Raw genomic sequence first — 69,808 nt, forward strand, 5'->3', positions numbered from 1 at the left:
TAACATCAGTTTGCCAGACATCATTAGGTTATAATCCTCTTGGATTAACCCCAAGGGAAGGAGAATGAATAAATGGTGCACAGGTTGGACATAATGAGACAATCTGTAAAGCTTGGTCTCGTGAACATCCTGTGTGGAAGCGTAAAGACTGTGCATTTAAATGAAATTTGTTATGGAATTGTAAGGACTTATCATATTTGGTCGTCACACAGGAAAGGCCGACAGCATGAGTAGCAGCGTCTGCTTTTGCGTTGCCCTCTGACAAAGGTCCAGGGAGCCCTGAATGGCTTCGGATGTGGCCGATGTATAGAGGATCTCGTCTAGCCCAAATGAGAAGCTGTACTACCTGTAGTTGTTCTGTGATGGTGGATTGCTTTCCAATATATGATGCTGTTTCTATGACTAGAGCCAGATTGGCTACATACAAGCTGTCAGTATATACATTAAGAGGAATAGAACTATAGCCTTTGAGAGCTATGATTAAAGCTTCAACTTCCGCCTTTTGGGCCGACTGACCTGACACAGGTTGTCGGAGAATTTGAGATCCATCAAAAACGACGGCAAATCCATTTTTGGCCCCATCTGTATATACAGTTTGGGCCTTTGGAATAGGTTTCCTTTTCATAATCTTTGGGAAGATAATGGGACACCTTTTAAAGCCCTCCAAAAGTCTATGTTTAGGGAAGTGATTATCAATCTGACCCTTGAAGCTGCACAGGAAAAGACACCAAAGGTCATGTTCTTGTTGTAACTTGTGTATCATATCTTGAGTGTAAGGTTGAATAAGTATGTCAAAGGTTTTTCCAAACAATGCATCACCCAAATATTTAGCCTTCCAAATTAAGTTAATAACTAGCTCATAAAAGGGAGTCAATACCCGGGGGTTAGAAGCCGGCAAGTGGACCCAATAAATGGGACCCGTTTGCCAGAACACTCCTGTGGGAGTAATTTTAGAAGGTAGAACTATAAATGACAAGGGCAGAGAATAATCTATCTGCGTAATCTGCATGTCCTGCAGAGCCTCTTCTATTAGCCTCAGTGCTCGTAAGGCTTCTGGTGTAGGTACTCTACACGACGTAGGAGAAGGATCTCCTCGCAAGAGGTCATACAGGGGTTTGAGCTCTCCAGTTGGAATATGAAAGGACGGGCGCAGCCACTGTATTTCTCCAAGGAATGTCTGCCACTGATGTAAAGTTTTGAGCTGATTTATCTGGAACTGGGGTCTCTGGGGAAAGATTCCTATGTTATTAATGATATATCCCAAATAATTGTAAGGGTGTTGAAACTGCACCTTTTCGGGTGCTATGACCAGCCCTGCCCCTTTTAGAAGGGATTGGAGGACTTCATAAGATTGAAGAAGCCTTTCTTTCTTGGGCCCTGCAAGTAAGATGTCATCCATATAATGAATGAGGTAGAGCTGTGGGAACTGCTGTTGAAAGGGTCGCAAAACCTCAGCTACAAAATATTGGCACATTGTAGGACTATTAGTCATCCCTTGAGGTAGGACGGTCCATTCATACCGTTGGTAAGGTTCCTTAAAGTTTGTGGAAGGCAAGGAAAAAGCGAAACGCTTTCGGTCTCGTGGGTCTAAGGGGATAGAGAAGAAACAATCTTTTAAATCTATGACAATAAGATGCCAATCCTTTGGGATGGCAGTAGGAAAGGGTAGCCCTGGCTGTAAGGGTCCCATGGGTTGCATAGTTTTATTGATAGCCCATAGGTCCTGAAGAAGTCTCCACTTCCCAGACCCCTTTTGTATAACAAAAATAGGGGTATTCCAAGGGGAGGTAGAGGGCACCACGTGTCCTAACTCAAGCTGGTCTTGAACTAATAGGGAAGCGGCCTGTAATTTGTCCTTAGTTAGGGGCCACTGTTCTACCCACACAGGGTCATCTGATAACCAAGTAATGGACAGTGGAGGTGGCCGCACTTCAGTGGCCCCTAGGATAAATTTCCCAGTCCTCTCTGGTCTCTTCCCCGCCAGGTAACCTGTTCTGCTGGATCCACGGGTGATATTCTGCCCTCATGTCTCTTTCCTAGTCCCCTTCCAGGGATCCATCCCATGTCTAGCATTGCATCATTAACAAAGTCATTATTTCCTTTCAAAGTCTGGGTAGTGAGAATAGCCCCCATTTGATGAAGCAAGTCCCTCCCCCAAAGGTTTGTGGGGAGTCCAGTCACTACATAGGGCTGGAAATGGCCACTATGTCCTTCGCCATCTCTCCATTTTAAAAAGGAAGCACTTCTTTTTGGTCGGGTCTGTCCTATCCCCTGTAATATGGCCGAGGGACTCTGGAGGGGCCAGGCAGGTGGCCATTGTTTTTCAGAAATGACAGAGACATCCGTCCCCGTATCTAGTATTCCCTTGAAAGCCTTGTCCTGTATCTCAATGGTCAAGTTGGGACGTGAATCCAAATGAGCTACCCAAAAGGCCTGGGGAGTTCCAGTGAAGCCAAAGCTGCCGTCGCCCCGGGACCCACGGAGGGTGTGCCCAGGAATGGAAGCTAAAGGTAGCAGCAGCAATTGAGCTATACGCTCCCCGGGGGGAAGAATAACAATTCCTTGGGTAGCTTCTACTACTATCTTTATTTCTCCCTGATAATCAGCATCAACAACCCCCATAAGAATCTTCAAGCCCCACTGAGTTGCGTTACCTCGTCCCAACACTAGTCCCACCGTCCCCTCTGGCAGGGGTCCAAAAACCCCAGTAGGCAGCGTCCGGTGTCCCATTTGGGGAGTTAATACAGCTCGGGAGGTGGAACTGAGGTCCAGTCCTGCGCTTCCTGGTGTTCCCCTGGGGAGTTCCCAGATAGAAAGGGGTTGGTCAGTGGGAGGCGGCGGAGACGCCCACTCCCTGGGGCACTGTTTCGTTCCTGCACTGCCCGTACACTTTGGCTTCCGGGGTTCGGGGCGGGCCCCTGCTCCCGTTTCCCGACGGTATTGGGTTACCCTGGATGTCAAATTTTGACCTGCACTCACTGCTCCAATGATTTCCTTTATGACACCGAGGACAAAGTCCAGGCATCCCTCTGCCAGCACCCTCGCTCCTTTCCGGGCAGTTTCTCCTTATATGTCCCTCTTTTCCACATTTAAAACACCCCTTAGAGCGGGTTCCCCTGTTATCAGATTTTTGCATTCCAGTCTTAAGGGCAGCAGCCAAAACCTGACCAGTAATATGAGGCCCATCTATATCTTTGCATGCTCGAATCATGTCATCTATACTTTTGGCCCGGGAGGACTTAATAGCATTTTGGCAGTAAGTGTTAGCGTTTTCATATGCCAGTTGTCTAATAAGTGGCATAGCCTGTTCCAGATTAGGGAATATTTTTCCAGCAGCCTGCATTAGGCGGGCTATAAAGTCCAAATAAGGTTCAGAGGGTCCTTGAGAGATCTTGGAAATTTTTGCTTCAGTCTTAGAAACGGGCAGGGCTTTCCAGGCATGAACTGCAGCTGAGGCTATTTGAGTATAAACACCTGGGTCATAATTAATTTGTTGGCCTATGGTGGCATACTGCCCAGTTCCTGTCAACATTTCAGCATTTCGCCGTTGATGGCCCGCATTCAGGTTAATCTGAGCCAGCTCGCGGCACCTTTCATGATATTCACTTTTCCACAATAAGAAATCCCCTCCAGATAACACAGCCCTGCAAAGTTGCTGCCAATCATTAGGTATCAGTTGACTGGCTGAGAAAGACTCGAAGAGGGTCAATGTGAAAGGGGCATGAGGTCCATAATTAATGACCGCCTTCTTAAGCTGTTTTATGTCCTTGAAGGCTAGGGGGACATGGGCTCTGGCCGGCTGTCCATCAGCATCGGCGTTTTCAATCATTGGAAAAACCTGAGCCGCTCTAGAACCCCAGTGGACCCCCCGCCCGTCTAGTAGGGGCGTCCTCATTCCAATCAGGATTATAGGGAGGAGGTGCGGCAATTGAGGGGGCCCTAGGCACCCTCACATTTGCCCTTTTAAGGCGATGTTCTAGTTCCTCTATCTCCCTTTCTAATCCCTCCTCTTCCTCAGAGAGAGAACTGAGGTCCTCAGTATCCTTTTTGGGCTTAGAAATCTGGAGGTGTTTCTTACCCCCTGAGCCCGAGTCCTCAAGAGGACCCTCATCCTTTAAGGATTCTGCCATTTGCTCTTCCTGCACCTGATTAAGGGCCTGTTCACATTCAGCAAGCTGATCCTTGATCTTTACTTTATCTGTTAATAAAGCATCCTTTACCAACCTCCATAAGGAAAAGGTGGCAACTGGGACACTGTCCGAGCCCCGGTCCCTCAATAATTTCTGAAGGTCATGTCTCACCAGGTCCCAGTCACTATTATTAAGAAATCCTCCTGTCAGAAACCAAGGACAAGCCTGGGCAATAATTTCAACGAATTCGGTTGCAGTCTTAGTTTTTATTCCTGTTCCTTGTGTATTTAACAGCTCTTTCAGTTCGTTGGCCAGACGAACCTTCGCTGTTGAGTTACCCATGGTACGTACCCTGTCTCTTTAAATTATCTTTAAACCAATCCTCCCCCTTCTTTCTTAGAAGGTGAGCCCCGTCCGCTTACCCCTGCTTTCCGGATCTTGGTGGGAACCTCCAATTGCCGCGTCCGGCCAAGGGAGCCGAGTCCGGTGAGGGACGGCGAGGTTAAAAGACACACAGGACACCAAGGTTCTTCATCCAGGAGTCAATAATAATCTTTATTGCTAACACACCTTTTTTTATACCCCAAGCAGCAGAAGTGGAAAACTACCCAAAAGCAGGAGGGAGGGGGGAGAAATTTAGTTTCAACATCTATTATTGTCAGGTACCGAAACCTCCCTTAACAATAAGTCCATCAGACCAGAAAAGGTCAAGGCATTCCCGTGGGATACATATGTCTCAGACGGACAAGCAGGAACAGAAAAACCGCAAGTTCGCCATGGCCTTGTGAGCTGGCCACACTGGCATGCAGAACAAACTAGTGGAGGTAGGGCTCCAGGGGCCAAGGTGGACCTGTTGCCAACAATGGATGAGCACGGAGAATGTTGTGTTGAGGAAAATATGTCTGACGCGGGAAGCCCAAGGTGTCTTTATGTTAGCTACTCAGTCTTCCTGAAAACCCCCAGGGGAACGAATTTTCTACCAGGGATTGCAGGGAATATAGAATTGTGTCAGAGGCTCTCCTGACCTTCACTAAAGAGAACAGGACACATATACTCAGAGATGTGCACACTGCCCTGTCTGGGCCCCCCGACTACCCCCTGCCGACTGCCCGGTACCAAGGGGACAAGAGCCCGCAGAGATACAAGGCTTGGACTTGGGACCTGCCCGTCGAGCCTCAGTGGAGGCTGCGTTTGAACACGTGGCGATCATCCTGCAGGTTGACTCTCCCTGCATGCAAAGACCATCTCTCCAACATGTTAGCCCCGTGGGGGGCAGGGTCCCGTGCTGCAGTCTCCCCCTGCGGCCCAGCCCATAGGTGGCAGCACCCATGACAGTGTCTGGGCGAGGACTGTGGTTCCCCTGGCAGAGGGGAGAGCAAGCCATTCCCCTCAGGCACGGTGTCTTGGGGGCTGGACCTCTGCTGGGCCTGAGGCCTCTAAAGCCCACGCAGGTTCCTCTCCTGCGAACTGCAGAGGCTGCAGGGCCAGTGTGAGGTAGCTGGGGGCTCTGCACCGATGGCATGAGGCTCTATGTGGTCTGCTGTCTCGTTTCCTGACCTTTGCGGCTGCTGACCTGTGCTGGGTAAATGTTTGTTGGCATCTGATTGATGGCTTCAGGTGACAGTTGTGGAAGAGTCCGTGAGGACCTTGGCCATCTGCCTCCTGGGAGGACATCCCGGGTTCATACCTTGGAGGCCTGGTATCTGAGGGTCCCCTGGCCAGGGTCACCTAAGTGCGGGAAGGTACAGGAGCCCCTCCTGTGGAGGTGGCCAGTGTCTGGAGCAGGGACTGACTGAGGCAGGTGTGTTTCTGTTCTTATGATCTTTGGGGAGGAGCTTTATGGGTGTCAAGCCATCCTGGGATGCCCCTTGGGTGACCTCAGGGCTCTCTGAGGCCACTGGGTTCCAATCTCATGCTCTTTCCACAATCCATGGTGGAGGTGACAGATGACAGCCTCCATCCATGACACGTGAGCTCCCCATTCATCACTGAGATGCCAGACAGCTGGTGCAGGGGCCTGCTCCCTTCTGTGTGCCCTGCCATGGGCCACCGGAGCCTGCGCCCCAGGAAGAACAGGAGGAGGTGGGCTTACCTGGAGCATGGGGTGGTCAGTCCGATGACGGACATGTGAGAGTCCTGCTGGGTTCTGGGGTGGCCTGGGGAGGACAGTGGAGGAGACTTGGTCTCCCAGTGGGCTCCCCGCTGCTGTAAGGACCGGGTGAGATGGTGCAGGAGGCCAGCGGGGAGCTTTCCTTCTGCTCGTTCTATACAAGGAGGTACACACCAGGGGAGGCCTCTCCCCCCCAGCCAGCGCTGGTCCTCCTAGGCCACATCCTCTGACTCAGCCTGACCATTTCCTCTATAAATCAGGTGGTCCTGCTTGCCATCGAGAGGAGCACAGCTACCACTCCTCACACCGAGGTCCAGCCAGGAGGTGCCGCCCGCGGTCCCAGTGTCTGGGCCTTTTCAGCGTCCCCAAGCACCAGCTTCCTGCCACCCGCAGCTTTGCCCTCCTTCTTGTCCGCAGTAGGAAAACACTAATATTTATCTTTCCAAATTTCTTTGCCGTGTTTTTGTTGAAGAACTGAGCGTTAAATAAACACCATTGCTGGAGTTCAGCTTTCGCAAGAGCCGGCGTGCTGACCCGTAAGGACAGCGCTGTGTCATCACACCGGGGGCTCTGCGGGGAGAAGGGTGACAGCATTTTTCCGTCCGGATGTCCCTGCTCCTTTTTACTCACTGGGTGGTGGGCACAGCATCTGCTGAATCCCCAGCCATGAGGGCCAAGGCAGACATGGAACTGGACATGTGGCCAGTCCAAGAGCAGATGAGCCTGAGGAGAGGCCACGTAGAAACAGGACCCTCTGACTTTGAGTTCCCATTGCACTGACCCGGAAATAGCACCCAGGTGAGTCCAGGGCCATCCTGAGCTGGGAGGATTCACAGAGTCACCAAGGACAACCGGGAATTGGGCACTCGGTCCATGAACGCTGTGTTCAGATCCATGAGACTGTGGGTGGAATTTTATTGAAAAGGTCTTTTCAGGAGAGAAACCCATAAGCTGACTTAATGCCTTTGCTAATTTTCACATAGTACAGTTACGACATCTTGATTTTAATTAAACAGTTGATTGAAACAGTTTCCTCTTTTATTTTTCAAAAGTAACGCTCCTCGGGCAGGTTCTGTTCTGTCAGGTCTCTAATGAAGAGCTGGCTGGCCCTGGTGCCCCCACCCGGCCCTCAGCCTGTCCTCAGCCTGTCCTCCTGCCCACGGCCCCTGCCCTAGGGCTTCCTCTCGTGATGGCATCCAAACACCCTCTGGTCCTCCTCCTCCGCCTGCAGCTGTGTCCCCCACTCCAGCTCAGACGTGCTCCATCTAAGCTGCCAACAAGACTCCCCTGAGGCACGTTCAGCCGGTGACAGTTTGTGACACGTATTGTGCCCCCACCCAGCGTCCCCGGGCCTGTTTCCACCTGAAGTGTTCCTACAGATGGACTGCTGGGGATCAGAATGCCCTGGACATCTGTCCCTTCATGTAGAGTACAACAGGGGCAGTCAACACATCTCCGAGGCCAAGTGTCCCAGGAAAGGACTGTGTCCCAGCATAGATGAGACTGTCGCAGCATGTCGGCCTCCACAGCCATGCTACGTCCCCGAGTACATCTGAGCTGTGGTGACACTTTATTCACACTGAAGCCCAGGGCCCAGTCCCCAGCATGGATGGCTGCTCAGGCCATTGCTTGCTTCATGGAAGCGCCCTTTTCTTGCCAGCTTCGACCAGGGACAGCTCCCAGGGGCGCAGGTAGCATGTTTGAGGCCATGGCTGTCATGGAGCCCAGATGCCAACAGTGGGTCCCCAGAGCCTCATGGCTTTCTCAGAGGAGCTCAGTGCCCTTCAGACCCAAGTCAAAAGCCGAGCTGTCCTGGGAGTGGGTGAAGGGGAGATGATGGTTTCCTATCTCAAGAACACAACGATTCCCAGGCCTGCGTGACAGGGCTGACCGGGGCAGCATGGACCAGGACAGAGTGGAAGCTGAGGGTGGGCAGGGCAGCACCTCGCCTCGGGCTCAGGCTGGTGCCATGCGAGGACACACGTCTGTACTCAGCTGGGGAGAGTGTTGCTTCTACACGTGGAGTCCTGCCCTGAACCGTCAAAGGCAGACTCTTCAAGGAGGCTGGCCTCCAACAGGAAGCGCTGTTTCTAGGGGAGTTGAGTCCCTGAAGAAAGTCGCTGGCTTCTAGCCAGGTCCAGTGGGCTACTTCAGCTTGTTTCAGCTACCCGTGACCGTCAGTAGTGCCACCACAGAGCTCTAGCCAGAGCCTCTAGAGGCGGCCACCGAGGGTGTTAGTGTGCAGCCACCCACGCCTGCCAGGAGCCTGGTGTCTTCACACCCACACAACACACATGCACAACCCACACTACACACATGCATGCAAGCCACACACATGCCACATGAACACCCCACACCACACACGTGCACACCCTACACCACACACATGCACATCCCACACCACACACATGCACACCACATACCACATACATGCACACCACATGTGCTGCATGCACACCACACATGCGCACAAGCCACCCACGTGTGCACATGCCACATGCACACACACACAGAGCTTTCCTTGAAGGGAAGGTCTTCCCTTTGCGTTCTGCTCACTGCCTGGCTCCCAGTTGCACACCCATTGAGCTGGGGACGAGGGTCACTCCTAGGTGACAGAGTGGGAATGGCTCTGGGAATGGCCGAGGTTCCATGAGTGCCCTGTGGGAGGTGTGATCCTCGAGGTCAGGACGCAGTCTCAGTGCCAGGCAGGGTGTGGTGCCTGGCAGGCGGCCCACGGGCATGAAGCAAGACATGGGACGACAGTGCCAAGGACAAGGCTCGCCCAGGTGGCGAGGCCCAGGAGCCCCTGGCCAGTGAGGTCTGTGGACGCTGTGGAAGGCGGGGCCTGGGTGGGCCAGTGCAGGCTCCCTCCAGTGTGCAGCCAGGAGGCTGCATGGGGACAGGGCTGTGGGGAAGCGGGAGGAGGTAGTCCCACGGGAGCTCCCTTCCCGAGGCCCCGGGGCAGAGATGGGCACCACCTGCATGTTCTCTGACCATCACTGGGGTCGTCTTTGCAATGCCACTGGCAGCTTTGCCCCCCAGGGCATCTCTAGCCCTGTATCCTACAGGCATCAGTGGGCTGAAGGCCAGCCATGACAGCAGCGTGGCCACTCTGGCAACCAGCCCCCAGAGGCTCCAGCCACCAGACCTCACGAGCCGACCCAAAGCCACCAAAGCTCTGGAAATCCCAGGTGCTTAAGGGCTCTGAGGCCAGGAACTCGGGATTAGGGCAAAGACCACAGGGCGGTGTCCCTTGACCCCAACTCAGGAGCTTGGTGCCAGGAGCTGGGGGCAGAGCAGATATGGACTCCAACTGTTGCACCCGCACCTCAGCCCACAGCTCCCTCCTGGGCCTCACAGCTGGCTGCCAAGTGTCCACTGCTTCTCCTTGGGACTCCTCAGAAGCCTGAGCCAGGCCTGCTTCATTCCATTTCTTCCCCTGGTGGCGCTGACCCCTGCTGGCCAGTCCAAGGGCATCTGTGGCCCACAGCTGCCAGCCTTCCTCTGTCCCTGGCAACTTTCCTGGGTGTCCACTCAGCTCCCCAGAACTGTGGCCTCTGTGCCAGTGGGTGACATCTAGTTCACACACAGTGGGCATTTGCACCCGGTGTCCCCAGCTGTCCCTTGCCTCTTTATCGGAATCACACAGCTCTCCCCTTGAGAGCCCTTTAGTGTCCAAGCCCACCATCTGCACTCACAGGGTGGATGGCCAGGCTGGACCTGAGAGCACTTTGGGCCTTTTGATCTGGCCACACGTTGCCAGTGTCTAGCAGCCCCCAGCCCTGTCCTTGCCCTCATCCCTTTCCAGCATGACCTTGGCCCCTGGGGACTGAGTCAGGAGGCTTGATGGTGGGCCTCAGGCTCACAGCCTAACTGAAGGGCAAGAGGGCCCCAGCTCTGGGGAACTTGGGTCAATGTGTAACTGGACGCTGCACCAGCCCATCTGCTCAGCTGAGGGGCCACATTGATTGCCAGAACTTCCTGGAAGAGGTCCCAGAGCGGCTAGTCCTGGCCAAACCTGCAGCCCCCTCCCTGGTCCTCCCCCACTTGTGTACAGAGTGGCCTGGGAACGGCTCCACCCCACTCTTGGGTATAAAGAGGGCCTTGGTGGCCGGCCAGGGCAAAGCTGCGCTGGTCCAGGGCTGACGCAGGAGGTAAGTGGAGACCTCAGCTGTCCCTGGCTACAGCTGAGCTGTGGGCTGGGCGAGGTGGCCAGGGGCAGAGCTGCTGGAGGGGCTGTTCTCATTCATCTGGGATCAAGAATGAGGATTTGTGGTGGCCATGCTTCACAGGGGATGTGCCACCTGCAAGTCCACACACTGAGATGAGGCCATCCTCCCCAGCCACCACCTGGGCTCCGGAACGGCTTCTCCCTAGCTGCAAGCCAGGATCACCCCTGGCTCCTACTTCCTCTGGTGACCTGGGGCTCCAATAGTCCATTGGGTCTCTTCCCATCTGAGGGAACAGCAGGCTTCATGTACAGGCAGCGACAGGGAAGGGCTTGGTCTCAGGGCCCCGCAAGGCTCAGGGTGTGCCACCTGCATGACCCTTAAGCAGAGTGTCTCTCTGGTCCTGGGATCGAGGTCTGGGTCAGTGCAACCTGCTCACCATTCTGTCCCTGAACCTACATAAAGCCAGACTCCTGACAACACTGGCTTTCAGGCTGGGCCCACAGGGACAGAGCCTGGCCATGCGGAAGTGCTTCCTGCTCCTGTAGGTGGCGAAGGCGGGCCCTGGTGTTCCTCAAGAGGCAATGTAGTTGGGCCTCGGTGCCGCCTGCTGTGCCCCAGGATCTGGCTGAGTCCTGGTTCTGTCTCCTACTGGCTGTGGGCCCTGGAGCAAGCCCCTGGACCTCTCTGTCCCTTGCAACATGGCACTGATGACTTCACCCAGCTGCCTGTTTGGGGCCACCTTGGGAATGAGGCGGAAACGGCTCTTGTGGGGCTATCTTCACGTGGGAGGAGACAGACAAACCCACACCTCCGAACAACAGAGCAGATAGTGCTTCCAGGCAGCAGGTGAGAAGAGCGTGTCCAGGCAGCCTCCGGAAGGCCAGGGTGGCCGAGACTAGCTGGCTGGACAGTGGAGACGCCACCAGCCAGGATGGCAATGTACAAGTGTGCTGCCACCTTCAGGGGGAAAGGCTGGGCAGGGAAAGGCTGGGAAGGACGGCTACCCCCCTTGCTGGTCCCCAGTCCCTGCTGAGAGTGAATTCAGGGCCACCATGCTGCCCCAAGAGGAGCAGTCTGCAGGAGTGGCAGGTGGGAGGGCTGTGCTCCCCACGTCTCCAAGCCCACATGGCGCCCCATGAGGCCAGCAGGGGCCTGTCTACACAGGAGGTCCGGGGTGGGGACAGAGGCCCTGCCCTTTTGTCCACTGCATGTGGCTTTAATGAGAAGAGTGAACTGGGTAGGATGCATGGGGAGGAGGGGGAGGAGGCGCCAGGTCAAAAGTCAAAGGTCTTTTTTAAAAACTGTTTTAAAAAAGGTCGTTGGCAGTAGGTGAACCGAGCAGGACCGGACACGCGGAGGCCTCGGTGTCCTGGGGGCGTGGAGGCCAGGCAGGTGCCGGCAGCTGTGCCTCACCAGGAGATTATGAGATAGTCAACTGTGACGAGAACAGTTTCATTTTGGCTCAGATTTGGAATTTCCAGCCCAGGATAGGACAGACCTATGATGTGGTGCCATGGAGGGCCAACGAGGCCACTCCTCCAAAGGGCTCCACCTCCCAGCAACACCGCCCTGGGGCCAGGCCTTGGGGGTGTTAATCCAGGCCCACAGAGTAAGGCGCAGATAGCTCACTGGCAAGGCCCATGAACCCAGGGCCAGATGGGCAGGGGCAGGGAAGGCCAGGCTGGGACCAGGGCACAGCAAGGTGGGCAGGATGACCTCAGGTGACAGGGCAATGTAGCAGGCTCCCTGCAAGCATCAAGTGAGATGCCACACGTCTTGACCTGAGCCACCAGCAGGACGAGCTCCCTCCCCTTAACCCAGAGGAGCAGACAGCGTGGAGGGCCGGGCAGCCCAGCTGCCTTCCCCTGCCCACCCCAGGCAGTTCCATCCCTGGCCAACTCCACCTCTGGCCAGCTCCATCCTTGTCTGTCCAGCTGAGGCTGGAACTGTCGCGGCACTGAAGGTCAGGCCTCCAGGGCTCACCTGGCTGCCCTGTCCGCTGTGGCTAGGGCAGGGCTCTGAGCTCTGGCTGCACGTCAGAGCCATCAGAGACTTAAAGGATCTATTCCTGACCCAGCACAGATGAGCGAGGCCAACTACAGGGAACAGGGCTGGACGGGCATTGTCCTGGAGACCAGAGGACCACTGGACGGGACAGTGCAGACGGCCTGGAGCTGGGGATGAGGGGGAAGGCCAGGGTTTGGTTCAAGCCCTATAGTAATTAGGATCTCAGGGACACTAAACCATCCAGAGTCACTTGATGAGCATCTCAGCAGGGAGCACAGGGGCTCCACCTGGACCCATTGCTGGCCCCTCCTGCTCCCTGGGAGGAAGCCGCAGCCCCTGGGCTCTCGCCCACAGCCTGGGGCTTCAAAGTCCAAATCGACTGTCCCCCAGCGCAGATGCTGGCGTCCAGGGTCAGGGTGCAGCAGGCTTCTCCTGCTGAGGCCTCTCCGGTCTTGCAGACACCGTCTAGTCCCGGTGTCCTCAGTGGTTGTCCCTCTGTGTGTCCCACTGTTAGGATCCCATCATAACTTAAGCACCTCTTTAAAGACCCCGACTCTAACTACGGCCACTTGCCAGGGTCCTGGGGACGACTTCAATGCATGGACGGAGACAGGGCAATTCGGCCCCAGCCAGGTGTTGGCACCTGGGCTGTGAGGAGTCTGGCTCCGCCCCTCCTGTCCACCCCCAGAGCACCCCAGGCACCTCCTGGCTCTGTAGTTCAGGGAATGCGGGGTAAAATGAAAGTCTGGCTGGGGACCCCTTGGATAGTCACCTTCACCCTTCACAAAATGTTGTTTCAGGGTACAGACAAGTGAGCGCTGGGATCAGAGATGGCTCCTGCTGGCGTGGCCCTGAAAGCCACAGTCCTGTGCCTCCTGGCCTGGGCTGGCCTGGCCACTGGAGACCGGGTGTACGTACACCCCTTCCACCTCCTCTTCTACCCTAAGAGCACCTGCATCCAGCTGGAGAAACCCGACCTGGAGACACCCAAAGAGCCGACCTTCACGCCTGTGCCGATTCAGGCCAAGTCAGCCCCAGTGGACGAGGAGGCCCTGCGTGCCCAGCTGGTGCTGGTGGCCGAGAAACTGGAGGCTGAAGACAGACTGAGGGCCGCAGAGGTGGGGATGATGGCCAACTTCATGGGCTTCCGCATGTACAAGATGCTGAGTGAGGCGTGGGTCGCCGCCGGTGCAGCCGTCCTCTCCCCAACGGCTCTCTTTGGCACGCTGGCCTCCTTCTACCTGGGAGCCCTGGACCCCACGGCCAGACAGCTACAGTCATTCCTGGGTGCACCTGGGGAAGACCAGGGCTGTACCTCCCGGCTCGATGGGCATAGGGTCCTCTCTGCCCTGCAGGCCACCCAGGGCCTTCTGGTGGCCCAGGGTGAGGCCGGCGGCCGGGCCCCACTGCTGCTGTCCACAGTGGTGGGCCTGTTCACAGCCCCTGGTCTGCGCTTGAAACAGTCCTTTGTGCAGGGCCTGGCCACCTTTGCCCCCGTGGTCCTCCCACGCTCTCTGGACTTGTCCTCAGACCCAGAGCTCGCTGCTGAGAAGATTGGCAGGTTTTTGCAGGCTGTGACAGGGTGGACAACAGGCAGGCCTCTGTCAGGGGCCCGAGCAGATAGCACTCTGCTTTTCAGCACCTCTGTCCACTTCCACGGTGAGGAAACCCCTGGTCATTCTTGGGTTGCCACAGGGTGGTGTTCTCAGTCCCACACCCTTAGCAGACGGCAGGACGGGGACAGGAAGATGGCAGGCGTGCTGCTCAGGTGCCCTTGGCCCTTGAGCTTCCTGCAGCCGCGGTTTCCATGGCAGCTGACGGCCAACTGCAGGGACTCACTCTGCCTCTGGGGCAGATGCTGAGCTGAGTGGCAGGAGGGGTACCACCACCCAGGCCAGCTGCGGGGGGCTGCCTCCGTCACTGTGGCTGGAGGAAAAGCCCTGTGTCCCTCTAGGCAGCTCCACTGAGGTCCCTTGGGGACCATACAAGGGGATGCCCTGCTTCTTGCTCATATGGCTTTATACTGTGGCCCTTGTCACCCCCTCACCAAAGGCTCTGAGGGTCGAGGACCATGCCATTCCACTCTCACAAGGTCTCAATCCAGGGGGAAGAGCTGCATCCAGCCCCTTAGGACAGGGCGACATACAAGTGAGGCCAGGCAGGGGTCAGGGCTGTCATGGGGGCCCCTTGTTGACCAGGCCTCCCTGGGGCCTCCTGCGGGCTGCCTTCGCTTCACTCTACCACCCCAGCTCACTGGTCCTCAGTCCTGCCTGTCCCTGGGCAAGAGAGGTGCAGAGCTGGGGCCTGGTTCCAGGGCTGGGGCCTGGTCAGTGAGCAGTAGTGGGGGCTGAGCACCACCAGCAGGCTTAGGGGCTACATGAGGACCTTGGGCCTCAGGCAGGAAAGGTGTGAAGCTGCCATGGTGGACGGTCACCACTGTCCACTGTCCAGTCCCACCAGGTCCAGCACCAGGGTGAGTCCTTGTGAACTGTGGCTTTGGGTAACAACTGGCCATTCTGACAAGTGGGCAGCTGTGGTAGGGTGTCAATGGCCGAGGCTGGGTGTTGGGAGATCTCTGTAAATGTGCTTGGACTGTGGCCCTAACGCTGCTTTAAAGGGTCATATTGAGTAAGGAAAAGTGAGGGGAGCCCGGGCTGGGCAAGGCAGATCTGGTGGGCTCCTCATCAGGAGCCCTGGGCCAGACCCTGAGTGGTTTTGGACCTCAGCCTAAGGGCTGGTATCCCAAGTGCAGCAAGTGCAGCGGCTCTGTAGCCGGGCTTGGGCGGAAGACAGGCAACCCTCAGGTTCTGGGCAGGTGTGGGCCTGCGCCCGGGGCAGTGGTGGCTGCTGGGTGGGGAAGGAGGCTAAGGGTGGGGAAGGAGAGGAGCAAAGCAGCCTGGCCAAGGCTGCCCAGGCCCGGGCCCCACTGCTGCTGCCAAGGCCCACAGCCTGCCCAGCTGCTGACCATCCCCTCCTATTCTGTCTGGGCTGCAGGGAAGATGAAGGGCTTCTCGCTGCTGCCTGGGTCCCAGGAGTTCTGGGTGGACAACAGCACCTCAGTGTCCGTCCCCATGCTCTCGGGCACTGGTACCTTTCAGCACTGGGCTGACGTGCAGAACAACTTCTCCGTGACCCGCGTGCCCCTGGGCGAAAGCTCATGCCTGCTGCTGATCCAGCCGCACTGTGCCTCTGATCTGGACAGGGTCTCAGCCCTTGTCTTCCACCATGACTTCCTGGCCCGGATGAAGAACCTGTCTCCCCGGTAGGAACTTCTGGGTGCCCTGGAAACTGGGGGAGCTGCACCATCTTAGCCCAGGGTGGAAGGGTGAGCAAAGCGGGACAGGCCCAGGGTGCCAGGCTGGCCTGGACCTGGATGTCCACCAGCACCTCCCATTCCTCCATCCCCTGGGCTCTGGCAGGCGCAGCTGAGAGAAGAGGAAGCACCCATTTCTCAGAGTGGTGTGAGCCCACAGGTTTTACGAGAGAGAAACGCCTAAGCCACCCTCTGAGAAGGAGTCAACCCCACACTCAGGCAGGCCCGTCCTGACACCTCAGAGCCTCTGGGGACTGATGTTGGGAGGGCCTGGCCTCAGCTGCTCTTCTTCCTGTTGTGGCAGCCCCTCCCACAGAGCACTGGCTTCTTCCTGTTGGTCCTTCAGACTCACGGGCCCAGAGTCTGGCCCAGGGCCAGTGCCAGGGGGAAAAGTCGGGACCCTGCTGCCAACTCTCTTTGAAAGTTTTATTTTTTTAGGTTTATAATATTGTAATGATAAATCAGTATGCAATGAGGGTCTTAGTTTGAATCATGATGGAATACACCTGACCTAAAACGCACCACCTCGGCCATCCCAGTGTCCTGACACGGAGCCGTCTCAGTGGTGGGCCTCCACCAGCAGCCTGTCTCCAGAGCCCGCTAACAGTGCAACACTGACACTGGCCTGTGTGGTGCCGACCCACCGGAGCCTTGGCAGCCCACAGCACCCTCCGGCCGGCTGCGGGTTGCCCACCTCAGGTCCCTTCTCCCCTGGGGTCGAGCATCAGCCACTATGCAGACACGCAGTCATTCACACGTCTGTCCGTGGCTTGTGAGGCTTCCCCGGTGGCTTGAGGCCTTGGCTGTGGACATGGCACACTGGCCAGGGCTGGCTGTGTCACCAGAAGTGCCCATGGCCCTAAGGGTTGCCAGAGGAAGCAGCTGGAGGTGGAGGTCACTGGAGCTAATGGGTTGGCACAGGCTGAGGTCAAGACCACAGCCCCTGCCCAGAGTCTCCCTCCAGAGCACCCTGCAGCCAGCTAGAGTGACACCTCTCAGGGCTGCCCAGGAGTGCCCACACACAGCCAGCCTGAGAAGCGAGCAGAGCAAAGCCCAAGCTGCCCTCGCCAGTACCCAGGACAAGCCCTGGAGCTGGGGGCCCTTCCCATGCTGTTTCCTTCACGCTTAAGGTTTTCTTTGTATTTGTTACTGAGGTTTTCCTAGAGGTGAGGATGACCTAGCTGGATGAGGGCTAGACTTCCCCTTCCTCAGGGGCAGGAGCAAGGAGCACACCTCCCTGGGCTCCTGGGAGCCCTTGCCTTGTCCCCTGGAACCCTCTGACCACACATCTTCCCAGGGCCATCCACCTGACCATGCCCCAGCTGGAGTTGCGAGGCTCCTACGACCTGCAGGACTTGCTGGCTCGGGCCAAGCTGCCCACCCTGCTGGGCACAGAGGCGAACCTGGGCAGGATCAGTGATGGCGACCTCAGAGTGGGAGAGGTTGGTGCTGGCCTAGGGGAGGTGTGGATGAGAAAAAGGGGGCTGTGGGTGAGGCTGTCAGGATAGGAGGGAGAAAAGACCTGGACCAGGGGGGTGGGCCATGTTGGGAGGGACGTGGCCAGAGCCCTCCGGGACTTCCCAGGGACAGTGCAGGAGAGCAGCTCCTGCCCAGCCTTGCCTCTAGTGCTCCAGGAGTGTTCGGCCCCTGCTCAACCAGGCCAGGACTTGGGGTCTTCCCCGGAAGCTGCAGTGGAGGTGTCCCTGGCCAGGCTCTATCCTGCAGCTCCTTCTGTGCTCAGGAGCCACTCTCTGGCAAGAGAGCCAGGGATCCTGCCCAGCACAGCAAGGTGGTGGGTGGAGACAGGAGGGCACGGGCAGGGGAGGCAGGAGCTGCCGGAGTCCCGTGGTGGGCCTGCAGGCGTCCTCCCTGCCTTGGGCCCTGTGTGCCCGAGGACAGAGGCCATCTCCATTGCCTTGCAGGTGGTGAACAGCCTTCTTTTTGAACTCAAAGCGGATGAGGAAGAGCAGCCTGCAGAGTCTGTCCAGCAGCCCAGCATGTCTGAGGCCCTGGAGGTGACACTGAGCAGCCCGTTCCTGTTCGCCATCTACGAGAAGGACTCGGGTGCCCTGCACTTCCTGGGCCGTGTGGACAACCCCCTGAATGTAGTGTGAGGCCCTGCAAGGCCACTGTGCCTGGCCATCCAAGTTGAGGCCAGCAGAAGAGCAAACCTGGCAGAATCGGCCACCTGTTGCCACCTTCTCCTCCCCGCCCCTGGTGGGTTGGCATGGCTCCTTGCCAGTGTGGCACCTGAGCAGACACAGGCGTGAGTGGAGAGTGGGGGAGGCAGGAGCCTGTGCTGTACCAGGACGACTCTTCAGAGGGGGAGTCTGAACATATCCACTGTCTCTGAAACCAAAGTGTCCCCTTCTAACAGAAATTGGGCTTTAAGATTAAAACACACATTGTCTCATTGCCTTGGGTTTATACTCAGCGAACTGAATGTGAGATTATAGTTCCCACAATGCCTTAGTTTTTCTTCCCATGATACCTGTAGTTGCAGAAAGACACACAGACCTGATTTCATGCTAGAGCAATCCTGACCACCCTGGCAATAATCCTCAGGTGGCTAGTAACATCCTCCGCTGTGAGCAGGGCCGCCAAGCCATTCAGCTGACAGTCCACGGAGCTCTCATGACCCCTTGCTCCTGGGGAGGCCCAGCCCATGTGCTCTGGGTGCCTCTGCCAGGAGCAGGAGAGTCAGGCTTGTGTGGTGGGAGGCCTGTCCGTCAGGGGACCTAGAGGGGAACGGGGCCGAGGGATGGATTGCTGCTCAGGGGGTCCCTGGAGCAGAGGGCAGGGCCCTAAATCTTCTCAAAACACTTTTTCCCTCAATGGATTAGACCCACAGTCTCTACGTCTCAGCAAAGCCAAGGAAGAGGTGGGTACTGGGCAGGCTGGATGGCCTTGGTGATGCTTCTACCTCCCTCAGGAAAAGTTGAGGGAAGACATAGCCCTGGCCGTGCTGGACGCAGGTCCAGGCCCCAGGTCCCCAGCCAGCAGCTGTATTCTGCAGATGCTGAGTGCACACCAGCCTCGGGAGCTCCTGTGGAATGGAGTGGTTCTGCTGGGAGGTCCCCAACCCCCGCAGTTGATAGTTGGGATCCTGAGACAAGATCTCAAATATTAACATGCCCTGTATTTGAGGCAGGAGGGCAGCGATTTTACCAAGTTTTAAATTTCAAAACAGTGAAGCAGCTAAAAGAGGCTGTAACAACCTACGGTCCTCAAGCACCCTTCACTGTAAGCATGGTCGAATCCATTAACAACTTGAACATGACGCCAGCAGATTGGGCTAATATGTGTAAAGCTGTGCTAAATGGAGGACAATACCTGTTATGGAAGGTTGCCAATGAGGAATTTTGCAAGGAGACGGCTAGGCGAAATGCAGCAGCTGGTTATCCTCAGAGAAATCTAGATATGTTGTTAGGAAAGGGACCTTATGAGGATCAGCAGCAACAAATTGCATATGATCCTGGTGTATATGCACAAATTGCTGTAGATGCAATTAAGGCATGGAAGACTTTACAAGGACATGGAGGTTTACAAGGTCAATTATCTAAGGTAATACAAGGAGCTAATGAACCTTATGCTGAATTTGTAGATAGGCTTATTCAAACAGCTACCAGAGTTTTTGGGAATACAGAACAAGCAATGCCATTACTAAAACACCTGGCTTATGAGCAAAGGAATCGTTGGTGCTGATAACGCCAAGGTCGCGGGTTCGTTCCCCGTACGGGCCACCAAATGCCGCAGTCTGGCTGGGCACAATCAGGAGCCACTTGTCAAAAGAAACTAACTTTATTTTTAGAACCACACACGCCAAACAAAACAGCCTCTCAGGATAAACCCTCAGAGCCTCAACTGCCACCACCGGCTTCCCACAAGCCTCTCTCTCCCACACAAGCTTCTCCCCACCTCCCACAATCCTCCTGCTCTTGAGGCCGATTGGCTGGGTCACGTGGGCGGAGCCAAAAAAGTCCCCCAATGAGCAGCTCCGTGGTCTGAAAGGGCAGGGAAACAGCCCAATGAGCATCACTGCAGAGGAGCCAATCAGCTAGATGTTGCTGGGGCCGCTGTGAGCCAATCATCAGCCGGCAGCTGGAAGTTTGCTGGCAGCTGGAAGTTTTCTGGGGCCCCTTCGGCTGTGGCTCTCAACATGGTTCTGCTCTGCGAGCGCAGGTGGGTGGCAGGGTTTCCAGAACCACAGCAGCCCTGTTCCGTGGTGACTCCTGGCTGGTGGGGCAGCCTGGCATGTGTTTCCAGCACCCTCACTTAAACAATCAGCTGCAAGGTGCTGAGTGTCATACCAGGGACCCAGGGACCCAGCCAGTCACTCTGCCCCTGGCTCCTGGGACGCCCAGTGGTGGCATTGCCGCAGCTGAGGTCCCAGGGTGTTGCCTTCTGTCTGTGGGAAGGTGGCCTCCAGCTTTGCAGGTGGAGCAGTGCTGCCCACTGTCACACTGCTTTCTGTACAGTTCTAGGTGGGCGGCTGGGTCAGGGAGACAGCGCAGGAGGCCGGCACGCCATGAAGGTGGCTTGAGAACGGCAAGCATGGGGTCCGTCTGCCCAACGCACTCCTCCACTGAGCTGGGAGAAACCTCCCCAGGGTGCAAAGTGCCCATCCATGAGACTGGGGTCGGCCACTGAGGCCTAGGTGCTGTGGAGGAGACCCGCAGTGACACGGCAAGGCCTGGTCTGTGGTGCACTTGAAGGGCGCAGGGAGTGTGCTCAGCACTGCCCTCTGCACAGCATCCTGGTACCCCTGCTTCCCCTGTCATGAGGGGACAAGCTGTGGGGCAGCCCAGCCTGGGTAATGCCAGCATTCACGGGAGCTGCAGCCACTTTCTGGCCAGGAGGCCAGCCAGAGTCCATAGCAGCTCCAAAGCTGACCCACAGCTGGATCCAGTCGCAGCTGGGCATGGGCTGGAGGCACCCATAGGTGGAGATGTCAGCCTGCTCACCCAGCTAGGCCTCAAACACCTGGGGCACCTCCCACTTCCTCCCAGTGAGTTGTAATGAGTGGGTGGATGGAAGGCAGCGGCTTCCAAGAAGACATCCACCTTCCCACCCCAGACCCTTTGGAGGGAGCAGGACCTAGGGCCACCTGCTTTTGCACTTCTGGGTCCCTGTCCAGAATCCAGTGCGACAGACTGGATTTCTGTTATGTTCAGCCACCACCTTGGTGGCCACTTGTGCAGGCGGACCCCAGGGATGCAGACTGGCTCCCAGGGAACCTGGAGCTTCCCTGAGGTATGCTCAGTCTGCGCAGCAGGGGGAAAGCAGCTCTTCCCAGCAGGAAGCACCACTATATTTTAAACCATCAACAGATGAAAGAAAGGAGAGCTACAGACAACACTCTGCAACCACCAGCTTCCTGCAGGAAAGTCCTCCTTCCTAGGCCCCAGGACTGTCACTACCCAAGGCCACCCTCTGCAGAGGTGGACACAGGGAGGGTAGGAAGCCTAACAGGTGGTCAGCTGGTCTGGAACTACCTTGCCTGGGTCTCCAAACAATGACCCACCTTGGTTCCCCACCTGTGAGATGGAGACAACATGCCTGGGCTGGGGGCTGGGGCTGTACCCCACCTCCTGCTCTAAGGCTAGTGAGAAAGACAGAATAGGAGGCTGGGGACTTGGGGTCCACTGGGGAGATGCTGGCTGGGAGCCCCCTGCCCACCAGCGCCAGCCTACTAGGTGGGCAACATCCCCTGCCTACCAGCGCCAGCCTACCAGGAGGGTGACTCCCCCCTGCCCACCAGCGCCAGCCTACCAGGAGGGCGACTCGCTGGCCTGAAGAAGGCACCTTCTGATGTTGGTTCGGGACAGAGCTCCCATGCCCAGGGAGGTGCCCTATAAGGGAGCTGCAGGGGAGCCGTGCTACCCAGGGCGAGGTAACTCATGGAGGACAGGATGGCGCAGGCTTGCAGCAGGCACTCCTTTATTTGGGATATCATCTCCTCCTCCGGCTCTGGCTCCTGACAGGTCCAGAGACCAGCGAGAGCAGTGGAGCTGGGTCCCTGTCCATGAGCAGACAGTGTGTCCACTGGTGCAGCCCCATGCAGTCCCAGCACCCAGCCAGCCTGGGACACAGCTGGGCCCCACCTATGCATGAGCTCGAACCCTGCTTTAGAATCAGCTCTTCCACGCTAAGATTTGCAATAAAAATAAAATCATCTGATCTGTAAACTACAGTAAAAAGTTTCAAATGTCTTAAAAACTCATCCATACAATGGAAAAAGGCCTTTGTTCTTTTTGGGTAAAAGGAGATCCAAAGGTGCTGAGGTGGGCGCGAGCGTTGCTGGGCAATGCTGGATACGCGCCTCTGCTGTGAACAGAGCCGCTTTCTTCCCTTGGGCCACCAGGACGCTATGGCTGCTCCATGGCTGCCTGGTCCTTGGCAGCGGCCACCAGCTCTGCAAGGGCTGTGAAGCTCTTGATGCTGCTTGTCTGCAGGCCCATCTTTTGTATCTGCAAAGACATGAGAATGAGTCATTGTCCTGTGGCTTAGCCAGACTCGAAGAGACCCGCATGAGAAGCCACCGAACACCCGACCAAGTCAGAAGAGGGCAGTGCCCTGAGCACCTGCAGGAACCTTCTTCTCCTTTGGAAAAAAGGGTCAACTTACTGCAGAACTTCATGTTTTTGGGTTAAACCCTCTGCATTCTAAGAAGCCAATATGTTACCTAATCTCAGTCCTTCAAATCAGACGGATGAGCGCAAGGGCCTCTTTTAAGGACTTAAAAAAAAGTTCTCAGAGGAAATTCACAACTAAAAAAATACAAGAATTGTTCTCTAAGTGGAGAATTTCCAAACAAGTACTGACCTGAGCTCTTGCTTTATCCATGCAGCCTTTTCTTGGGTCCTTGTGATGGACAAAACACACTGGTGCTGACCTACTGTGGTGACTATAGCCACTGAGTGCCCATTAGGGCCTGTTTTTGTTCAAGAATAATGTGTGTGCACAGAATGGGAAGGAAAGGCTGGGCAGTACTTGGCACCTCACGGCTGGCCTGGCACTGGACCGTGGGAGCCTGTCCCTGCCTCCCCCACCTGTTTCCCTTTTGCTTATTTACTCTCCATGTCTCTACAGCAAACTTTTTGCTTCTCTTATGACATGCAACAGGCAATGGGCTTTGCAGGAGACATCCGGAAGCTCAGAACAGAAACTTGGGTTCCAGGAGGGCCTGGGCAGGAACATGTGGCTTGCCTCACTCCCCCTCTCTGGCAGAATTCTTGTTTGAGGAGCAATTGCTTGGGGAAAATCTGGACAGGGGCCATCTGGACACCTGCCAGCTTGAGGATGCTGAGGATGAGACTGCCTCACAGAAGGGCCACGCCAGCCTCATCACCCAGGAGGGAAGCAAGCAGCTGTATCAGCTCACTTCCTGCATCCATGGGAGAGCACTGCTGTGCTCTCTGTGGCCACTGGTAAGCACGTTAGGGCCAGCTGTGCAGCACAGTCCCTCCCAGGCACGGAAGGCATGGGAATCGCACCTGCGACCCCACAGCTACCACCACAGCCAGCCATCAATGGAAACTCTCGGCACTCTCTTGCCTCCTCTCTCTCCTGCTCCGGGTACAAACCCCTTACCAGAGAGCAGCCTGGACCCTACTTTCCTCTCCTAAGCCATGGGATTGATGTCTTGGCCTCAGCAACAGCACCCGAGGCAACGCCAGATCTCTGTTGGGTCCTGGGACCCGAGTTTGGGCTGCTGGTGCTGAGGTGGCTCCCAGTACCTGCTCGCCCAGGTACTCCACGTCCAAGGCCAGCTGCAGCCGGATCTTGTCGTCATCACTCATGCCACTGCTGGGGCCCACAGGGCTGGCTGCGGCGATCTTTCTGGCCTGCTTCAGCCTCTTCAGACTCGCCTCCATCTTCCTCACGGAGCTTAGGACATCTGACACAGTCTCACAGTACCTGGCCAGACACAGGTACCAGTGAAACTAACATTCAGAACCCTTGTGGCCGACTTTGAACAAAGATGTTCTTAAGATAAAATTCATTTCCAATAAGACCCAACTGTGGTAAATGCTGTCTCTGAAGACAGTGGGAAGGGTCTGGCACAGCATCTCCCCAGAACTGAACTGTTGGGACTCTAGGCTGAACGCCAGGAGAGACTGACAGGCCCTATGCCTTCTCATACCCAGTGGACACCTACAGTGCGACCACAGCCAAACAACAAAGGTCATTCCAAACCCTGAAGGGAACATCTCATCTTCCAAAGTGTAAGATTCCTAGAATTTTAAGTAAAATTCTGTCCTCCAAATACTCTGCATATAATTTTTAAATCATAAGCAAGTTACATTTCTAAATTCTATAAGCTGGTCATTTGGCATTTGGAATACATTTGCCCACAAAAACATTCTACATCATTGTTATGTTCTAAACTAATCCATTAATGGCTGCTTGACGCATAAGAACTGAACATAACATACTGCAAAAATTAATGCTTAAAACAGTTAAACAAAATTGATAATGAAACATTTTTGCTTTTTCGTTTTTTGGTGGAGTGCTGGGGATGGAACCCGGGGCTTTGTGCATGCTGGCAAGTGCTCTTTGGCTGGGCTATCCCAGCTTCAAATGATACCCTTTAGTGTGACTTGGCACCAGGGTTCGAGAAGCAGACTTAATTAGATGAAGAGGCACTCAAGGGCTGGGGACTTCAGAAACTGCCATGCCAGCTGTAGGGAGCTTCTAAATGTGTGCGTCCTCCTTTAGGTCACAGGGCTTTCATGTGTATGAACTCAAGTGGCATGACTGGAGCTGTGCTGGAGGGGCAGAGCTGAGGACAGGGAGGGCCTGAACAGGGCAGAGGGGCAACAAACAGTAGCACAGACAGTGCCCGGGACATGAGGCTCACGGAACACAGGCCAGCTTGATGGTGGTCTGAGTGGAAGAAGGTGGCCCTGAGCTGAGAGCGAAGAGGGCGAAAGGGTGTGGCTGATGTGCCCAGGGGCAGGCAGGTGCTGTGGTGGGCCCACTACAGGTCCATGCACAGCCTGGGAATGCCCAGGGGCCTCTTCCAGGGGCTCTTCAGAGGGCGCACCTGTGAGTGCTCTCGGAAAGTGCTCCTTCCAGCCACTGCTGTACCAGTGAGGGTCTGAGCTTGTCCTTGTGTCCACTCTGGAGCTGGTGAAATGGCTTCAGTGCACTCTCCACGTAAGCAGAAGCTGTGGTAGGGACCTCCTGCAATAATGTCGACAGGACGTGTTCCAGGTCAGAGTGTACACAACCACTGTCCTCCCAGACACTAACGGCAGAGGTCCACAGAAAGATCTGGGGCAGGAGGGCAGCCAAGAGTGCAGGCCCACACCTCGGACTCTGTTCCCTGGAGCAGTAGCTCCCCATATTGTCCATCTATAATATCCTGCTAATTCTGTTTAATTCAGGATCTGCTTCTACAGGTGGGGTGGAGCTGAATTCTGGCCACCAGGGGGCATCAGTCTGGCTCATCAACAGACCAGAGCTTGAGAATCAAGCATGGGTGAATGACCAGCCTATAACCCTTCCTAGCTTTGGTTTCTCCACCCATCAACATGCCAGTCACAGAAGGAGCAGTGAGTCTGTGTAAAGTGCTCATCCTCACACCAAGGGAACACACCCCAACAGCCCACAGGGCAGAAAGGGAGCTGGTGCAGCACTGGGAGGAAAGCAAGCCGGTCTCTCTACTTCCAAGGGGGCATCAGGTCAGAGGAAGGTGCAGACTGGAAGTGCTCTACTAGGAACGGCAATCCCAGCCCACGTCCCAGATGGACTGTGGAGAAGACTGTCCTAACTAATGCCAGCTCTGCCACAGGGACCCACAAGCACCCCCAATAGCATGCCAGACAGATGGCCGTGCAGCAACAGACAGGGCCCACCTAGCACAGTCAAGGCCCTACATTCCACAACCCTCGTGGCTCTAGGAAGTGAACCAGGAGACATTAAATTAAGTCTGAAATCTAACTTTACAACTGGGAAGAAAAAGAAAATCAGAGAATTATGTGAGCTCTACTAAGAATAAGACGAGAACAAACATTAAACATGGGAGAGTGGGCATTCAGGGGGAGCGCTCAACACTGAATCCCACAACTGCTCTAGGACGTGACCATGAGCAGCAGCAGCATGCGCTGTCTTCTAGCCTACAAATGTCTGTTTTTCCTTTTCCTTTCTTTTTATTTTCTGGTGCTTGGATGAAATGCAGGGCCTGCCCAGGCAAGTGCTCATCCCACGTAGCCCTGACATACTTTTTAACGCAGTTTGTCTGAACTTATTCAGGAGAAAGACAGGAGAAAGTAGGTACCTCCAGGACAAGAAGGCAGCAAAGTATTTTGTAAGTCCAAGTATTTTGTAATACATGACATGTTTAAGTAGGATTTTAAAAATATTAAGATGCTTTCTTTTGAAAGGAAGCAAGAAAGTGCACTCTATCCCAGCTACCACCCACCTCAGCTGCAGTGTCAGGGCCTCTGCCCTCCAGCCTGGCTCTGAATGGTTGGATGGAGCTATCTTGCCCTCTTCTCCAGCCCCCTCAGTAAGCTTCCCACTTCAGAGTTCTTTTTGGTGAATGACACTAACCTTATTGGTTCTTCGGTAGAGCCGGGGCACCTCTAGGGCACCCTTCAGGTAACTGAAGCAAGACTCGCTCAGGTCCTGGATGACCCTGCTGCTCAGGGCAGGCACGCAGGCTGACAAGGAGCTCCGGGAGTCCTCCAGGGCAGCTGCAGAGGCAGGAAGGCAGGACTGGTCACTCTGCTTGGGCCCAGAGGTGAACTTGGTTTTAAAGACGATCATAGTATGCAGTGTGTACTACAGTAAACCAAATCAATTAGCATTAAACACAAGATCTTAGGGGTCAAACCCACAGAGCAGAGCGACCAAGGATTTACAACTAGAAAAGAAAATGCTGATTCACACATGTCCCGTAGTCTCTGAAACTTTACCTCAAATTATTTCTTATTCAAAGATTTGCCGAGTCTGAAGATCATTTTTACCTGAGATAGAAGAGAAATTCTCAAAGCCAATCATTTCCAGTTTTGGCTTAATTGTCTCCAAGAGCTCTGGAAGCTGGAACATAGATACCACATGCTCAGTCACTCCTTGTAAACCAAGGCAGCGGCAATTCTACTTGCATCTACGAAGCTGGAACATTGTTAATGGGTAGTGAAACTAAAATCAGGACTCTTAGTGCTGTTTGTCAAGGGAACGTGAGGCTCAGTGCTGTCAAGAAGAACTGACGGCATGGGGAGCCCACGGGCTCACAGCCACCCGCAGGCCCAGGGAATGGGTGGAAACCTTCCATTTTCTGCTATCCGTGACACCAAGAAAGCCCACCGTAAACAGCAATGCTCGAGACACACAAATGCACCAATTCAAGCACATAAAGCCTTAAACTCAGGGAAAGCAGAATCATGCACTCTAACTTCAGCCCGTAAAGTTCTTCAATTGTAAAAAGCAAAAGCTATGGGAACTATATAGAGAAAACAGAGAAATTTTGATATGTCAACACTTCCAAATATTACAGAAAACTTTTGGGTAAGTGAACTAAAAATAGCTAAGAGTTGTGCCAGAGCAGACATGAGCTAACCAACCAAAGCAGCACGACTCTGCTCAGCATACCCCTGCTGAGGAGGGGCAGAGGTGCAGGCTCCCATGGTGCCAGGGGCACTGCTGAGCAGGAGGCACACTGGCAGAAGCCTCCACGGAGATGACCTGCCAAGGACGGCTGGGGAGGCACGGGACAGGCGAGATGCACCAGACCTTGGCGGGATACCTGGGGCCCCACAGTTCCAAGGACCACAAGGACACAGAAGCCTGCCTTTGGCACCAGCCTCTTTCTGAGAAACCTGCGACTCTTCAGGGATCGGCTTACCTGCTCCTGAAGCCTGTCTAGGTCTGCAACCACATACACCAGCTGAGTACTGGAAATGGACTCCATTGGCTTCTCCTCTGAAGGTCCCCTTCCTTGGTCTTCATTACCTCCTTGAGAGGCAGAAGGGTCTTTGCTACCAGCTACCAAAGGCTTTTTGATCTCCTTGGCACTTTCATTAGAAATGGGCCTGCGAGAAAGCTGGACAAGAGTTCCAGTGGTTACATGCTTGCAGGCTGGCGAGACACAGGAGTGTCCATACACATGTAAGTCAGCAAGGAACGCCAGCTGTGTGCAGCAAAGATGGACTAAGGCAAGAACTCCGCACCATCTCTGAGACAGTGACAAGCAGGGCTTGCACACAGGGGACAACTAGCTCCCTGTGTCTGACACTGAGGGCAGCAGCCTGCAGACAGAGCCCTGTAGGGACCTAGCAAGGCCAGCACTTGGCACTCAAGGGCCATGCTCTGTGGCTGCCACACATCTACAGACAGCCTGAAGCTTGCGGTACTTCACACACCTGGCCATCTGAGCAGGGGAACGGTGACCATGAAAAGGAAAGACTGCTCCCCTTTTCATTTCAACTTCCAAATACCAAGTGTATTTTGATTTCTAATCATTTTCATTAAAATGAACATGTTTTAATTCAGGCCCTGTGAAGATTTCTGGTTTTGAGAGAGAGAGTGGACTGGTCAGTGTGGGGCTCTTCAGTAAGAAAACACAGAGCGTGGGACACCACACACCCAAGGGGCAGCTGCCGGAGCAGAATGTAAGGCAGTCAGCTGCGAGCGAGAAGCCAGCTTGCTGCCATCCACGCACGCCACAGGGCGTGAAAGGTCTCTGACCCTCACCTGTCCTGGGCACAGATGAGACGCATGGCACTTACCTCACTGGCAAAGATGGAAAAGCGTGCCAGAATCTGCAGAGTGAGTCTCCAGAGGCGATGGACCAGCAAGGGCAGGAACAGCTCGTCCGACCAACACCTGAGCAGGCTGCTCCACGTTCTATGGGAAGCCAAGAGGCAAAACGGACTCCCAGCTGGGGACGGAGCAGAGACTCGGGCTCAGTCAGCTGTAGCTGCCGATGCTGGGCCCTCTGGGCAAAGGGCGTGGCGTGTGCGAGTGTGGCACAGCGAGCCCAGAACTCACGCGTGCACGCTCACGCACAATAACACAGGCGTGGCCTTCCGAGGGCTGCCAGGGAAGACAGGAGGACCCCGCGGCTCGTCTTTCTGTCTTCACGCACTTGGCCCCACACCCCAGGTATGTGGGCGAAGAAGCAACGCCCAGCACCTGGGATGCTGCTCCTCACATACTGTGGGCCACCTCAGACCAGCTCTAGGGCACCCCTCCAGGCCAAGGGCTGCTGGATCTGTCCTACCTGCTCTGTTCACTCCTCTCCTCCTGTCTCAGCAGTTCCCAGAGAGGAGTCACTTACACACAACCACCTCTGACAAGGAAAGACTGAAACTAGGTGGAGGCCAATAGGGCAGGGGGACTGACAGTGGACACAGCTGCCCCAATGAGAGCAGGCACTGACATCCAGGAACCCAGAACCCATACACCATCCTTTAGTGGTCACCAAGAAAAACATGACGAAACTGGCGAGCCATCAGACACGCACACATGTTCTGAAGTCTGCACACCTATGATGGTCACCTCCGGTGTCCACCCTGGGGCTGGAGGCCGAGCGCATGCTCCCACAGGGTCACTCTTGGGGTCCTATATGTGGCCACCCTAAGCCAGGAAGAAGCCAGACTGCAGCAGCCTGAGCCCCTGGACTGCAGCCCTAATGTGCTATGTTCAGCACCAAGAAGGACTCTGCTTCCTGTCTGCAAGCACCTTCGACCCTCTCCATGCAGCAGCTCCATGAACCAAAAGATGTGGTTTCTTTTGCCTTATTGGAAAAAAAGTTGGATAGTGGTGGTGGGGGCAGTGTCCTGAGTGACAGGAAAAGGTCAGAGTGCTCTTTGGACCAAGGCCTAGCTGAGAGGTGGGTGTGGCTAGGGGGACACCTGTTGCTCCAGTTCTAAGAGTTTACCTGGTGCTTCTTCCAGCCCACGTGTGAGTGCTGCTTCCAAGGATCCTGCCACCTCTCTGAACCTGTGAGGAGCAACACCCAAGTCAGCCCGAGGCACCCCCGACCCGTCTTCCTCTCCCCAGGCAGCAGGGCTTCCTTGCGTGCTGAGGGAAAGGCCAAACACCTGAGGCAGAGGGTGCAGCAGAGGGAGATGGGCCACTGTGCTACTCCATCCTCTGCCCCGGCCACAGAGGAGGGCATGGGAAGGAAGCTGGCCTGGGGGTCTGCCCATCAGAGCCCAGCGTTCCTTCCCACTATCAGAAAAAGGCTGATCTTCCCTCAGTTTGGCTCCCAGGACACTTGTACCTTCCACAACCAACTCTGCCTCCCAACAGGAACCTTCTGACGCCAGAGGCAGCTGCCAGCTGGGCGCGTGCTCAGAAGCAGTCACGCTCTGGGGAAGGTGCCTGCGGTGTGGGGCACTGACCGTATCTGGAAGTAGACCGGCAGGTTCCACTTGCTGTTGAAGCTGTGGTAGGCAGGGTGCGCTCGCAGCCGTTTCACACTGGCCTGCGACCCACACTGTCGCTCAAACCTTCTTAGGAAGTCCATGCTGGTGGTGTACTTCTAGAAAGAACAAGGGGGTCAGTGCAGCGGCTCAGCCTTACTGGGCACACTCTGGAAAATGTTGGAGGGGAAAGGGTCCCGCACAGCAGTCCTGAGCCATGCCCAGGGCTAACGTGGCCATGTCCAGGGGAAACTCCAACACACAGTCCTATGTCCAGAACTGGATAACAACAGTGCTCTCACCCCACCAGCACCTGAACAGACAGACGGTCCATTAAGTGATCCAACTCGTCACTGAGCAGCCACCTGGCTCTCACAGACGGGAAGTGGGAACTGCTCCAGGAGGAGCACAGCCGACAGCGGGCACTACCGTAAGCCACCCAGCTGCCTGTCCAGGCCGCCACCATCACCACTACCACCACCAATAGCAAGTGATGCCTCTTCTACTGGGCTCTGACAAAGCTAGGGGCAGGACCCAGCCAGTCAGCAGATGCCTTCTCGGGGCTCTCTATGCATGAATCCCCGTGCCCTGAACCACGCAGGCTGACGTCTGCCCACACAGGGATTGTAGGCCAGCAGAAGCTACAGGTTATCATTTCTTTCACCTAGATTTGGGCAGCATTCTGTGTCCCTAAGGGTGGGCTAGGTGTGTGGGGTTGGGACACAGGAGGCCACTGTGGAGTAAGGCTCTATCTCTACATTCAATGGCCACCAGAGGGACAAGGGCACTTCCCTTTCCTTAAGAAACACTGCTTTAAGGCCCACAGCTGAAAGTACTTCTTGAAGCCGACAGACACCTATGGAAACTAAGCCCACCAGCACCCAGCACTGGCCTAGACTTCTGCCAAGTTCTCTCAGAAGGTTCATGGCTGAGCTGCTGCACTTCCTGAGCCAACCTGGTCACCATGACCTGAGGAGCACAGTGGAACGCAGAGCACCTCACACCACTCCTGTGTGAGCCACCCGCACTCTGCTCACACCATCTAACTTAGGAAGCCCTACTTTTTAACATCACAGAAGTTGTCCTCTGTCAAAAGCAACACAAGCAAGCATGCGACTCAGCATCCTGTAACATGAGGCCATTCGCCCAGAGGGTCACATCCTGACAAGAAGGCTGTGCTGCACTGTGTCTCAGCCGCCACCATCAAGCCTCCAGGCCCAGGCTCCGTCCGCTCACCTCGTGCCTCTTCGTGCACCTTGCATTAGTGAGGGGATTAAGCAGGCAGAACAGAAGAGAAGCAAACAAATTCCAGAAATTATGGCAACTACAACTGGAAACTCAAAGCACAGACGCATCTGATGAAAGACCCAGTAAAACGAAAGACAAGTCCGGAGGAATCCTGAGCACGCGCACCCACATGGAAAGGGAGGGAAGCAGCTTTGCAGGCAGGTGCTGGAGGAATGGCAGGAAAGCGCAGCTCGAGAGGAGAGGGCCTGGAGAGAAACTGCAGAGGAGAGGTGCTGGCCTTCCGCCGGAAGTCCAACAAGTCCCAGGTGAGGTAGAAGAAAAGTCCACGTGAGGCACTTCAGAGTGAACTAAGCACACCAGGCTCAGAGGATCTTCCACCAGCCAGGAAAAGGGCTCAGCCAGGGGGTCAGTGCGTCCACAGCTGACTCGGTGGAGTCCACAGTCAGCACCATGTGTTGACAAGTCCATGCCCAACAGAACCACTCTCCCCAACAGAAAAACAGAAGAATAACTCCCACACACGGCTGAGGGCTCACTGCAAACAAGGCCGTCACCTGCAAGCCTCACTGCAAGCCTCTGGCACGGGCTTCAGGAAGAAAGGGAAGGGCCCAGGAAGGATGGGCTCACACCCAACAAGAGCAAGCAACAGAGCAAGGGGCCTGAGGCAGTTCTCAGAACACCACGGCCACCTGGGACCACGGACGCAACAGGAGAGCCAGCCTGGGTCCAAGAAGGCATGACTGTCATGAAAAGCAGTCAGGAGGAGGTAAAGACCTCTAACCAACTCAACCCGGTTAAGTGAAGAAGTGAGAGCCTGTCCATCTCCTACCAAGGTTACTCAACATATGCAGAGAAAGGACAGAACACCCCAAACAGCAGAAGCAAAATCAGAGTAAAGGGAGAAAGCAGATACCCAAGTCTAAAACACAAAGGAGGCAGACCGGAAGAGACCTCACTGACAGCAGTGCTGCACACCACCAGCCACGTCTGAGACCAAGACCTCGCCCAGCAAGGACCCGACCAAGTTCCAGGGAGGCACAGGCACAGGCACAGGCACAGGCACAGGAGGCCACGGCAGCAGTGGGCCACAGCAGAAACGATGTTCGCAGCCATGGCCAGGACCTTCTAAAAGATACCATGATTCTTAAAGAGGGAAAGGCAGAGCTTCATAATTTTTTTGGAAAAAAAAAAATGTGTTTTAAGATAAATGTCCATTCAGCAACTCAAGTTTTTGTTTTTAAGACCACAGAACCAAGAATGGAGAACAGAACATGCTGCCTGCTCCGAAGTCTCAGGCCAACACCTTCAAGAACCAGGATTGGAAGTCACCTGGTGAAATGCGTCAGGGTCCCCAGGATTGAAGAGCGAGGGCAGCTTTTCCTCCAGTCCTTGTGCGATTTCTGGCCAGACGGAGTTCACTAAGAAGTCGTACCCGGGAACAGGGGTGGCTCTCTCACTGTAAGAAACAAGCAAGATTCAGTCAGGGCCCCACAGCTCCCACCGCCCAAGAGCAACTTCCACCCTGCAGCTTCTTCCAGGAGTCCCTCAGCCCCACACCCACTCCGACCTTCTTCATAAAGACCACGTGTGCCAGTTAGCTGTCCCCAGACTCGAGTTCCTACTTCACTTCTGGACCTCAATACTGCGTCGGCCCCGACGACTCTCCTGGATCCTGACTCTTATAGCAGGTGTCAAGGATGAGGCAGAACCACTGTGCCCACCCGGGACCACTTCCCTCTCCCACAGGCCACCACCATGAGCTTGTTTTGGGAAAGAGTGGTCTCCTGCCTTAGGAAAGAAAACTTTGAAGTCAATGGAACACCACAAACCCCAGGGTACTGCAAATTAAATTAATCCAGTGTCCTGAAGAAGACCTTTAATTCTAAAAGTCTGTGACACTGCAGGTGAGATCCCAATGGCAAAGCTTGAAGCAAAAACTCTCAATGGCCCAATGAGCTTGGTGTGTGTGTTTTGCTGTTTTTTAGCACTGGATATTGGATTTCTAATTCACAACCCTGGCACTGAGATAAAAGCAACACTTCAGAGCCAGTGGAGCCTGAGTTCAAATGGTGGGTCGTGGGCAGATCATCTCACTCTTGTGCTGTGGTTAGTCTTCAAAATGGGCATAGTAACAGCTGACTGCGCAGGGTCGCTGCAAGGACCAACATCTGTAAAGCATCCAGGATAGCATCCAGCACTCGGGAGGCACTGTCAGTCCTGCTGAAGGAAGACCTGAAAGCACCCCTGGCCCTACACACCCATTGCCCACCCCCGACTGCCATGCACTGAGCAAGACGCTCTACTTTAAGATAGTCTTCCTTCAAAATGTGAAGGGATAGATGGTCTCGTTTTGGCAAACCTAGGATCTTACAGCTAACTGCCATTTTGAGTCGGGACTCAGTGTTCTGCCAAGTACTAAACAGAACCTTGTCTTAGCTGTCCTCCTCAGCAGAACGCATCCAGACAGGAGGTCAGCACAGAAACTGCCTCCTGTCCAGGGGCAGCTTCCATAAGCCCATGTAGTTCATCAAGGTCCTGAAGAAGAACCACTGAGGACAAGGGAGGTGAAGGCAGGTGCCTGCTTCCCTCATGGCCAATGCCACGTGGGGGCGCTACAGACCCTTGAGCAAAATGAGAGACTGCTAGGCAGCTGGCTGTGAGCCACAGATACCATAACACAGTCACAACAAAGCCGACGTCAAGAGACAGGATCGCCTCATTCACACAGTAAACATCTAACTAAATCCCCCAAAGGAATGTTAAGACTTTGCAGGACTAACAGTGAACACAGGGACTAAGAAGAGCTAGTGTGTCACTGGGGAAGGTAAGTCCTGAACGCTGTAGGTGGTGTCAGTTTCCATGTTCTTGGGGGAAGATGGTGAAACAGAAGAGAATAGACAGGGAGGCAGCAGGCATGGGCAGTCTGAGGCCATGAGTGTGCTGGGGAAGGCCCAGGCCCTAGGGCCTGCACTTGAGATGCGCAAGGGCCAAGGGGCCAGGAGATGCCTGGGACTCCTCAGCTTCTGCATGAGTCTGCCACACTGAAGCTGCAGAGACTGCCAACGCTGGGTATCTGACACATGGGGACCAAGGCTAGGCTGTTAAGTCTGACAACCAGCTGTTCACAACCATGGCTTCTTCAATTTCATATTGTCTTTTACTGGATGCCTACCCCAAATCCAAGCTCAACACAATCCTCACAAGTGGCACAACGAGGCCTCAATGCACTGGTGCAGTGGACACAGGATGGTGCTGGAGAGGCCAAGCAGAGCATGAGAACTTGACCATAGATACTTTTTTTGTTGTTTTTAAGAAACATAAATTTGAGATGCCTGTCCATGAAAACCCTCAGGGACTGCCCTTCACCACTGAGCTCAGCAGGCTTTGGTGAAGCACTCCTGGGCGGCTGCGGTCTTCAAGGCACTGTGTGAGGAGGGGTGGGCCCTGATGGCAGGGTGGCCTCTTGGAAGAGGGATGTCAGCCCACAGAAGCAAGGGCAAGGTCCCTGGAATCCAGGATATGACTGATGTTGAACATCAGGACAAAGGAGGGTGTCCTGGAAGACAGGGAGTCTTAGCTGGGGCTTCACGAGCAGTGGGGATTCAGTGGGAAGGGCGGGCACCATGAGCACAGAAGGAGGGCTGGGGAAAGGGTGCAGTACTGTGTGGTGGAGCTCCACATGTGCAGGAGCTGCCAGTCCCGACCACGAGAAGCCTCCTCCACTGGGTCCAGGAGTGGGATCCTCCCCACCCAGCCTTCAGAAAGAAGGTCCAGTCTACAGATTGCAGGACTCCCAAAGGCTGGACCATGGCAACGGCTGGAGGACTGGCAGACTCTGGAAAGTACTGAGAAGTCCTGGAGACCAACTATACAGACAGAGGCTGAAGACGGCCTCCCCATCGGCATGAAATTCATCAGCTGAACTGGTGTTCACACACTAGACCCCGGAATCAGAACTGCAGCAAGTGCAGAGGGGAAAGGGAACAGGCCCTGCTGCAGGGACTCAGCCATGCAGAGGGGAAAGGGGATAGGCCCTGTTGCAGGGACTCAGCCCTATTTCTAGCTTCACAGTGACTTCCTCCTCCGTGAACAAGGCTGAATATACCAAATGAGGACACTCCCGGGGACCCTGCTCCTGCAAGCCTGTCCTAGCAGCAGGCCGGGCGCAGCAGTTAGCAGGTGTGAGTCCGCAAGCCAAGGCGGGTTGAGGCAGGGCCCTCAGGTTACCTGGAAACAGCGCCACCTGTGACTTCCCGAAGGAGGCGGCAGTGGTGGGGGACAAACTCCAGGAGCTTATCATATATGACCTGAAGGCCATTGGGATGTGACTCAACAGAGTGTTCCACAATCACCTGGGAAAAAAGCATTTAAAAGTGTAAACTACATACTGCATATGAACAATTAAACAAAACACCTCAAAAACACGCCTTCTGGGCCAGAAAACAGGCCTGTTTCTAAACAGTAAACCCGGTCACACTCAAGGTCAGTTCCTAAGGCACAGCTGTGGCTTTAACCATGGGGCAATGTTGGCCAGGTGATGGGGCCAGGTGACAGGGACTGGCCTAAGCCAGGCAAGCCCCACATTTACCTGTTTCCTGCTGAACTTAAAAAGAAAATAATTTCTTTTAAGAAAAGCATTAAGCCAGAGCACAGGATCCCCTACAGCGCCTCACTGTCCTGCCCTGGCCTCTTCTGTTCTCCTTCAGCTCAGGGCAGGCTGTGAGCCAGAGGTGGGAGAAAGTGCATGTCACCATTTGAATACTGGCATGAGGCTGGGAGTCAGAATGAAAAACTCTTACCCTCAGGTCACTGAGCATGACCTCTGCTCATCCTGCACTTGCTGAGCAGAGAATATTCAGTGAGAGGCAAGCTCCACACACTGTGGGTGGCCTGTCCCCTGCATTCCCTCCTATCTCCAATGAGGCCCCAACAGCAGTGGACCCAGGCAGTAGTGCACCTTGCTGTCGTACTATGGGAGTCCCTGCCTTGGGTCTTCCTCTCGCCTTCCTGGCTCAGCACACTCCCCCGTGTTTTGGGGGCCCAAGTGTTACCTGCTCCCTGCACACCTGGGGAAGCACCACTACCTCCTGTCTCTGCCCTCTCCCATGCTCCAGTGCTGTCCTCAGCTTACCTGGGGCTTCCACCTGAGACCACTGGCTCAAACGCTGTCCAACTTGACGGGGGCATGACTGACTAACCACACCAGAGCTGAAGTGCATGGTGATATCCCTTCCCAGTGAGGATGACCCCTCAGCTGTGGCATCACCAGAATACCACAGAGCGTGCTGGGGCACACTGATGTACAGACGGGACTGGCCTCCTCATGGCTGGCCTGCAGTGACAGGGCCCCTCCCAGGAAGACCTCTGGTGCACCGGCCTCCTCCCAGCCCCCAGCAGAGTGGCAGCAGAGAGCACTGCTCTCCATGTGCGCAGGGCGCACCTCATCTACGTACGGCTTCACCAGGACCTGGCCGACCAAGGCCTCAGCGTCCCGCGTCTTGTCGATGGTGGCGTAGGTCCGCAGGCAGTGCCTGATGACGTCCACATCACAGCTTTGCAGCCCTTCCAGCAGGAGGCCCTCCAGAGACTGCTGCAGCACTGCTGTGATGCCTGCGATCCGCTGTGGGCAACGGCAGGACAGCCCAGTCAGAACCACTCCTATGCCTCCAGGGCACGCCACTGTGTCTGACCCCAAAGAGGATGTGTGACGCTTAAACACCGACATTTCCTGAGGCTGAGGCATAAGAACAAACTCCCCTTTGCCCTAGTCTCTCTGTGAGTCTATCTCTGGTTCACCAAAGAACGGAGACCTGGCCTGGGGCTCAGTGGCAGAGCACTTGCCTAGAATGTGTGAGGCACTGGGTTCCATCCTCAGCACCACAAAAAATAAACAAATAAGCCGGGCACAGTGGTGCACACCTATAACCCCAGCAGCTCTGGAGGCTGAGGCAGGAGAATGGCAAGTTCAAAGCCAGCCTCAGCAAAAGCAAGGTGCTAAGCAACTCAATGAGACCCTGTCCCTAAATGAAATACAAAATGGAGCTGGGGATGTGGCTCAGTGATCAAATGCCCCAGAGTTTAATCCCTAGTACCAAAAATAAAAATAAATTAATTAATAAAAAAACAAATAAAATAAAGGTATTGTGTCCATTTTTAGTTGTAACTAAAAAAATATTTAAAAAAGAAAAAAGAATATAGACCTAATTGCAGAATGAGAAAAGGTTGTTTTTCTCTAAAGCTGCAGAGCAAACAATTTTGATTAACATTACAGACTTAAAATCCAATCAAGGTCACCGGAAGAATTATAGCTGTCTTACAACATACATCAAATCACATAAAATTCAGAATCATTACTCTTGGAATGCAGGAAATGTGACTGAACTTTACACAAGATCTATAACATATGACACTTAGAAGAAAGGCCCCCAAACTCAAAACCGACAAGAAGTCAAGACTAGTTCCAAACCAGCACAGGCACATCCCCAGACTAACCAACCACCCTGCAGGGGCCAGGCTAGGGGCTGAGAGGCAGCCATGACTCACCGGCCTCACCATGTCCAGCAGAGGCATGCCCTTGCTTTGGACCGCATGGAACTGCAGCTGGTTGAACTCTGTGGCGATCCTCTCCAAGGTCTGTCCAGTCAGCAGGGGGCTGGGGATGATAAGCAGAGCCTGATGCCTGGGAAGGTACAGAAGAGCACCACAGACAGCAGTGTGCCACCACCCAGCTTGTCAGGTGGTTCCATGGGTATTCTGTCACAAGGTCAAAGCCAGGTTTCCCTGCCATCAGTCTGCTCTCTCTCTGGGCCACAGGACAGTGCATTATAGCTGGTCGCTGGTGGGCAACGAGTCCTGCACAGGCCGAGCATGAAGCCACAGGGCTGCGCAGCCCACGGAGGTGCACCTTTCCCAAGCTCCCCATTCCCAATCTCCATTCTCTCTCTCCCTCTCCTACCTGTTCCTCTCCTGTTCTCTACCTGCTCATTCTTCCCTCTTCTGAAATACCTCTAATATTTCTCAAATGCCAAAAGCTCATGTAATAGCTTACTTTAAAATTAAGTTATGCACAGCAGAAATAGCAATCGGGCTATCGGGCTATTTGCTCTGAGTCCTAAAGAGGACACTTATTGAGTCAGGCCGAATCTATCTGTGATAAATGCACTTCTGTCTCTAAACACACATTGGAGTGTCAACACCAATCAAGAGGAGGAAGCCAGCAAAGAATACAAAGGTACTTCCGCTGGACAAGTGGCAAGTGAGCAGAAACACACAGAAGATCCTGTCCAAACAGAGAGGAGGGGACCCCCTGAGGGAACGCTCGCCCATCACTAACATGCCCTGGCTGGGGACACCCTGCGGGAATGCTCGCCAGTCACTAACATGCCCTGGCTGCACCTTCTCTATAGCTCAAGGCTTGCTGATGCCTCTGAAGGTGATCCAGAGCTAAAGGAGCTCAGATCTGCTGCATTAGGATGGACACTGCCAGGGAAGGTACAGGAGAGCACTCAGGGACCAGTGGGTGAGGTCTGGCAGCTCTCCTTAGGTACCACTGGTTCCACACTGCAGGTGTAACAAGGGAAGCCTGGCCTCATGTCAGGGGTCTTACAGTCTATTGAGAAAGCACACAACTTAGTCCATGGCTCCAACTCACAGAGAAGCTCCCTGGAGGCTGCTGGAAGCACAGAGCATCTGAGAGATAAGGGATGACCTCCTGGAGGAAGTAATCCTGCAGTCCAGCCTACAAAAGGTAACTTTTTCAGTGTCTTGTTGGGACATTCACTATAGTCCCAACTGGGCCTGAGTTTAAAGACAGCAGGGGGACGACAGTATCCAAGGCAGGAGAGAGGAGTGAATTTTAAAAAACAAATCCATAGTGTTTCTGCAGTTAGCATGGTATCTTAAACAACCACCTCTCCACACCTTAAGCATGCTGTGAGCTAGATGTGGAAGACACAAAAAGAAGTCAGGCAGACCACAGGGGGCAAAAGTGAAGGAAGCCTTGGAAGACAGACAGCCACAGGTAACTTGTGGAACGTACTTCACAGGGTTCACCATCAGGGAACCACGGTAGATCCAAACAGCGGTACAGAAATGGCCAAGAGGGGCTTAGGAGGTCAAAGGTGAGCTGCGACTGGACCAATCTGAAAAACCAGACAGGCAGCTTCGGAGTCAATGCATTAGAGAAGGTGAATGGCCAGCCAGGAGGCCAAGCCTGAAAGAGGCAGTGGGAGAGGGAGGCAAGAAGCAGACACCTCCAGGTCTGCAAGCGAGGCAGCCGCACCCACTGCAGGACTGCCTAGAGTGCCAGAGAAGAGGAGAGGAGGGACAAAGGGAAAGTGAACCCCGAGGACTCTAAGCTGGGTCCTAGGGAAAGGAGGCACTGTTTCCTGAAACAAGAGAAGAAAGAGGAGAATGTTTTACAGGTGGAGAGAGGTGGAGAAGGGTCACAAGTCCAGTTTTCAACAAGATCAATGCGAGGAGCCTGTAGAACAGACAGGAGACTCCAGTGGTTGGGCTGACCACGTCTAAGGATAGAGCAAAGAGCCCAGCTGTCCAGGGTGGTCAAGACCAGAACAGCAGGTAAAGGTACCCAGAGAGTGCAGACAAGGAGTATGGCCCTGAGGACTGACACCAGCAGAGCTGGCATCAAAGGGGACATGCAGCCTGGAGGAGGAATAGCTGGAATAGGCAAAGACAGAGGGCGGGCAGGGTGTGCCACGAGAGAGCACAGGTGGAGGGCTGTTACTGCAGTGGGAGGAGAACAGGTAGAGGAGCTAAACACAACCAAGACGCCACTGACTTCTCAGTGCTAAGGTGACAACACAAGTGACACGAAGGGGCAGAAGCACCAGTATGGAGGCCTGCAGTCCCTGACCACTCCCTAGACACTCTGCCTGAGCAGGTGAGGCCTTGGAGCACACTTCCCTCCTCAGCCGAGAGGCAGGAGCCAGCTGTCCTAAGGCCCTCCACATCTGAGTCAAGGTTCCTGGAAGGCAAGAGCAGACCTTTACAGGACGACCAGTTCTATCTGGTCATGGTGGCCTCCCAGAAGCTCATCCCAGCTTTTTGGGGAAGGGCAGTGGCTGCCAACAGGATTGAGGGCCTGCGAGGTGCAGGCACCAGCCGGCTGCCCCCCAGCCTCAGGTGGCGCTCCAGCAGTGCAGCCTCACTCCACAGGTGGCACTCGGCCTGGCTGGTGTGTAGCACCAAGCTGTGTCCTCCCACTGCACCCAGAATCTTCCTGTGGGGATCCTGCTGGGGTCTGCAGGACCTATACCACTCATTCCTGAGTCACTCATCTGCCCACTGGCGTGAAACTCAGAGTGGACGGTAAGACAGCGATGGCGTGATGAGGAAAAGGCTGTCTGTATCCAGCGAGGAGTTTCCACTTCAACATCTACACTTCAACCACAGTGTACTGTCCTGCTCCTAAACGACACAAGCATGCTGACCTGAGACATGTCAATGGCAATGCCTTGGCCTACTGAAAAAGGAGGGCTAAGATGAATGTGGTTTCCCCAGATCAGCAGGACTCCACTAGTTCATGGGTGAGCAGCTCAGAGGTAAAACCTTCCACAGCAGCACACTGCCTGAGCCCCAGAAAGGCGGGCGGGAACCGCGCCCTGCAGCCTCCAGGCCCGTCAACTCTGGCACTCCACTTTTCTTGAGCTACTTTTAAAAATACTAGGCCAGGGCTGGGGTTGTGGCTCAGTGGTAGAGCGCTTGCCTAGCATGTGTGAGGCATTGGGTTCGATTCTCAGCACCACACATAAATAAATAAAATAAAGATCTATTGATAACTTTAAAAATATTAAAAGAAAAAAAATTTAAAAAAAAAACAAAAAACACTAAGCTAGAGACTTGGATTTTCTTATGGGGTTTTCCCCTCAGAGGAAACGAATACTAACTCCAAAAAATCTCCAGCCTGGGTGTGAAGTATTTAGTAAAAATACTTACCTGCTTGCTTCTAGTGCAGATGTCTCTTTAGAACTTTGAGAATTTAGGATTTTTTCAATTTTCTCAACAGATCGAATAACTTGCATCAGCCTCAGCACACACATCTGTGAAAGTGAACATCAGGCAAAGAGAAAGTCATCAGCATGCTTCATCGCAACCACCGCATCTCCCCGCGTAAGAGGAGGCAGAGAGCAGCGCCAACACAGGATACTCAGAGCCTCCATGTTTTCACAACTTCCATAGCACATCAAATTCCCTAGAGAGCAAGTCTTCACCTTGGCTTTCCAGAACCAGCACGTTTCACTATTCTTATTTTACAGTTAAACAAACACAACACGTCACTGCTTTCCCAAACCTGCATCCTTCTTCTTTTCTACTTTCCTTATCTTAAACAACCTTTCTTTTGGTGCTACATTCATTTTCCTGAGACCACTCTTCAGGTTTTGTTTTGATTCACAATCACCGGGATCCTCTTGAATTACATGAGCCTGCTGTACCCACACACTCAAAGGTCGATTCATTACAGACACTAAGAGATACAGTTATTCCTAAAGGAACGGGTGCTGGGCTGGGTGGCTCAGGGCAAACAGTGCCTAGCATGAGCATCCTAGCATGGTCCATTTTCAGCACCAAATTTTAAACAAACAAAAAAAACAGCAGAACCATGGCTACTAAGCATCTGCTGGGAACACGCTGCTCTAGACACTGGGAACAGGAGCTCTCCTAGAGAGGCGCTACGTTCTCAGCTGGAAAAGCTGAGAGGGGCCTTCAGGAGAACCATTTGGAATCGAAGGTCTCCAAATCAGGCTCTGGGCAGAGCATATTCCAGGGTGAGAATTACAAATTCTAAATCCAACTAACTCAGCCAGTATGACTAATGATCACACACAAAAAAAAAATCACAAAGAAAGTTCAAGTTCACCCAGAGCCACTGCACAGCGAGGCAGTGCCTAAGCCATGACACAACGGGGAGAACAGGTAGACTGGGCAGGCCTGAAGCGTGGTACCCCCTCCCCAGAGCAGGAGCCTGCAGGGGCAGCCTGGGGGGATGCTGCAAGAGTGCTCCAGCACCTCCAAAAGACACAGAGGACATTGCTGGGAAGCGGCTAGCTCGCCTGCTCTGAAGGCTTCATGCCCTTGAGCCAGCTTCTTCCTCTGAAAAAAGTGGAATTTTAAAATACAACCACTCGGAAACACTGTCCTCTGTCTTTAGTAGGTAATGTGACTGAAAAGAATGAGATGGCAGTGGGAAATGGGGTTGGCTGGTCACATATTTCTTTAAAAATGTTAATGCTCCCACAAATAAAGCACAAGAGCAATATGCAATTTCCTTTTAGAAAGTCCTTACTTTCCTCAACCATTTTACCACAGGACCTAACAGACCAGGAGTGAGAAGGCCTGGGCACTGCCCCTCAGCACGTGGCCGGGCCGCAGATCCCTGAGCTCGAGGAACACCACGCTCCTCCCCACCAAGGCCTCAGACCATAGGCCCCACAGTCCAGCAGCTACAGCTGCACAAGCAGTGGAGGCTCTGGGGTCAGGTGTCAGGGTTTACCTTTTTATTCCTAATGTCCTCTTGTTTTGACATTCGTTCATCCACTGCCCGAATCCCTTCACTGACAGTTGACCTAAGACTCTAAAACAATGAAGAGGGTGTACTGAAAAAACTGTTTTGTAACATCACAAAATTTACACACTTAATTCATTTCCAGAGGACTCAGTGTCTACAGGCCAGGACTGTGCAGATACTGACAGAATTTCAAAGTAGTAGGCACAACTGTTGTCAGGTTATTCAGGCAAAGTGACATGAAGCCACGGTCACATTGAAGTAGCTGCCAAAATAAAATAATCCAGGTAGGACAAGCACATAGGCAGTCAGGGCAGGGAGGGTAAACCTGGCAGCCCCTGGGCCTCTGGAAGAGGGTGGGGCCCAGGCAGACCCAAGGAGCCTGCGGGCGCTGCTGAGCACAGAGGGGCCTCCAAAGACGGGTGGGGACAGACACCTAGGCCTGCCGGGCACACACCCAGGTGCACCACAGACCTGGGGGAGAAGAGCAGAATTCAGAGAGGGGCTGGCTTTGGAGGGCGTGGCCCGGACAGGTCTCTGGACCAGCTCCTATTCGCTCTGACACTGACAGGTTGTGATGAGGATGGCCTATGGGGAAATTCAGGAGTCAAGAAGCCTGAATGGATGGCCAGTAAAAGGGGGAGGTCACAGGCGGAAAAACAGGTTAGGTCGTAAGCTGATGACTCAAGCCAAGCAAGGGATCATCAGGGACAAGACTAAAATGAGGTAATGGAAGCCACATGATAAACTGGACAGATCACGAAAGTTCTACAGCAAAGTAAATCCATTCATTCAACAAACATTAGGAATTTCCCATTGAATGTCAGCTACTAAAACACGAAAACGCAACGGAGAAGACAGTCTCAGCTCTCAGGGACTTCAGAATCTCAGAGCAGCTTCAAAAAGGAAGCAAAAGTCTATGGCCAAATCCTAGGGGAAGCGGTAGCCACATGCGTGGCTGTAGGAAAAGGTGGGGACAGGGTGCTGGCAGGTGACAAGTGACAGCAGAAGTCAGGAGGGCAACAGATGAGATGGAGGCTCGGGAAAGGCCCATCCACAGGGCTGGACAGGAGAGTCTAGGGAGCCAAGGAGGGTGTGGAATCTAGCAGTAGACCACTGCACAGACAGCTACCTTGACATACTTTTTAAAAATCAAATGAAATGTAAATGTTCAAGACACAGATCAGGACTTCTCTCGATGTTCACATCGAGAACATGTGAACATCTGGCCTCCTCCTGTGGACCTTACTTTGTCTTCCCAGCCCCACACAGAGACTCAAAGTCTCCTCATGTTGTATCTCAGAGCTGACCATGTGCCAGGTACTCTTAGGGACAGTACACAGGCGGTCCTGGCTGCACACAACCCAGTGGTCTACACAGGAAATGACAGTGTAGTGCACCAAGCCTGTGACAGCTCATCTGTGCTGGGGGCCCCAAGTTGGGAACTGACAGAGGCGGGGAGGTGGCTCGAGGGCAGTGGACAGGGTAGCATGTCCACTGTCCCAAAGGCACAGAAAGCTGATTGAGGGCCTTGTCCATGCTGACCTAAGGGCAAACACTGCCAGAACTGTCCCTCTACTGTTCAAGGCTAGAGGTGGGGAGTCCCATTCCCACAGCCAGCCTGGTCTGAGAAACATAAAAACACCATGTCTATTAGGATTACATTAACTTCATATCATCCTCAGTTGCACTGGGCTAAATGGCTTCTGTGAGCTGCTCTAGGAACCTAACCACACATGAAACATCAGTTGGGGAAACACTTGGACAATCACAAATGTTTAAAACACAGTGCACTTGCAAGCTGGTGACTGCTTATTAAGGAGATGTTTTCAAAAAACCTCCTTCTTCCCACATTTTAACGCTAACTCTAAGAATCTGTCACCTTCAAATCAAAGACTTTTTTAGGTTGCACTATCACATGCAAACAAAAAGAACCACTGATTCTTACTTTTTTGAGTGAGTGCTGTAATTTCTGATCATTCAAAAACAGCAACAAAACAAGCACATCATGCTTTATGGTAGTCTGTTTAATGTTATTTGGGGACTTACCAGAACCTCCTCTCGTAACTGTCCCAAAGGCACAGAAAGCTGGTTGAGGGCCTTGTCCATGCCAACCTAAGGGCAAAAGACACTGTGGCACAAACACTTCACAGGCAAGAGTGGTGGTAAGCATCTATCTAATGGCTGAAGCAGTACTAGACTTTTTAAAAAATCGTATTAAAAAATCTGTTTATACATGTGAAATCCACAAAGGTAAGGGAAGTTATCATCAACAAAAGGCTCCCTTGACACATCTGCCTCTGGATGAAAGTTCTTAATGACTGAAAACTTTTGGAGGTGAACTTATGACGTCCAACCAGTTGGCACAAGAGCCTGATGAACAACAGCTTGACTTGAGAAAATCTGAATTAAATAGGACAGGAGTAAAGTCTCCTGGGTTTCTAATCCCACTGAAGGTTTAGCCCGCAGTGTGTTTCCCCAAACCAGTGTGGCTCATTCAGTTTAATGCCTCTCAAAATTTCCATGGAGGTGTTTACTTTCTGTACTTCTTTCCATGCACAGATTTAAGAGCAAAATAAAATATGACCAAGAAGACTACAAGGCAAATTTTGGGAGCATTAAAACCCAAGCATTTCTAAACTACTTTTACAAACTAAAGTACTCAGTGAAACTTATTCTCACAGTTTATAAAAATCAAGCCTCCTGGAGATCCCTAGTGGCCACTGCCAACTTGGCTCTGGCTAGCACACATATCTGAAAGCAAACTAAACATTTCCTTGAGGACAAATTAGCTGGTTCCAGCGCACTTTCCTGGGGCCAGCAGCAGCTGCCATTATTCCGCCCTGGTACCTTTACTCTTGGGCCTTGACACCTGCTCAGGACAAGCAGGAGGCAAGTCCTGGATGAGCAGGAACTACAAACAAGAAGGTATACCAAGGAAGTCCAGTTCTACTACTAAAAAGTTTCTGAGCACACTCCACATGAGAGAAATCATGTGTGCGCACAGCGAACAGCAGGGACCAAGGCTCTGTTACCAGGTTTGTCGAGAGGTTGACGAAGTCGGCGTAGTCCTTGTTGATGAGCTCCACCATGGCTGTTTTAAGCAGCCTGTAATACAGCTCCAAGTCATCCCTCAGCTCCTCTAGCTGCACCCGCTTCCTACAGTCAGACACAAAGTGGTCGACGTCGAAATCTTCCTGGAAAGTAAAACCAGGAGAGGGAAGAATGACTGCGGTGTCCCCAGGTTTCCTATGCAGAGGGAAGAGACAGCACTCCAATCACTCATAGGCCAGCACTGTGCCGAGGGGAGCACCTGCTGGTCACCTCATGAGGGCACCCAGAGGGGCCTGACGAGGAACTCCTCCATGGAGTTCAACTCAACTCTACAGAGGACTGTTTTCAAGATGATATTTCAGCTGGATGCTTCTCAGAACAGGAAAGCTTTTTTCTCCTGAATTTTATAAGTGATAAATGTGCAATGCAAGATAGGATTAAAAAAAAAAGCAACCAACTTCCAAGCTTCAGGGATAAGCACTACTGATGTGTACTTTGACACTATTTAACACTGAGCTTTACCTCCTTGCAGACCTTTTCCCAGACCACAAACACACAGGTGTGCACACACAACCTTAACATGCAGGCCTGTGTGTAACTGCTTCTCCCAAGCACCACCACCTGAGTGTGTCTGTGGCACACAGAAGTCTGCACAAAGTCTGAGGTCAGCCTGAGCAATACAGCAAGACTCCATCTCAAAAAATTAATAACAATAATAGGCAAAGATGGTTTAACATCAAAAAATCTATTAATCCATCACATCAACAGAGAAATGTGATATTAACAGATGCAGAAAAAGCATCTGAAAAAATCCACACCACTCATGACAAATACATTCTGAAAACCAGAAACAAGATGGAAAAGTTCCTCAACTCTACAGAGAACACCTACAAACAACCCACAGCTAAACTTCTGTCAAGGGAGAACATAGACTCCTCCCCTTAAGATGGGGAACAGGCAGGAATGGCCCCTCTCACTAATCCTGCTCAATAACTCTATATTTAGAGACATACAAGATGTACCGATGGGGAAGGAAGACATAAAATTGCTTTTGTGCTCTGATGATGTAATGGTATAGAAAATCCCAAAGGAAACCAACCCAAAACAACAATGCCCCTGGAACTCATACACAACAGTAGCAAGGCAAGTTGCAAGGAAAATATTTTTAAAAACCCAACTATTCTCCCACAAGCCAGCAGGGAACAAGTGGATTGAAAGTAAAAGCACAACACAGCTGGGCGTGGTGGCACATTCCTGTAATCCCAGCAGCTTCAGAGGCTGAGGCGGGAGGATCATGAGTTCAAAGCCAGCCTCAGCAAAAGCAAGGTGCTAAACAACTCAGTGAGACCCTATCTCCAAAGAAAGAAAATACAAAATAGTGGTTGAGTACCCTGAGTCTAATCCCCAGTAACCCCAACAACAACAAAAAAGCACAACACATTCACATTAGCACACAAAGTACAAATTTAACAAATTGCACAAGATCTACATGAGGAAAACTACAAAACTCCAATGAAAGAAAGCAATGTAAGACCTAAAACATGTAGAGATATACCAGTTCATGGGTAGTAGGAAAACTCAATATCCTTAACTCAGTTCTTCCCCAATAAAAATCCCAGGAACTATGGGTTTATTAATAGAATGATTCTAAAGCATATTTGGAAAGGCAAAAGACTGAGACTATCCAACACAACTCTGAAGAAGAAAAGCAAATCCAGAGGTCAGACACTATCCTTCCTTAACACTTTTAACATTTCCTATTAAAGCTACTGTCACTAAGGCCACTGGGTCTGGCCAAAGAACAAAGACCAGGGTAACAACAAAGCACCCAGAAACAGCCACACAGACAGAGTAAGCAGATCGCTGACACAGGGCCCAGGCAAAACCAAGAGGAAAGATGGCCACTTCAAAAGGGATGCTGGCAAAACTGGACCTCCATGTGTAAAAAAACCCAGCTGGGCTCAATGGCACACACACCTATAACCCAGCAATTGGGAGGCAAGGCAGGAGGCTCACAAGTTCAAGGCCAGCCTGGGCAACTTAGCCAGACCCTGTCTCAAAATAAACTTAAAATGCTCTAGGGTGGGGGTCGCTGGGGTTGTGGCTCAGTGGTTGAGCGCTTGTCTAGCATGTGTGAGGCACAGGGTTCAATTCTCAGCATCACATATAAAAATAAAATATAGGTCCATCAACAGCTAAAATTAAAAAATGTTTAAATTAAAAAACAAAACAAACAAACAAAAAAAAAACCAAAGCTTTGGGATGTGGCTCAGTGGTAAAGTGTTCCCGGAGTTCAATTCAGTACCAAAAAACAGAATTATTGAAACATAAATTGTTTATACCTTTCTCAAAAAATAATTCAAAATGGATCATAGACCTAAATTTAAAACACAAAATTATAAAACTTCTAAGAGATAACACAGGAGAAAAGTCTAGATGATCTTGGCTTCAGCAATGACTTTTTAGACACAACACCAAAAACAATTTAGGAAAGAAAATATTGATAAGCTAGACTTCCATTCAAACCAAAAGCTTCTGCTCTACAAGACACTGTCCAGTGATGGAAAAGACAGACACAGGCTGGGGGAAAATATTGACAGGACAGATAACCTGAAAAAGGTGCTGAACCCCAAATACAGACAGAAGTATTAGAAACAACAGAAAATCTTGCAGCCTATATGGAAAACGGCATGAAGGCTCCTAAAAAGTAAAAGAACACCTTTGGACCCAACAACTCACTGCTGGGACTTATCCAAAGGAAATGAAGTCCCTCTCGGAAGAATCTGCAGGCCATGTTCACCACAGCTATGACAGGTGGCCAGTCCACCTCCAGGTAAAGGCACAAGGCAAACACAACGCACACCATGTGCCTGCCCAGCAAGGAAGGGAAGCCTACCACCTGCCACCAAGCTGATGGAGACAGTGACGTGAGACACAGGAACACAGGCACCGCGTGGCCCCACTTACACACAGCACCTTGGAGTATGCAGAAGGGTGGACATCAGGGCTGTGGGTGGGGTCCAGGGGTATAGACTTCACGGATGAGATGAACGCACTCCAGAGAGCAAACCTACAGCATAACTGTAGTTTAATAATCCGGCTCCAAAAAGTGGATTTTATGCCCTCTGACCACAGGGAACGGGGAGGGTCAGCACAGGAGGGTAGTATGACCCTCAGTAGTCATACTAGCATGACTATGGCAATCACTTCACAAGCATCAGAGAAGATGGACACCATTCAGTGATGACGACCTTAGGCCTGAACCTAAGCAACTCCACTTTAAAAACTCCAGTTTGACACCTGCAGTCTCATCAGGCATGGCCAATGGAACCCTCCAGCATGGCCCTCAGGCACAAACAAGTCACTTCCCCCACCTGATAAACTCAGAATGAAGCCTCTGTCAGGCTGCCCTCACTGGATAAGAGGGAAAGGTGAAAAGATCAAGGTGGGAACCACCAGAGCAAATGTTTTAACCCCAAGGTAAATGATGTCACTAAGAGATCCAGGGGGCAGATGATAAGGTTTGAAAGGGAGGTCAAAAGCCCCAAAATTTGGTATAAATGATAGAGCAAATGAAGAGACATTCGGCCAGCCAACACTGATGCCCTCATGCTGAGAGCCTGATGAGGATGTGGACTGATATCCCAATTCTTCTCATCCTTTGCTAATCCTCTGCATCTTCCTCATTGCTCTCAAACTCTGCAGTCATATCTTGACCCTGGGGAGAGCCACAACTTCTCCCTACCACCCTTTCCTCAGTCAGCTGTCAGCTCTACCCTAGGAGAAGCCTGTCTTGGTTCCTGATCTGATCACCTCGGTGTAAGTGTGTACCTGCTGGACTTAAAGCCTAGAGCTTGAGACTTTAGATCGGACACTTGAATTTAGCATGCAGAGGGAATGTCTGTCATGAGCCTGTCATGATTAAGTGTGTTTGCAGTGCTTAGAATTAATCTAGAATTGTTTGCTGTGAATTGATTGTCTATTGCAGTGCCCAGCATTAAGGATTATCGTTTTCTCGATTAAGAACCTACAGAGTGAAATGGTATTGAGTGATTTGAGTGAATAAAGCATTGACTAGGGCAGAAGAGCGTGGATATTCTTTATTTCTCCCCCTGTACTGCATAAGTCGCACTTTTTGCTCATCACGACACATTTCTGAACACAATTTTTGTTTGCCAATCGGTAAGGGGGCAATAAGAAATAATGTACTTTAAAAATGGGCAAAAGATCTGAAAACATGACGGATATCATGTGTTCTTAGGGAGTTGGGAAGGTAAACAAGGTGCCAGGATGCACCAGATGCTGGCGAGGGTCTGCAGCAGCAGACACTTCCACTTCTTGCTGATGGAAGCTGTGGTACAAACCCTTTCGTCACTGTCTCCAGCTCCTGTCCGTGCATCCAATGCCTGGCAGCCCACCTTCCCCCTCTGGCCACACTCACTCCATCTAACCCATAGGCGGAGCCAGCTTACCAGGCGTGCTAGACTAGACTCCCTTCCTTAGTGAAAGGCCTTGGCCTCAGCCCTGAACGCAAGGCAATGCACCTCAGCTCTGGCTCGTGAGCTCTTGATGTTACTCTGAGCATAGAGCTCCTCCTATTGAGACAAGGTGCCTTGCTTCTACTTCTCCAATGCCAAAGCCTGGGAGTCAGCAGACAGAGGCCCTAGTTTGCCCTCACTAGGGGTATGACCTTAGGGAGGCGAACCACTTATGGGCCTCAGCTTCCTCATCTGTAAACCAAGAAAAGAGTACCAGTTTCTTTCCTTTTTTTTTTTTTTTTTTTCAGAAAAAACACAGAATGTCAAGAGCTGGAAGGAACGGCAAATATTAATCAGATAAATGCCACCCTATCATACTAACAAGGAGATATATTCCAGAGAAGCCAGTGTTCTGCATAGTCACATGGGCAGTCAGCAGAGCTGAAACTGGAGCGTGTACCTCATGCTGTCACTATTCGATCAGTAGTGTCTCTACACCAAGACAAACAGGTGGCCCTGGACACTTGCTTCAATATTCACAATGCATCCAAATAAAATACCGAGGACTCTCAAAGAGTGGTTCATCTCCCACTAGTTCATTAACATATTGTTGACACTGACAGTCACAAGGACGCTCCCAATTTCTCATGTCATTAAAGAGGTATGAAGTGCCAGTCCAGAGGTCTAATAACGCCACCAAGAGGTGGAGGCCCTAGAAAGGACCTAAGTTCAACACAGGCAGATTTAGACTCTGACTGAAACAAACTGCATGCCATTAAGGATTACCTGCCAATGGAATGAGTGCACTGTTGTGGAATATTCTCAAGATGTTTTGGGAAATGTTTTCTCTCGGCCAGGCACACAGACCAGCCAGTATACTTGCAAGATCAGATATGCATTTTGAAAAGAGCATCCTGCCTGCAATATAGAAAAAGGATTAGACAAGGCTACAAGGGACGAAGGAAACTCAGAAGCAGCCATGAGTACAATGGCCCAAAATAAAAGTAACTCAGAAGGTCATGGAGGAGATTGAGAGAAGATGAGTTCAAGAGACACTTAGGGGGCTGGGATTGTACCTCAGCAGTAGAGCGCTCACCTAGCACGGGCACGACCCGGGTTCAATTCTCAGCACCACATAAAAAATAAAGGCATTGTGTTGTGTCCATCTAAAAAAAAAAGATTCTCTCTCTTTCTCTCTCTTAAAAAAAAAAAAAAAAAAAAGAGGCATTTAGAAGTGAAATCATGAAGCCTGGTAACAGACTGGACTATGGAAAGGGGAAAAGAATCACTCATCTGGGACTGGGGTTGTGGCTCAAGTGGTAGTGCACTTGCCTAGCATGCGTGAGGCACTGGGTTCGATTCTCAGCACCACATTAAAATAAAAATAAAAAATAAAAGATATTGTGTCTATCTAAAACTAAAAAAAAAAAGGAGCACTCATCTTCTGGCTGGGTGGTGGAGTATTTTCTGGACAGGTAAGACGAGAGGGTAAAAGGCTTCAAGGGAAGGAAGTTCATTCCTCTGTTTCCCACACATCCAGCTTTAAACATGCTAAATTTGGGGTGCAGGGTTACCCCAGAAGGACGTCAGGGAGCTGAGTACACAGAATTGGAGATCAGGAGACACACATGCCAGAGACAGGAACCTGTGTCACCTGCCTATAGGTGGTCAGTGAATCTGCATGGAGCACATCACCAGGGCACGTGAAAAGGAAAGAATACATGACTGAGCCTATAGACAGCCATTCAGTGGCTATGAGAGGGACAATGACTATTTAAAATAAAGCCAGAGAGCGTCTCTGAAAAAGCAATGGTCTGCTGAGGTGAAGGAAGGAGATGGGAAAGGTGTACTAGATCAACATCCGCTGACTGTGAGAACTATGCAGAGGAATACTGGGGCCGTAAGTCAGCAGGAAGTGAGCGTGAGTGAAAGGTGACAACTCTGAATCCCGGGGTTCCAGGGAAGAGCTAAAGGTGGGGGACTGAGGGGAAGAAACTAAATCACAAGCACATGTGTGAAAGCCAGTGGGGAGGCATGGGGAGAGGGGTAAGAAGGTTCTGTGAAGATGAGGACACACCAGCCAGCAACAGTGCACAGTTCAGAAGGCCAAGCCCCAGACCAGTTGGGGAAGGCAGGATTGAGACTGTTAGCAGCAGCTGAGGATATACCCATCTGATGGCCTGTGAAGTCACACAAGGAGACAGAGGAAGGATGTGATTTCAAAAGTATGCCCATGTTCATGGTCTAACTTGTCCTTGTTAGCACACCACCTTCTCTCCTACCACTGAGCCTTATGTCCTACTTCCTGTCAACTGGCTGCCAACCCTAAGGGTTAAGTAACCTCCTGTTATTAATCAGTCCCAATGCCACGAATGTGACTATATAATTTCCCACTTTAAAGTTGACTGTAAGGGCTGGGGATGTGGCTCAAGCGGTAATGCGCTCGCCTGGCATGCGCAGGGCACTGGGTTCGATCCTCAGCACCATAAAAAATAAAATTTAAAAAAAGGATGTGTCCGCCAAAAACTGAAAAATAAATATTAAAAAATTCTCTCTCCTTAAAAAAAAAAAAAAGTTGACTGTAGCTCCACAATGAACTTTGCATGGAGCACAAATTCCTCAAATATCACACAAGGCCCATTCCAACTTGCAACCCCACCCCACCTACTGGTCCAGTCTCCTTTCTGACATCCTCCCACACTCAAGCTACTCTAAGTGCAAGTTTTTGGATGCACATTTTTGGGTGCCAAACCTTACCTCCTCCTTCATATCTAGATTTGCACAAAGGCAGTAATCAATCAATGCCCACTAACTGAATAAACAATTGCTACCATTGCCCAAGCAGGCTGTCACCATCTTAGGAAAACTAATGTCCTGTCAAATGACTGGACTTCAAATAACCTCAACTCTCCTAATGCATACCTGATATTTTAACCTCATGCATAATACCTATACCTGCTACAAAAATGTAAATGAGGCACAAATGTACAAACCACCCAGCAAGCACTCCACACATCTTTTCTGCCACAAAATCGTATGCATGTCTTCCTGAAGGAAACAGGAATTGCAAATAACTTTTAATTTCCAGTTCCACCTAGGATATCAACATTCCACACAGAACAGCCGTTCTCTGTATTTTCTTCTATATGCAAGTGGTTACATATATCAGAGCTACAAACTTCATGGCATATTGAGAAGTGTAAGAGCCATGAAAAAATATGCATTCCTGTTGCTAATTCCAAGATCTGTTTTATGACTTGTATTTTGTGCTTTCTACTTTCTGAAGCTGTACTTATCAAAGGCATCTGTCAGCTCTGAGTGAGAAAGACAGTGGGACTAGGGAGTCAGAAAAGATGCTGGCTCTGGGCCTGAAGGAACGCAAGTCTAGAGGTGGACAAGATTCCTGAGGTCAGAAGGTCCCTTATCTTGGCAGTCCTTTCTTCCTTCAGGATTCCTCTCCCCATGATGTGGCTAGTTCTTCCCACTCTTTCAGGGCAGCTCTCAGCAGGGGGTGGAACACTGGGTTTCTGGATCAGTTGGCAGTCTCTGAAGTATTTCAGAAATTCCATTCAAATCATGCTTTTCAGTAGAGGCCTGGTGTGAATCCGCCGGAGGGGCACAGGTACAGCATCCTACAGCATCCGTGGGACTAGGTGGGACTAGCTAAGCCCCACATGTGGATACCTGCGCTCCAGGGGATACACAGGCTTTTAGAACACTAGAGCTTCGGAGATGCAGACTGAATACAAGTATCAAAAAGAGGCCAACTAAGCAAGAAAAAAACACTACCCCTTGAAAGAGTTAGCAAAGAAAGTGGAACAAGAGGCATTTTAGATGTCTACTAAGTAAGCCCAAACTTGTGACTTTCTAACTCTGAAACTAGCTACTGAGTGGTGGCTAAAATCCCAATCTTAAGAAATCGAATGCCACCTATTTTGGACGGTTTCAGACAACCGGAGCGGTACAGCCAACAGGCAGGCCCGTTCCGGCTCCCGCCAAGCGCGGTCGGCTCCAAGGCGGAGCCCGACGGAGTTCACCCCCGGTGGCCTGTCCAGAGCTCCTCTCTCTGCAGTCGGCACTCTGCAATTATCCTCAACCTGGCTTCGGGTGCTCCAGGGGGGAAGCGAGTGCACCGGGCGGGGGGAAGCGGGCGTCTCGGCGCAGTGCCCAGGGAGCCCGAGCCGGGCCGGCGGGCCACGGCAGGGCCTCCGCGCGGCCCCCGCCCGGCCCCGCCACCGGGGCCGCGCACCTTCATGAACTCGTCCTTGTCGAAGCACAGCGCGTCCGGCCCGGTGGGCAGGCTCATCCCGCGCCTCTCCATCCTGCCGACCCCTCAGCATAGAGTCCGACCGGACTGCGCAGGCGAACGCGGCGGCCCGCCCCTTCGCGTGGCTCACTTCCGCCAATATGGCGGCGCCGCGGGCGGCTGCGCACGGCCGGCGCCAAGAGCGGCGCGGAGCAACGGGTGCTGCCGGGCGGTGCTGTCCCCGGCGGCGGAGGACGGCACTGCAGCCTCGCGCTCGCCCGGGAAGGCGCCTCCCCTACGACAGGTCCGCCCAGCGGCGGCTGGGTTGTAGCTTAACAGGCTGGACCCGGCTCTGCGGCGCGGTGTCCACCCGGCAGGGGCCCGAGTGCATCCGTCCTACTCGCAGGTGGCGTGTGGCCGCGCCCGCGAGCCCCTATCCGCCACCGGGAAGGCGGGCGTTCGCACCTCGTCACCGCGAAGGGGCGCCGCCCATAGTGGACTCCCGGAGGAGCTCCACAGCGACAGCGGTGCCCCAAGGCTCCCCAGCCCGTGAGGTTGTGGGCACGGGGAAACACACGTTTAACGTTGGGTTTACTAGTGAGAAAATCTTCAGCCACATGCAGGTCTGGAATGTATGTTAGAGCAGACCCCAAATATCACATTGTTTCCTACTCCCCAAGCTCATGTTGGAAAAACACAACATTACTAACTCAAAATGCCATTATCATCACAGAGTGAGAAACTGATGTGACTCCATTTTTGTAAATAAATAACAGCAGCTTCTTCCTCAAGGTATGTCCTAAGGAAGGAGGCGTGACCCCTGTCCTTGGAAACACTCACTGAGTCTTTCTAGGCAGATAACCACCCTGCTGAGTATTTTGTCTGCAAATCAGGAGACATCTGTGGCACCAGGTGTCCCTGACTCAGGCTAGGTGAAGACCCATAGCAACCCCCTAGCAACCACCAATCAGCATGAGATGGGGAAAATCCCTAGGATGCCAGATGACCCCCCGCCCCCAAGTAGTTTATAGTGGTTGATAACATGTTGGGAAACCATGTAGTTTAGCACGCAGGTACACCTCTCATGGCCTAAACCAATCAGTTAAAACGAATCCCCCTCTTTTACTAACCAATCACCCCTACCCAAATTGCTCCCACCAGTGAACATGCTGATCAATGTTAAGAGTTGTTGTTTGACTTTCCCGCGGTATGGAATGATTTGCTGTGTGATGTTGTGACGCATAGAGTACCCCCCCAAAACCTATAAAATCTCACTGAACAAAGGACCAGAACTCACTCCCTGGGACCACTGCATCTGGAATGGTTGTGAGTCCAGGCTCGAGCTTGCAATAAAGACTCTTGTGTGATTACAGTGGATTTGGCTCCTGGAGTTCTATTGGGGTCCCACAAATCTGGCATTACAAGAGGACTGTTGCTCCTGTTGGATAGAAATCACGGTAGATTACGTGCAGCTCCCCAAGTGCTAGCTGCCCTGCTTTGAGTACCAGCAGCTCTCAGCTCTGGGTGTTTGCAGCCCTCCTTGCTGTTCCCCTGACAGCTCTTTCAGCTCCTGAGCTAGTGGCTCCTGGCTCCATCACTCCCAGCCGTTACAGCTGCTGGCTGCCCTCAATGCTACAGCCCCGGGTGGCAGTCACTTCATTGCTACCAGTTCTTAGTGCAACCAGAACAGCCTGCTCAACTCAAGCTAAAAATCTCAAATAGGCAAAAAAAAAAAAAAAAAAAGAAAAGAAAGAAGCTTAATTGGGGTTTACTGTTCAGCACAAGGGGAAGCAGCATAGTGGAAAGAGGAGGCTGCTTATACAGACAAAAAAGGCCGGCTCAAACATGCGCAGTGTCCTGCAACTGCAGCAGACCTGCTTAGTCATAGGTTCCTCTCAGTCAGATTGGGGACAGCTAAGGGGCTGCAGAGGGACAGAGTCACCCAGAGAAGCTATGGGTATAGTTACAGGGGATAGATTTGGACAGAAGTTGCCAGAGCCAAAGCTAGTCAGTGACCATGTGGTGTTTGATGTGGCTGTGGCTGTGAGGTGTTTTGGGGCAGCCATAGTAGAAAATAAATTTAAAGTGCCTCTTGGGGAGCATTGGGCCTCTCTATATCACTAACAAAATCAGCAGTTCTAATGACCAATCTTGACTGACCCTGGGAGGCTTACCCGTTAACACAGTCACACTATTGGTGGGAGGTGACTTTTAAACACAGGCAGCCTGTACCAGTGCCAAGGGAGGGGAGAGCATGCAGGGAATACCCAGCATGGCTCTGTTGGAATCTCAGTGAGCTAGAACTTGCACTCCTTCTGCTTTCGTCATTCCCTTCTGATAGAGTCCCCAAGCCTTTAGCAAACAAATGACCTTAAATGTATACAGCCTTGTGTGCTAATCCTGAGAGACCTGAGGGGACGAGGTACACAGGACAATGGGGGCTCTCTGATGCCCACTCTCCTCTCAAGACTCAGTAGGGAGCAACCACAGGCCATGACCATGACAGCGCACCATAGATGGGGCAGAAGGAAAGATCTTGCTGCTGGTGGAGTACCCTAGTGAAGATAAAGGAAACAGAGAGGAAGCCAAACCCTGCCCAGAGGACATGGCTCCACATCCACTCAGCACCTCTATTCAGCTGGCACAATCATTTCTGCTGTGAAGATTGGTAAACAACAGCTCCTCAAAGGTTGTCAAACAGCCTGTCTGCAGCCTGCTGAGTGCCCTCTGCTGCCCTAACCACATGCAGCCTTTGACCCAGCACTGGAGGGTCCTGCAGGCTTCCAGGTACCCAGTGCATATGCTGTTAGGAGTTTGTCTATCGTTGGGTGTTTGAGCACCATCTCTAGGAACAACGCCTATTGCAAAGTGTCTGTAGGAGGAGTGAACCAGAACATGCATGTAAAGTACCTGATCAGTAAGACAAAATAAGCCACCTGCACCCTGGCTTTCTTCCCCTGTGATCTATACCTTTGTTCACCATTTTCCCCTTCATATTCTCCTTTCTTTATAAAGCATGCACCTGCTACTTCATTTCTAAGTAAATATTAACCCCCTTTGACTTTGCATCTTTAGAAAATTCTTAGTTCCCTCTTTTCATTGTGACAGGTCTCATTTTTTTCTTCCCACACTCACCTATCTATAGACCCTGCATTTGGGTCAGGTTTTCTACTAAACACTAAAAAAAATGCAGAGAAATCTCATGCTCTGGAAACTCGCATGGGCATTTTCTGCTCACCATCCTCTGTTCTCATTCCAACCCTCACTTGTTTCCTGACTGTACAAGAGTCAGCTCTTGGAGTCTCCCTCTTTAATATATTACTGGTTCCCTTGTCAATGTGTTAAGTAAAATTTTTACAAGCATCTCTTACATTTGAATGAAAGTCCTCGTTTAAACAAATTACCTTTTAGCAGCATTTCAAATAATAAACTATGATGAGATTCTAGTAAGTGAACATGCAGAGAGATCAAATTGGAGTGGATTTCTGTATGGCCAGCACTATATTGGGAGCTAAAGTGAATGAGGCACAAGGCCTGTCCTCTTGAAGCCAGATTTAAAGATAGGTAGTTAGTGTAGTCAGGTAAATCGGGTCTAATATCCAGTATGATAAAGAATGGAGTAAAGAAGATGGAGTCCGATCTGAGCTGGATAACCAGAACAACATCAGGGGAAACTGAAATGTTAATGTCCCCAAGTCCCCAACCCATCCTAAAGAACTGTTAATGAAGTAGCTCCCAGCAAACTGGAAGGTGCTAATCAAACCACCCCAGGCCCTTCCTTCCCAGATTATGCTTCTCTGCCCCATCAATCCACCTATCTCCCACCTTTTGGCCTTCCCACCTACATTCTATCACTGCAGGATAGAGGGAAACAAATGACAGGAATGTGGGGGGACTAAAAGAAAACCTTTGTGTAAAAAAGGGAAGACATGCCCCTTTTCAGGATTCCACCTTTTGGGTCCCTTTCTTCCTCTGGGGAGAAGTCTTTTCTGCTATACTTTAATAAAGCCTTCCACTTTCCACTCTACACTTGCCTCAGCATGCTTCTATGGTGTTATATTTCAGCATTTGGGGAAGCAAGGTCTCCTCGCAACAGCGGCAACACTCTGACCCTGAGGAACTCTGAACCTGCACAGAGGCAAGACTGCACAGATAGCAGCATGTGACGCCTTTACTAATGGAGTTGGCTCCACCTGCTGCCAACAGAGCTCCTTGTATGCCCACTGCATGCTTCCCCTGCCCCCAGACCCAGGTCACCTGCCATTTCCCTTGGATGTCCTGCTGGCACCTCCAATTCCACACATTGAAAAGTCAACTCATGGGGCTGGGATTGTGGCCCAGCGGTAGAGCGCTTGCCTAGCATGAGCGGGACCGGGGTTCGATCAGCACCACATAAAAATAAAGGCATTGTGCTATGTCCATCTATACCTAAAAAATAAATATATATTTTAAATTTAAAAAAAAAAGACAAAGAAAAGTCAACTCATCATCTTTGCTAAAGAATCTGCTTACCTTCCTACATTCTGCTTCTGGACAAGTAGCTCCACCAAATGCCAGCTGCTTATGCCAGAAAGCTAGGGCTGAGTCACCCACCTGAGACACCTGTTGCACTTTAAAACAGTTGACCACAAACAGTTGACCAGATGGTACTCTGCACCACCACAGACTCCCATGTCTCTCCCTCAAATGGAGATGACCATTTCACATGTCCCAGCCTGCCTCCCACCCACCACATCCCATCCTTAAAACACCCCTCCTCTCTGCTCACTCTCTGGTGGGACACTGTTGGGAAAATAAAAGCAAATTAGACAGGAATTCCCTAACCTTTCCACTATCAAATCAACTCTACCTGCTCAGGTTGTTGGCAGAATTCCCTCCTTGCTCTTGCAGGACTGGGCCCAGCCCTGGGTGGCTGTTGACTGGGGCCTCCCTCAGCCTCAAAAGGTACTGGTAGCCCCTGCCATGCTGTCTTCTCCATGGTGGTGGACAGCTTGGCCCTGTGCTTCCTCAGAGCACAGGAGAGCCTCTCATCCGCCATGTGCATCACATAAGCACCTTACCTTGATGGTCTACTGGTCAGAAGCAAGTCCTGAGTGTGGTCCCCACTGAAAGGCCACAGCTGGGGGCAGGTATTAGGAGGCTGCTTAGATGTGGCCAGCACTCCTGCTCTCCCATGGTGTGTCTGGTCCCAGGGCTTTGGCCGTTTTCTCAGCCCTAATGATGGGGGTTTTATGCCCACACACTGGACATTCCCTGACCCCAGACTTATGTATCCAACTCCCTGACAGTTGCCTCCATGCAGATTGAGTGCAGATTTCAAACTCAACCTGTCCCAAATCCTGTCCTGGTTTCCAGTGAACTTCCCCTTGCCCATCCTTCCATCTTGGTCAACACTGCACTGCTGCAGTGCCCAGGCCCAAAGCCTCCATGTGGTCATTCTTCACATTTAACCACCCACAAGCCCTCCAGAACACACTCAGCCTCGTGCTGCACCTCACTACCTGCACACCTGCCATGCTGGTCCCTGCCAGCGCTGCCTCTCATTCAGACCAGAGGGTCTCAGTGGGGGTTGAGGGGTGGCTGCTATTCCCTCTTGTGTTTTTGACAAAGTCTGGAGACACTTTTGGTTGGTGTAGCTGGAGAAAGGGTGCCACTGGCCTCCAGTGGTTTTAGGGATGCTGTAAACATCCTCCAAGACACGGGACAGTCGTCTCTGGGACAGCTACCCAGCCCCAGTGTCCACAGCACTGGGGCTGAGAAACCTCCATCCAGATGGCCTCCCTGCCCTGCCCCTGCTCCTCAAGCCCGTTCACAGCAGCCTGAGGGAGGTCTCAAGCAACCAACAGGGCAGGCTGTGCGTGAATCCACAGGGTGGCTCTCCCTACCCCTCTCCAGCCTGCCTCCTAGCATGCTCCCAGGAGGCTCTCTTGTCCCCAGGAGACCCAGCCTTTCCTCTGACACACCAGGCACAGCCCCACCCCGTTTGCTGCTGCCTTTGTGTAGATGCTCAGCCCTTGTCCTCTCTTGGTCTTTGCTTCCATGCGAGAGATGTTTCTGACTCAACCCTAAATGGAATAATGCCTGCTACCTACACCCCACCTCCATGACCCGTGTGCTGCTTTGCTGTTTTCTCAAGCACACATCAACTCCTGAGATAGACAGGTAGGCAACTGACAGATAAATACGGAGGTAAGTAGATGGGTAGACAGGTGGTGCATGGATGATGGATTGACAGATGGACAGATGGATGATTGATAGAGGAGACAGGTAAGAGAGAGGGTAGATGGGATGAGGAGACAGGCGGGTGGAGACACGGGGAGGTGAGCAGATACCATTGTACCAGCCCCATGGGGCCTGAAGAGCCTCACGCACATTAACATGGCCTCACGCTTGATGCGTATGTTTGTAAAGACAGCTGGGTGTTTTGGATGGTTTGTGTTGTTGTTTTATGATGAGTCAAAAATTAAGCTTTAAAATAACAGGCCTCTAAATGCACACAGCAACCAATGGTGTGTATATTACAAGCATGTGTTCTACGCACATATGAAAACTCCACAGTTACCATGAGACACGGAACCACAAGCACCATAGGGGCCCAGGGAAAGCTATAAGAACCTGGGGAGGCATGGAGCGCTCCTGGAGCTCAGGCAGCGGGTGGTAGGCAGCACAGGGCCATCCACCTGCGGGCAGGAGCTGGGAGCAAGGGAGTCACTCAAAGCCTAAAGGTACACCTGGTGTCTTGCTGAAGAGGACTGCATGGCCTGAGAGGCACAGCTGCTTCACACCGTGCTGAGAGGACTGTGCTGATGAAACAAGGACCCACCAGTGGGCATGAGAGGCTAGCATGCTGGGGCTTGGGAAGACCAGAGTGCCCCACCTCCTCCTACCTTGCATAAGCCCTCCTCATGCTGTGACAGTGATGGCAGAAATGAGGCCACTGCACATTCAAGACAGTGTTGAAAAGAAACTGCTTCTACCTTTTCTCAATCCCCACGTGTGTGTATGGGGAGGTGCGTCCGCCTGGTCCCTAGCTGCTGAGCACACGCAGGTAGCCCTGCAGAGGCTCACAAGATAAGGAGCCGAGGCTGCCCACTGGCCTGCAAAGAACTGAGACTCGCTGATACTCTTACCTGTGAACCTGGGTGGGGATGCTGCAGCCGCCAGATATGCAGCCCCAGCTGTTCCATGTACCCCACAGGAGACCTAGAGGGGACCAGATAAGTGTCCCCCAGATGCCAGCCTCAGGAACTATGAGACAATAGTTATATACATATTTATTGTTTTAAGCTGATAAATTCTGGGGCAGCTTATTCTGGGACAGCTACAGATATACCTGAAACTGATGAATATGAAATACCATATCTAGCCTGGGTGCCAATCTGAGACAGGAGAGAAGGGCCCTCTGCTCCCCAGGAGGGGCTTTTTATTCTACATTTCTGTCTTTAACAGCCATGACTACCCCCACATGCCTTGTGGCCATCTGTGAATACATCAGATGCCCCAAGGTCCCTTGGAGATCTCTGTTTCGGCTGTGGTAGCTTTGGTCTGGTGTCCATCCAGGTGACTCAGTGGCCTCTCGGATGACTCCACTCTTCTGCAGCCCCTCAGCTGTTCCCAGTCAGGTCCACAGGAGCTCCTCCCTCCCCATGACTCTGCAGAAAGTCTGTGGTCAGCCACAGGACACTGCCAAGTGCAAGTCCACCTTCGTGTCTACGTGAACAGCTCCCTTTCCCCAGCAGAGCTGCTTGCCCTTGTCCTGCAGCCCAGGTGGGCCCTCTTTTGAAGAGCTGTGTTTGGCATGTTCACGGATCCTGTCTCAGGCAGGGTAGTCTGAGCTGGTTGCACTAGGAGCTGGCAACATGCGGGGCACAGCACTGCAAGTGGCCAATAGCAGTGGCCAGTGAGCGTGAGGGTAGCCACAGAATGGAGAGCTTCTGGGACCTGTGAGCCCTTGTTCCTGAAAGAACTCCAGTGAGCTGCTAGGAGAGCAGCAAGGAGGGCTACTAACACCTGTTAGACCAGGATGCAAAGAAAAGACCACTGACTCCAATTAAAATCAAATTAAAGCAAGCTTATTATTTTGACCGGCTGGGCTGCCTCTCCCAACAAAAGCTGTGGGAACAAGAGAACACTGCAGTGTTCTTGCAGGCCAGCTTTATAGCCCAGAAAGTTACACAAAGGGGGGTTACAGATAACAAAACTTGGAGGAGCATAATACAAACGCTAGTTTATATTTTTGCTGGCCCTGACATCAGAATTTATGAAAGTCATTAGAGCCTCAGAGAGGGTCGTTATCTGGCCAGGGAAGATTTATGAGGCCTCACTAAAGTTTCAGAGAGGGCTGCTATCTGGTCAGGGAAAGCCAGGCATGGGTGAGTTCAAGGCACGGGCAGGCATTCCAAACAAGTTCAGAATTTGCAGTAATTTATGGTAAAGCTGAAATTATCTTTTCATGTTTTTGTGGTGAGATGTCTCCCACTTTTAAGAGGGAATCAGGCTGGGTCTATCACACCAATAGCTGAGCCACTGGTGCTCGAGATGCAGAGCTGGTGACCCTCAGGGAGGGCCGCTCTGCTCACTTGTGATCTCTATCTGAACTGAGGAAATGAGCCCTCAGCCGATTGGCAACAAGTTCCAGGCTCAGAAACAGGTCAATGCATCTTAATCCAATTCTTCTTCTGGTCTTGTAGACCTCCCTGTGGCCAGAATCAGGTGCAGGTCATGATGATGGGACTCAGTGGAGGGTGACATGATTGCTGGTGGGGATGGTTGGTGGCAGTGAGGCTGGGATGTGCTGAGTCAGGTTGAATGCTCATCAGGAGCACCTCTTGTTCAGATGGAAGTCAGCTTCAGAACAGTCTACTCTATATCACAGGAAGAACTGGGTGCTTGTGCATAGCAGGGCACCCCCAGGGTAGGTGTGGACCTGGGTGCGGGCAAGATGCTGGCATGAGGAGGTGGTAAATTGAGAATGGGCCTGAAAGTCCCCGCCTGTGGACAGAGCTGCTGAACACTGTGCCAGGGGAGGGGGCATGAATAACTTGGGCAGAAGAGGAATGGCAGTGGGTGGAGGACTGAGCCACCAGAGCCTACAGTGCCAATGTGAGTGGAGCCGCTGTGAATGCTGTGGCTAATTCCCATGGGAGGACATCAACGTGGACTTGGCAGATTCCATCCTTTCTCATCTCTCTGGCCACCTGCCCAGCTCAGAACCACAGTAAGCCCACGCTCCCCACAGGCAGGGCCCTGCTGTTGCCTGCTCTTCCTGTTGCCATGGGTGCACTTGAAGGCACCCCAGAGGCTGCAGTCCAACTGAACCACTGCTGAGGCAGGCCTGGGAGGCAGGAGTGGGATGTGGGTGAGGTCAGGTGTGGCAAGGCCTCCCCCAGAACTCAGAGGGGCTTCAGAGTGGCCAGTTCTGGTGGGATGGCAGAGGCTCCATTGAGAGTTTTCCTTACATGCAGGAAACCAAGGGAAACTCCAACTCATGATTTTGCAGACAGGCTCTGGACCAGGGTCTGCTGCGGGCCCTCTGTGGGAGGCTTTGGTTCCTGGCCTCCTCCTCCCCGGCCAGCTCCTGACTGCCTTCCTCAAGAAGGAAGCTCTGGCATTGCCTGGAAGGGGCTGCCCACTCCAGGAGCAAGAGCACACAGCTCTTTGTGAAGGACAATCCTACTGGGATAGTTTGCTCGTTTTCTGATAGGTTCCATAAGGGAACTTTGTCCTGGTCCCTGCCTCTTTCCCCAGGAGAAGCCCATATTTATGTCTGGATTGAAGAGGCTTCTTGTTCAATCCAGTCCACCTCTATGTCTGTATTAGGAAGAGAGTGGATACATGCTCTATTTTTGACAAGGCTGATCTGAGGGAGTTGAGGGTTAATTCTACTTCCTCGGATTTTCATTTGTGTTTTGTGTTAATTCTGCAAGCCTCTTCCTGCATTTTCCTCTTCAGAAAGCCACATAGTTGATTAGCAACATTTCATACCACCTGGTAAGAAAGGAACATCACTTTGTCCCCTACATGACATAATATGATTGAAATGCCTATTGACAAGATTAATAGCACAGCCATATTTACCAACCTGTACATTTCATTAACGTCATTTTCTTCTCTTTGCTTTACAAGAACAAGCCCTGTGGGATTCTCTTCCTGGAAATATGGCTGTCTAATCACCCAGCTCATTATTCCTGCTGAAAATAACTAAAAATGTTTGACAAAGCCTTCCTAACAGCCCTGATGAAGTGGCAAGAAACCAAGAAACACAGGAGAAAACCCCAAGGGAAGTAGAACCAAGAAAAGTGAACAATCCCCTTTCAGCCTGGGTGTTCGCCAAATGGGCGTATCGGAGCCCCAGATGTCAATGCCCGGGGAGTGCTGGAGCCTGGAGACCAGGCACAGGGCATCCAGTGGGATGTTCTTGGGGACTCTCTTCTTCAGAGTTGGTACCTGGGGGCCTCATCCTCAGCCAGTGTGGCCTGGAATCATACCTGATATCCCTCCACCACCATGTCACAGCACAGCAAAGGAAGACAGCTGGCTCCTGGAAACAGACTCGAGGGCAACGCCTACCTGTGCTAAGGTCCCTCACGATGGCAACACACTCATGACACCTGGGCGAGCAACACGTCCAGGATGAACACTTCGTGTCAAGGTCGCTGAACCAGATGGCCATCTCCCGACAGCTGTCTAACGTAAGGACACATCCTCCAGGAAGGAGGTAGCCTTACAGACATCAGGGAGTTTCCTCAATAGACTTCCTGGGCAAGCAGGTAGTGACAGGGAGGCCCAGCCAATGCCCAGGAAACAAGGGCACCCCAAGAGAGAGCCAGAAGAAACAACAGACGATAGAAGCTGGCCCACAAAGACCTTCAGTGCCACGATAACCAAACACAGTAGGACTTCTTATATTAAAAACAGATGAAGTTTCATGATCAAGGCGATTTGAAAGAGTGAAGCTGAATTCTTAGAAGTAAATGTAATAAGTAAGCCTGATCACAGTATGGGTGTGGCAAAAGAGAACTGGCAACAGGAATACAGTTCGTTGTTTATACAGAGTGCCTCACAGAAAGGGGAAGCCGTGGAACACTTGAAAGCAGGTGTGCAACTGGAGGTGCAGAGTAAGAAAATCTCTCCTGGGTTGAAGTCAGGATTTGGGGATAGCAGTCAGAATGCAGGAAGTGCCCGTGGACCCCTGGGATGCAAAACCAGCCACTGAGCGACCCAGCCATACCCATGTCCTTGCTCACAGAAGGTGTGGTGCAGGGCAGTGTGTAAGTGCAGAGGAAACTGGACGGGACTCTGCAGCCTGCCGGGCTCACCGCCAGCCAGCCCCGCTGCTGTGCCCTGTAAACATGGGATCTGCTTCTCAGGCTCCTGAGAACGCCCTCTCTTCTTCCCATCAGGTGGGTAATGCTAGCTCTCCTAAATAAATCCCTGCTCATGCCTCTGACGTGTCTTTAAATTATTGCCTGTGATGTTTGTCAAGAACCCTGCTCCTCCTGAGTCAAGGTCCCCTCCCCGGGACCTCCTCAGACCCTCGGGACAGGGGCAGCTCAGTGGCCGAGCACTTGTTTAGCTGCACGAAGTCCTGGATTTCATCACTAGCAAGGGGGGAAAAAAGTCTAATGTTGGTCTAACAAACTTTTAGAAGCAAAGAAAAGAGATAATGAGGCAAAGACACCATTTGATGAGATAATGGCTGAAATTTTTTGACAGTTTTCAAGACCTAGATCCACACACAGGAATGAGGCAGAACAGAGGGTCCAATGCTCCCCAACAAGTACTTTTGACTTCTCTTTCTCCCACTGTGGACAGCTGTGGCTGCCTGAATACCTCCCTCTGCCTCAGTCACATCAGAGACCATGCCTGCTCCCAGGGACTGCAGTTCCAGCTGTGGCAGCTCCTGCTGGGTCCATCCAAGGACCCTGTCCCTCTGCAGCCTTTAGCTGTCCCCAGGCTGGTCTGCAAGGCCCCTCCTTCCCCAGGACCAAGCAGAAAATCTGTGGTCAGCTGAGGACCCTGTGCATATGGGATCCCAGGTTTTCTCTGTGAGCAGTCGCCCCTCCCCATCAGAGAAGCTGACATGCTGCTTTCCCTCCTTCTATAGCTTGAGACCTAATGTAAGCCTTGTTTTAGTCCGTTATTTTTGTTTTTAGCTACTGGGACCAAAATACCTGACAAGAGCAGTTTTAGAGAAGGAAAAGTTTATTTGGCCTTCACTGTTTCAGAGGTCTCAGATGGCTGACTTCATTGCTCTGGGTCAGAGGTGAGGAAGGACAATCATGGCAGGGGTGTGGTAGAGGGAAGCAGCCGGGGACATGGCACCAGGCAGCAGAGAGAGCTCCACTCTCCAAGTACAACATATAAACCCCAAAGACACGCCTCCAATGACCCACCTCCTTCAGCCACACCTGCCTGCCTGCAGTTATTACCAGTTAATCCCCGGGGGATGAAGGCACCCATCAGGTTAAAACTCTCATAACCAAGACCTTCACCTCTCAACCTCTGCATCATCTCCCACTTGAGCTTCTGGAGGACACCTCACTCTAAACCATAACAAACGTTTCAGATGCTCTTCATCTCACCTCTCCCGGCTTTCTCAGGCAGAGCAGGCTGAGTTGCTAGGCTAAGAGCTGGTACTGCTGAGGCCGCAACACTGAAAGTGACCTGCAGTGGGGGAGCTGTGGAGGGCTGCCTCTGGTTGCAGGACCAACCCTGGAGAGCTGGGGAGCTGCTGGCTCTGACTGCCAGGAGGGCTTTGGGGAGGCTGCTAGCTCTCAGGGAGTGGCACTTCGCCCCTTTGTGATGTCTACCCAAGTTGAGCAAAAGGACTCTCAGCTGATTCAGAGGAGCAACTGCTGGGGCAGTAGTTCCCAGGAGCAAGGGAAGTCAGATGGCAACAGAATACCCGAGGTGTGCCGAGAGAGCAACTGCGTGTGTGCCCATCCCTGCAGCCGAAACGGATTGTCAAAGGGCTGCTATGATTTATACTAAAAAGCAGATGTTTTGGTGTTCCCTGCTGTTCCTGGCATAGGAACCCCAGAACCTTAATTCCTTCCTCGAGTGCCAGGAGCAGCTGGCTGTGACATCTGGTCTCTGAGCTGGGTTCCCAGTGCAGAGCCCTAATCCCTTTGAGTTCCTGAGTCAGGTGCAAGGCTTATTCTGATGAGAGCACACTTGGTGGATTCCCTGGTGTGGCTGGTCACCAGAAATACAAAACCAACGGAACTTTCCAAGTGTTGTTTTCACGCCCCAACCCCGGGAAAGCAGAAGGGCAGGAGATTGAGTGAGCATGGAGGGTGCCTTGTGATGACACCCTGGTGAAGTCCCCAAATGGTAGGGTTTGGGGAGCACCAAAACTGGAGGTCACACCCTAGGCTGAGAGTGTCGACCCGATTCCCCAGGGATGGAATGTTCTGAGTGCAGGACACTTCCAAACCTGGCCTGTGCTCCTCTTCAGCTGGCCACTCATCTGAATCCTTGGCAATAGCTGGTGGACACAAGTGCTCCCTGAGCCCCATGTGCTCTCCTGGCCAACAACTGAATTAGCAGGGGATTGCAGGGACCTCCTACTCATGACCAGCTGGTCAGAACATAGGAGACCCCTGGAATTGACAGACTCTGAGGTGGGCCAGTCTTGAGGGACCCAGCCCTCAACCTCTGGGAGATAGTTTCAGAGTCGAAGTCACAGGACACCAGCTGTAGTCTGGAGATTTGGAGAGCTGGTTGGTGCAGGCAGAACCCCCAGCACCCAGGCTCAGAGTCAAACGCATGCACAGAGGGAGCCCTTTGTTTCCCCTTAAAGAGTGAAGTCTAAATAAAGGCACCTCAAACCAACAAAAACTGAGTCTGTCTCTCCAGAGAAGTCAGGGAGAGTTCTAAGTAGGAGGAAGGAGATTTTAGGCAGAAGTTCAGAGGTTCAAGGAGTGGACAGAATAAAGTGCTGATATGGGATAGGTGTACTTTCTGTGGCTCCATGAAACAAGAACAGCGATGTTTTTAGATCTTGCAGAGGCAGCTTAGTGCGCACGCGCGCACACACACACGTGCACTTCCAAGTGGCTCTGCCTCTCTTTCTGAGCCAGCCATCGTTTCAGCCCCTGCAGCAGCTTGAGGACAGCGAGGAAGGCAAGGGAGCATCAGGAAAGGCCGTGGGGCAGTTTAGCAGGGTGAGGGCAGGGCAGCTGGGGCTGCGGCAGGTGAGAACTGCTAGGGAACCAGAAGGCTCACGTGTGGATTCAGACAATCTGGTCAAGCTTCTGTGTGTAGTGATCAAATCACCATAAACTGACCCCTCTCTCCAACCACTGGAAGCATGAGTCAGATGGATGGCCCAGATCCTTGGCCCAGGGTTCCCAAGGCTGTTGATGATGATCAGATGCTGTACTTTATAGGCCAAATGTCCGTGTGTTAAAGGCCGATCTCCAGGGTGGTCCTATGGGAGGAAACGTCTGGAGTTGGAGCATAGGGGAGGTCATCGTGTGTGTGACCCCCGAGTGGGATGTGAGGCTGAGCCCCTTCCTCTCTCTCTCTTTTGCTCCTGGCCATGAGATCAGCAATTAGCTCTGCCATGTGCTCCCTGCCGGCACCACCCAGAATTCCCAACAGAGGCCCAAACCAATGGTTCATCTTGCCTTGAAGTGCTGCCTTGAAGTGCAACCTCCCAGACTGTTTAAAAATGCTCCTTAAAAGGTCTGGGAAAATAGATACCAAATTGAGGAAATAGCAGGTTGGGAGTGTCAAAGTGGATACATAACCTTGTCTTCCATGCAGTTGACTTTTAGAATACTTTCTAATAACTATGCATTTATGTATCACTTGTGCGGTTACAAATAAAATTACCTTTGTAACGCAGTCAGGCTATTTTCAAACAGGGAACTCTAACAGACCTATGAGCCCAGGGGGAGATCAAAGATCCTCATTCACAGTACCACTTGCTTCTGTGCCTCCCAGGACAAAAGGGGAGCAAAAGCTCCCTGCACTAGCAGGTTGGAGCTGGATTTTGGCCCAGGAGCCAAGCTGCCTGCCAGGCTATTCTGGCTCTCCCCTTGCTCACCAGCTCTTCAAAACTGCATGGCAGCCATGTTACCTGCACTGACCAGCAGTCAGGTCAGCCTCTTAGATTTTTCACAGCTGATCTCGTGCAGCT

At 52.4% G+C, this 69,808-nt stretch overlaps 2 protein-coding genes across 4 annotated transcripts; one reads left to right on the forward strand and one right to left on the reverse strand.

The window, feature by feature from the left end:
* Positions 1-10,240: 10,240 nt before the first annotated feature.
* Positions 10,241-18,147, forward strand: Agt (angiotensinogen). The gene is made up of 5 exons (XM_046432160.2): positions 10,241-10,394; positions 13,220-14,078; positions 15,414-15,681; positions 17,030-17,174; positions 17,655-18,147. Exons 2-5 carry the CDS (start codon positions 13,250-13,252, stop codon positions 17,844-17,846), a joined length of 1,434 nt encoding a protein of 477 aa, XP_046288116.1. The 5' UTR covers positions 10,241-10,394; positions 13,220-13,249; the 3' UTR covers positions 17,847-18,147.
* A 3,508-nt stretch (positions 18,148-21,655) lies between these two features.
* On the reverse strand, positions 21,656-54,809 carry Cog2 (component of oligomeric golgi complex 2). Of its 3 annotated transcripts, none has more exons than XM_046432073.2 (18): positions 54,664-54,809; positions 45,918-46,079; positions 44,932-44,997; positions 42,871-42,951; positions 41,316-41,419; positions 37,902-38,010; positions 36,799-36,978; positions 35,586-35,710; positions 32,688-32,814; positions 30,090-30,229; positions 29,624-29,685; positions 28,470-28,621; positions 27,587-27,784; positions 26,709-26,781; positions 26,293-26,435; positions 24,782-24,921; positions 23,472-23,652; positions 21,656-22,202 (listed from the first exon to the last, which is right to left on the reverse strand). In XM_046432073.2, the coding sequence occupies exons 1-18, from the start codon at positions 54,733-54,735 to the stop codon at positions 22,101-22,103; spliced, it is 2,217 nt and encodes a 738-aa protein (XP_046288029.1). In that variant the 5' UTR covers positions 54,736-54,809; the 3' UTR covers positions 21,656-22,100. The 3 variants fall into 3 exon arrangements, with proteins under 3 accessions (XP_046288029.1, XP_046288028.1, XP_046288027.1); XM_046432072.2 differs by having other exon boundaries at positions 30,090-30,226; positions 37,902-38,037; XM_046432071.2 differs by having other exon boundaries at positions 37,902-38,037.
* Positions 54,810-69,808: the final 14,999 nt, after the last annotated feature.

The sequence above is a fragment of the Marmota monax genome, unplaced genomic scaffold (assembly GCF_021218885.2).
Source record: "Marmota monax isolate L192 unplaced genomic scaffold, Marmota_monax_Labrador192_F-V1.1 WCK01_AAM20220418_F8-fsc00071, whole genome shotgun sequence".
Taxonomy (NCBI): domain Eukaryota; kingdom Metazoa; phylum Chordata; class Mammalia; order Rodentia; family Sciuridae; genus Marmota; species Marmota monax.

What these genes read in the sequence shown, in the direction of transcription:
- Agt (XM_046432160.2), top strand. Translation starts at nt 13,250, where the DNA reads ATGGCTCCTGCTGGCGTGGCCCTGAAAGCCACAGTCCTGTGCCTCCTG. An exon ending in ATGAAGAACCTGTCTCCCCG is followed by an intron (nt 15,682 to 17,029) that starts GTAGGAACTTCT and finishes ACATCTTCCCAG; the next exon opens with GGCCATCCACCTGACCATGC. An exon ending in GCGACCTCAGAGTGGGAGAG is followed by an intron (nt 17,175 to 17,654) that starts GTTGGTGCTGGC and finishes ATTGCCTTGCAG; the next exon opens with GTGGTGAACAGCCTTCTTTT.
- Cog2 (XM_046432071.2), bottom strand. Translation starts at nt 54,735, where the DNA reads ATGGAGAGGCGCGGGATGAGCCTGCCCACCGGGCCGGACGCGCTGTGC. An exon ending in TCAACCTCTCGACAAACCTG is followed by an intron (nt 44,998 to 45,917) that starts GTAACAGAGCCT and finishes TTTTGCCCTTAG; the next exon opens with GTTGGCATGGACAAGGCCCT. An exon ending in CCGGTCTACTTCCAGATACG is followed by an intron (nt 29,686 to 30,089) that starts GTCAGTGCCCCA and finishes TGCTCCTCACAG; the next exon opens with GTTCAGAGAGGTGGCAGGAT.